This window comes from Engystomops pustulosus, chromosome 4 (genome assembly GCF_040894005.1).
Source record: "Engystomops pustulosus chromosome 4, aEngPut4.maternal, whole genome shotgun sequence".
In the NCBI taxonomy this organism is placed as follows: domain Eukaryota; kingdom Metazoa; phylum Chordata; class Amphibia; order Anura; family Leptodactylidae; genus Engystomops; species Engystomops pustulosus.
In genome coordinates, this window is record NC_092414.1 from 215,511,119 (window position 1) to 215,571,913 (window position 60,795).

A 60,795-nucleotide genomic window follows, 5' to 3' on the forward strand; every position below is an offset into this window, starting at 1 on the left:
GACGGATTCGGAAAAAAAACTGAATTTAAAAAAGAATTTGTGTTTCAAGACCAGCACTTATATGCACCGGGAAGAAGAAGGTGAACTCCGTCTAACCTTGGCGCAGCAGCGACACCAGTTGGATATCGGGCGCATGACCTTAGTGAATCCCGGCAGACCCGAATCAGCGTCGGACAACGCGTCGCGGGATCACGACTGGACTGGATAAGCAAATGTGCCCCATAGTCTGGACCTTTTGTAGAAACTCTTAAAAATGTTTAGAGCTTAACAAGACCTTTTTTTTATTCTTGGAGAAGGCCTTTAGGTCAATGGTGGACACATACATGTGAGCATCTCCTCAATGGTTCTGTGCCTGCTATTTTTCCTTTTTAGAATAATTACTTTCCTAATGTTTCCTCTGATTTGTTTTTGTGTAGAGGAAACAGAAACCAACCCTGCAGATGTTTAAGAAAAAACGATATGTATCTGGAGACAGAAATAGCCCGATGTGTGAGGTGATGAAAGTCTATGATATTCATGATTAGTATGTAGAACCTTATCAAGGCCAGCGTCCTACTCATCATCTGAACCTCATGTATTTCTTGCTTCACGACAAATGAAGTGAGAATTTGTGACAACATTTCCTTCTGTTTTTTATTTTTAATTTTTGTGAAATTCTCTGACACTCGTCGACGCCTCCAGAGTCTGAGAAACAGTCATTTCTAAACTCCACAACCCAACAATAATGTGATAAATACCTTATGCCTAAGGCTGTGATGAGTAAAGTTGTACCACCCACTCAATATTATAGTGGACCTTCTCAGGCGGAACTAAAGGGCCTGTGCCTCGGGTTCTGTATGGTATCCTCTGGAACTGGCACAACCAGTGTCTGAATGGTGGACAATGAAAGTATGGCCAATGCTTGTCTTATTGGAGTACAAAGCATCACCTCTCCTGGTGGTCTGTCTTTGTGTGATGTTAGGAGCTCTTAGGTAGCCATTGATCCATACAACTCCTATCAGCCGGGTCAGGACTTCCTTGATGGCTGCAATTTACTGAAATTTCCATCCAACAAGTCCAAAATAATGGGGGTCATTTAATAAGGGTCCGATTCACACATTTTCGTCGAGTTTCCTGTATTCTTCCAATTTGCGCCGTTTTTCCCTGAATTGCCCCAGGATTTTGGTGCACGCGATCGGATTGTGGCGCAATTCACGCGACGAAAATCCGGGAGAAAACCCAACGGATTTGGAAAAACCACAGAATTTTTTTAAAAAAAAAGTGACGCTTGACACGCGCTTACCTGCACCAGGAAGAGGATGGTGAACTCAGGTGAACTCCGACGGACTTCAGCGCAGCAGCAACACCTGGTGGACATCGGGCACATTACCTTAGTGAATCGCCGGAAGACCCGAATCCTCGATGGAGAACGCACCGCTGGACCGCAACAGGACCGGGTAAGTAAATGTGCCCCAATATGTCCAATTATTATTTTTTTACAGCAACAATTCACGGACAGAACAACTTTGTGTGGGAAGTTGTACACTGTGTAAACTAATAATTGGGTGAAGAGAACAATCATATGTAAAGAAATGGGGGGGCACTATAAGTAAAGTTCTGGGGGAAGCACCATATATAAAGTAATGGGGAAGGACTCCATAATAGGGGGGAACACCAAATATAATGAAATCGGGGAGCAGGGTAAGCTCCAGGTTTCATTAGGCTCCTGTGCGACAGCTCCTCAGTGGACCCTATTGCAGTGAACTCACATGGCAGCATTAAAAATTCTAAACCTCCTAACTAAAACCTCCTGTTCACTAAAATATTCCCTAGTTTATCATACCAAACTGCCCCCTCATGGGTATTTTATATAAAGCCCCCACCCCCTATGGATGCATCAGATACAGCACCCCTCACCCCCATGGATTCCTTATGTACAGCCTTGTGTGGGCCTCCCGGAGAGGTGCATTGTAGTGACTATAATATTTCTGCTTCCCATAAAAAGAAATAGTGCCCCCTTAAGCCACATAAGTCGGGGCATTAATTCCTGTTTGTTTTTCAGACTTTGTTTAAAATGCTGCTAAAATTCCTGTAGATTACCCAAAGAGAAGCTAATGCTAAAAAAGCATAGCCACCTAATAAGTGTGAAGCCCAAAATGGAGAACCTTGAAGTAGAGACCATATTCAGATGCCCCGAGTGATGCCTTTTACGTTCCTGATTTTACTTCCTTCCTTAACATACTGCACAGATACTTACATTCTTCCATTTAACAAACTTTTTAATTCCCCTTTCGCTTGATTTTTACAAAAAGGATTGCATGAATTCTTAGAATTTCAGCTCATGGAATTTTTTTATAACATGTATACAGTGATGCCGTAAGGCTGGGTGAAGGCTGAAGGAACTGTAGTGGTGGCCTTAATAATCGTCTCATTTTCCTTCAAACGTAGCAGCGATTGGCTGTATAGAGAAAATTTGTACAAAATCCTGATTGATGAAGTAGCTGTGGGTGTGGTAGGTAGTAGTTCCTGTCCGTTGCCGTCCATTGCACACCTTTCCCTGGACATGGGCACAGTGCTTCACTTTTTAATTTGAGATTGAGCTTAAGAAACGCTTAGCCATGTCTTCTGCTCCAAGTCACTCTCCAGCACATTAGGTAGAACTTATGGGTTCCACAGTGTTAGTTCCTGATAAGATAACACATGTCACCTGTTTTTCTGTACTTGATCTCGCCTTGTTTCTCTGACTTTTAACCTATTCTAAAAACAAACAATAATGTAAAATGTAACAGTACCCGCAAGGATCTAAAGTTAAAATATCCATGTTGTAACAAAAATCCAAGGGGCCCTGATGCTCCTTCCCCACTTCCTGTCATTTGCATTGAGCAGGCAGAGGAGGGAGGGGCTGCAGCAGCCCCTCTCCCAGGACTCAGCGCACAATGCTGGTAGGGAGGCAGGTAATGCGAATTAACTATTATAAACTACTGAAATGATTCAGAATGCTGGCAAAGACATTTTAAGGATCAGCGTAGCAGAGACTATTAGAACCTGTCACCAGCTAAAAGTGACACTCCTGGTGACAGGTTCACTTTAAGGGGGTTGTCCAGGTATTCAATTGTTTTATATATAACTAAGGGCGCTGTAAAAATAATAAAGAGCATATACTTACATCTCTCTCCCCTCCCATTAAGTGGCGGGGCCATCATTGGCAGCCTCAGTTTGTATACAGATGCCACCAGTGCCATCTTGACCATAGCCGTTTTTCTTCTACAGCCAAAAACTAATGCTGTTGCAAATAGGAGGTGGTCAGGACAGTATTGCCAGCCACTGTATACAAACAGAGACCTGGCTCTAACGGCTCTGCAATAGTACGGGAGTGGGGTGAGAGGGGAATATATCATCTTTATTATGTATAAAGAGCCCTCATCCATATATAACAAAATGAAAAAATTATAGAAATGCTTTTTTTAAGTATAGGCGGTCTCTTCTTAAAGACACCCGACTTATGGACGACCCCTAGTTACAAACGGACCCCTGGATGTTGGTAATTTACTGTACTTTAGCCTCAGGCTACAATAACCAGCTATAACAGTTGTCAAAGGAGTCTGCAATTAAGATTTAGTGTTAATCCTGGTTCTTATGACGAGCCAACATTTTTAAAATCCAATTGTCACAGGGACCAAAAAGTTTTTGTCTAGGGTTACAATTATAAAATATACAGTTCCAACTTACATACAAATTCAACTTATGAACAAACCTACATGAACCAGGTATGTAACCCGGGGACTGTCGGTACATGAGACCCGTCAGATTTGTGATAACCCCTCCCCTTCCCCATAGAGCCAACCATGAGGCCCATAGACTAATGTTTACTAAAAACCAGCAAAAAAGTAAAAACATAACTAGCCAGCGCCCGCACATCTCTAGGCTTCAGAAAAGCAGAACTCTTTAGCAGAACTCTCGACCACAAATGTTGAGATAAAGGAAATGACTTGCGTTTTCTCAAATTCGCGATTTGTAGGAAGAATGAAAGACAGCAATCAATAAGGAGATTTCAGTCATGGAAGCCGCTCGTCTTCTTCTGCTGGTCTTCATCTTCCAAGGTCAGTTCTTTGGGTTGTTTGTCCTATGTGTTGTGTCACCACCTGTTTTTAGGAGGCTTTCAGGCAGTTGACATCTTTTATGTAGATTTTTGTTTTTGGTTTAACTGACCTGAAGTTCAATGTTATCTATAAACTTATGGAAACAATCAATCTGTATTACTCCAAAACTGAGTCCTTGTAGGACCTAATCCAGATGTGAAAATTTAATTATGTGAGGATTCATAAAAAAATTTTTGACCTTTTTTAATTTTAACCACTTTTAGGATCTTTCATTTTTTTATGATTAGGTGTAATTTTTATTTTTCTGCTTTTTTTAATTTTTTTTTTCTTGCCGAAAGCCAAAGCCACACATCTAAATGAAAAAAAGCAACACAACCCCATCTGTATTTCTAGCCTTAAGTTGGGGACAAAATTGGATATTTTTGGGTGCAGATTTTGATGATGTTTTTGAATCAAAGGCTGAAGAGGATTCAGCAGGAAGGAGAAGTTAAAGTTGTTCCTTTAAATAGCTTCTGCTTTGTTAACGCATTCCTGTCTTTGGATAAAACAAATGTAACAAAGAATCAACAAAATTGCATGTGGCTCATACTCCTAGGGAAGTTTTGGGTGATTTTTTTCCCCCCAATTTTTTTCCTCCCGATTAATGTAAGGTTCCTCGTCAATAACGGTTGGACAACAACTAACAGTTACATCCCTGAAATCATATCATAAAAGGATACCATGTTCTCCACAGGGGCTGCTTAAGTCCACCATGGGCCCCCACAAGTCTGGAATCACGTTCTACATATGGCACTAGAATCAGCCCCTTGGGAATGGCGGATGCGTCCCTTCTGCTGATTTCAATCTGAAGTTTTTTGTACATTTGTGTATTGAGAGGAGGAACAGATGTACAAGGATCTCTTGTGTGACGGTCCTTCTCAGTCTAATATATGGTGGGTGGGTGGTTTGGGTGGCTATATGCCCGTTAAATGGCTTTGGCCACGAGCTACCACCCAAACCACTTGTATTATAATCCATTCTCCAGTATCCACTGTTCATTTCTTATGCCAGGTCCACAACCCCTGGAAATGTCAGATGCTGAAAGTCTTTCCATGAGTTTAGGTATTAATAAAGTCTTGATGGGTACCTAATGTAGAGACAAGTAGACAAGTGTTATATATATATTATATAAGAGGATATTCATTTACACTTCTGAAGGGTTTTGATGGTTATTTCTTCACATGAAAACCAAACGTGTTTCAATTTCCACCGCAGTTCATTTCGACAATCTTATTAATGCACAGACCCACAAATCTTATTGCACATAATTAAATACAATCACAAAATGTTAATTCCCGTAAGGTAAAAGACGGAGGTACTGGATATGAAGCTTCTCTTTATGGTAATAACTTATCTTCTTCTGCGGAGGAGGCAAAATGTGATGAAAACTCTCGTCTGCCCAAAATGACCGACTGCCTTCACATTGGGGCACTTTTACTTACCCGGTCCAGTCGCGATCCAGCGTGCGCCGATATCCTGCATGTGTCGCTGCTGCGCCGAGGTCCGCCGGAGTTCACCTGCTTTTTTCTGGTGTATGTGAGTGCTTGATCTTGCGACACAAATGGCTTTTTAAATTCTGCGGTTTTTCCGAATCCTTCGGGTTGTCCCGATTGCGCCAAAAATCGATCGCGTGCGCCACAATCCCGTGAAATACAGCGCAAAGCAGAAATATTCGGGAAAAACCCGACGGATTCGTGGCTGCGGACCCTTAGTAAATGTGCCCCATTGTTGTGTTCAGTCTCCGCGTTGTAATCGAGTCCCAGAATGCACATCAATAAAACGGCGCTGTGCTGAGTAGGTCCAATTCATGAAAAAATAAAGGGGTCATTCGGTCACAGCCCCACAGGATAGGGGCTAATTTGCTGATCGGTGGGGGTATAAGTGATGTTATCTCCACGGATCACTAGGACAGGGGTCTGTTGTACCCCATTGACTCCCAAAAGAATGGATAGGCTACTCACACATGTGCGCTGCCATTCCATTGCGTGTCTATGGAACAAGCCTACAGAACCTCTCTTGCATGTAACCTGGGGACTGCGTGTGTAGCTTTTGGCAATCTAAGTAACTTTTATGCCATTGGCATAGTCCCCCTAACGCAGCATCAGAACTCTCTTCCTGTTGTCTCATTATAGTCTTAAATGCTATGGATCTACGGTGATTATTTTAGGTGCGACCCACATTTTTTGGAATTGAGAACACATGGAGTATTTATTTATTCTAGCAATTAATTTATTAAGGAGCAAATTTTCATGTGATGGGGTACCAGGAGACCCCACTGCGGTGCCACCAATGTAGTTTCTTTAGATATGTAGCTCTTGTGTATCATTGGCGGTCTCCATTGGGAGGCCTTATGAGTACTAAATAGAAATATATGGAGCCTCCATTTTTGTCAACCCCTTAGACTATTGGTCTTGCCTATAGTAATTGTGAATGTTATGCAGTTTTTAAAAAGCTCTGGGAAAATCTTGGAATAGGAAGTACCAATGCCGGCGTTCATGATGCACATGAACGGTGGCTCACCAGACCATACCAGCTGAGATAGTGACCCATTGGGGCTCATTTACTTAGGGCCCGATTCACGTTTTCCCGACGTGTTACCTGAATATTTCCGATTTGCGCCGATTGTACCTGAATTGCCCCGGGATTTTGGCGCACGCGATCGGCACTGGCATGCACGCGACGTAAATCGGGGGGCGTGGCCGAACGAAAACCCGACGGATTCGGAAAAACCGCCGCATTTAAGACAAAAAATGTGTTGCGAAAATTACACTTACCTTCACAAGGTATAGGCCGGTGAATTTCAGGGCATTCCAGCGCGCCTCCGGGGAACTTCAGCGCAGCAGCGCCACCTGTTGGACGGCGGAGGAACTACCTTAGTGAATCCCGGCCGGACCCGAATCCACCGCATTATCTTTGAGTGAATGATTACACCTCTGATGAGCCGCTGCTAAGTAACATACTAGCGGGAAAACGCGTTAGGTGTTATGACTGATTGGTGTGAATACTCATGCGTTCTCTTTGCGAGCATGTAGAACTAATATGCTACATAAGGGACAAGATAGTATTTTTCAATAGGGGTGATGACCTCATCTAATACAGCTACAACTGAAAAAAAGGAAAAAAATGGGTGATGTGGATAACCGGACTACAATAAAGCAATACTCAAGTTATATACACACCAGACCCCTGAGATGTTCGTTTGGATCCCCTTTAGCCTGTGATTATAATTTGTTTGTCCTGGGCCTTTGGCTACATAGCACTTTAGCCCGAGTGCTTTTAACAATTCTCAATAAAGTTTTGTGTTTTAATGTCCTTTGATACAGGCAGTTTTCTAATTTGATTCAATTGGGGACATAAACCTTATTATCTGATAGTACTTATTTTTGGAATAGGAAGTTGAAGCCAAATTTAGCAATTATATCTGTGTTCAGAACTCTTTTAAGGTTGTACCACAGTTCCTTGTTTTATTTTCCTGGCCTTAGTGAAGGTTGTAAAGTCTTGAAACAGAATTTGACTGCAGGTAAAAGCACCTCAAAATGTCCCCATGTCCAGGCAGCTCACCTTGTCGCTTGTTATTGTCACGATTTACAAGGAAGCAGAACACTGTGTAGAGAGAGCAGCAAGAACTAGGGAAACAGGGAAGGGAAAACTGTCCCTTACTCTATGGCGGAGCTAGTCCCTGCCTGCGGGTGATGGTCAGCTTCCCCGGACTGGTTCCGGATCCGACAACTTCTCTCTCTCTGAACACGAAGACCTTTCCAGAATTGGGGAAAGGACTGAAGAATACTAGGATCTGGTGTATTAAATTTGGGCCCCCCTAATGAAAAGACTGCTACAAGTAAAAACTAGCACTCCCAGCATGCACACAAACACACAACCGAGACTGAATACAGGAAGGAGGACAATAGAGAGGACAGGAATAACAGGTAACAACCAGAGCAGGTCCAAAAACACTCACCATAAACACAAACAGGTACAGACAGGAAAGTGGTGAGTGCATACTAGAGAGAGAGACAAACTACACAGAATCTCTCACCACAGACAAAGAAACAAGCTACTAGAAAGTATAAATGTTCCTACAAAACAGAGCCAGGGATAAGCTGCAGATACAACAATACCCAGCAAATACTGAATGACAAAACCAGCCGTAAATGGAGCCCGGCCACTCCTGATAGGATGACACAAATTACCATAACTGAGACCTAGAAACCCAGCAGGTAATGCAGAAACACTAATAACAAAAAGAGAGGTATAAACAATCAGAGGTAGAGAACTGACCAGAAAGGCCACAGGATGCCCGTTCAGATCCTAACAGTTATCAGCGCGGATAATAAAGTGCTTTAGTAGGTTGTCTTTGGAAAAGTAATGAGGGAGTTGATATGTAAATTAGGGATTCGGATTCCCCGTAAAAACCATCCCTCATGGTGTTCCTTCTGCTCATGCTCACAGCTTTCCTACTGCGCATGCTGAAGGCATTCCTATTGCTTACAGTATTTATTTTGCGCATGTTCACAGGGTTCCTCCTGCTCATGTTCACAGCATTCCTACTGCGCATGCTCAAGGTATTTCTGTTGCTAACAGGGGCACATTTACTTACAATGCAAAAGTGCATTGTCCGACAATAATGCACTCTGCCGCGATTCACTAAGATTGTGCGCCTGATGTCTTGTCCTTCCCCGCTCAGGTCCCCGGAGTTCACCTTCTTATTCCTGATGCATGTAACTGCTTGGGCTTGTGACACAATTTGAAAGTTAAATCCAGCGCTCAGTCCGAATCAGTCGGATCGTCTGACAGCGCGCCACTAAATAGTGTCGCATGAAAGCAGTGCAGCTGCGCCAAAAAGGAATCGCATGCCGTGTAATCCCGGAATTTGGTGAACAGTCCAACGAAAGTGTGCAGCGCGAACCTTAGTAAATAAGGTGTTTCTATTGCCCATGCGACAAACGACAATTAAACAGTAGGGGATTAGAGGAAGTAAGGCTTGGTTTTAGGCAAAACTGGGCCCTGGGAAAAACAGGGGCCCATAATGTTTAAATACTGTACAAATAACACAATCACATTTAGCAGTTTGGCTGATCCTTCAACCATTCAGGGGTTTGGCCAAAGAGCAAAGAAGATTAGTGGCACAAGCTCCATGAAATTCCAACCAACCCTGTATCCTATATGTATAATGCTTAATTCTGGACAACCCCTTTAAGTTTTACCATAATTTTCCATTTATGAAATCACACAGACTTGCGCAGACTTCCCCTGAATTGCCTCGGGATTTTGGCGCACACGATCGGATTTCGGCGCATCGGCGCTGGCATGCACGCAACGAAAATCGGGGGCGTGGCCGAACGAAAACCCGACGGATTCGTACTTGAGTGCATTTCAGCGGATTTCAGCGCAGCAGCGCCACCTGGTGGACGTCGGAGGAACTACCTTAGTGAATCCCGGCCGGACCCAAATCCACCGCAGAGAATGCGCCGCTGGATCGCGAATGGACCGGGTAAGTAAATCTGCCCCATTATGATGAACTACCTGGAAATTGAGTCACTTTGGGGTAATTTTTCTTGATTTCTGAAGTATATTGTGTCATGTCTATTTGGACTTGTTGGATTCCTTGACTGGTGAGATCCTCCCTTTGTCTGAGAGTTTATTTGTTATGTCCGGTTCCTTCTTCTTCCCTATTTATAATACTCACTAGTAGGACTTTCTAGGGCTCTTGGATCTGGCTCCACTAGTTTTCTAAAGATCACAAAATAACTTCTAATCAAGATTAGAACCTTTTTCAGATTGTTTTGTTCACATGTGGATAAGGAACTCATCCATTTTTGGAGCTTCTCATTGAACAGTTCAGACTCTAGGGGACGTGTGGCCTAAACATTGTACACTTGGCACATACTTCTCACCATATTGCAAAATGTTCATGCTGGGATAGTCTTAAAATGGACATGTCCTTAATCTTTCACTAGATTTTACCCCATCAAACTAGTAGCCCCTTCTGATTAGGGTGGTTAGGGTGTATGTTAAACTTTCCAGTTTACTTATAAAATTGACATTTTGGTATTATATCTTGCATTTCTATCTTTAGCTCGAAACGATATGTTCTATTGCCCGTATCTCCTGGTCTGTAGCTCAGACTGCCTTGAATCTGGTACCAATAGTATGTTTCCAGGTGCTATAGAGTCAAGGATAAGGACATCTGAAATGACGCTCCGCTCCATCAGTAGCCCTATGTGCTGCCTGATGAGTCCGGTACCCTCAAGATCAGCTCTGTGGAGCATATTTTTTTTATAGACCTTCAGTCCATCATTCAGTCAGTGCCTCCAGACGAACTGATAGAGAGTTGAACCCCCAATATTTAAATAAGCTTTTATTAAGTGTTTCACTATTTTATGTTATACTATTATATTGGTTTGTTATTGTCAGAGACTCTTTTATGGTTCAGATCTCATTGGTGGTGGTGGTGGTGGTGGGGGGTTATTAAGCCTGTTGTACAGACTTCCAGTCCTAGTTTTCCAGAACTCCAGTCCTAGCTCCGGACCCCTGGGATATCGTAATGTACACTCTGCTGTCAGATAGACATCTCCATCAGTTTAGACCAAATCACACCTAGCAACGATTACGTACAGGTAGGTAGAAGACGAGAAGTAGGCTGCAACACATGACTAGAAAGACTCATCGAAGAAGTGTAGAGATCCAGGGACCAAATAAGGAAATCCTCCAGTGTTTCTTCTGATTAAAACTTGTAGCGTTATAAATTCCAAAATATGGTCGGAGGCTGACACCTTACAGCAGGTCCTGCTGTGTGACTAAGAGCTTGAAACGCGTCAGTCTGTGACCATGTTGTGGATTTTATAAGGCTCAAACAAAACCGTTGAAGTTTTTTAATATGTAGACATATCAGGGGACAGGATTGGGGTACAAGCTCAGGACCAGGGTACAGGCTCTGAAGCAGGGTTCAGAGTGAAGGTTCTGGCTCCCAGATCAGGGTTCTGGAACAGGTTTGGCATCAGGGTTTCCGAATCAGGCAGGATACAAGGTACAGGTTCAAGGTTTAAACAAATATAAAAAATTCCAGGTCATGGTTCTGGATGAGTCATAAATTTTATGTATATATGATTTGAATAAAGAGTATGGTATGTTTTGATCTACAAAGGTACGAGTACATGATTATTGGTGGTCTGTTAGGACACAGTTTCGCTATTTTTGTGGCAAAAAGTGAATTTTCTCAGCTCATTGTCACATGACTATGGACTAGATTTTTTTTTTGTGGGTAAACAGTGACATTTCACGTAGAGGGAAGTCTAGAAAGGACATTTCATACCCGTCCTAAGGAGGTTGGGAGTAATGGGGTAAAATTTGGTGACGCAAAGAATGCAAAAGAGATTTCTAATATTTTTCATTTAAGGTTGAGGTTATCAAATTTTAATAAACTAGTAAGGACTAGGGAATAAATGTTTTCAATCTCTTTCACTCTCCCCGAATCTGTACCAGATGAGGAACAAATGTTTTGGAAGTCAAAACGAAAGCAATTTGGAGAACTACATAGGGCTTGCTTTTTGCAGGGTAAGCTTTACTCTTTATTGGTTCCATATTGACGCATGCATGTGCCATTTTTTTACGTTTTTTTGGAAGATAGGCAAATAAAAAAACCGAATATCTTCGAATATTTTATTTAACTGTATTTCTGCAGCTTAAATGATAATTGAACAATGTGATATTTTTGAATTATTACCATATTGTCGCCTTCCTCATGTGCTCCAGGATAATACAAGGGTAATGGGAATCACATGACATGATACTGAGGTGTTTGTCTCTACAGGAGGAGGCTGTGATGGAAAAGATGAGACATACTGTGCGGAGCAGCGCGGGTCTGTCCACGTAGCGCTGAAGGGCTCCGTGACTCTGACGTGTAACTTCACATGTCCAAAGGAGAAATCTGGAGAGGTGCGAGTGTCCTGGAGACGAGGATTGCCGGATCGTTGTGGAGGTGGTGATTTCATATATAACCACACAGGAGACTGGACACATAGTAACTATACAGGGAGAATCTCACCGGTGGGAAATCATATAGAAGATGGATCAGCCACCATCACAATCAGAGATCTGAGGAGGACGGATCGCCCCATGTTCTGCTGTAGAGTAGAAATACATGGAGGATCTAAACCCGAAGGATGGCAGAATCGTCATGGCACTTACATGCTGTATAAAGGTGAATTATTTACTGATATATTTATTCTTAGATCACTGTTACCCTGTGGGAGGAGCAGACTCATAGCTCCTCCTATATCTTCTATCTGTATCACCCTGCAGGGTGAAGGGGGAGCAGACTCATAGCTCCTCCTACTTCTTCTATCTGTATCACCCTGCAGGGTGAAGGGGGAGCAGAATCATAGCTCCTCCTACTTCTTCTATCTGTATCACCCTGCAGGGTGAAGCGGGAGCTGACTCATAGCTCCTCCTACTTCTTCTATCTGTATCCCACTGCAGGGTGAGGAGGGCAGACTCATAGCTCCTCCTACTTCTTCTATCTGTATCACACTGCATGGTGAGGGGGGGCAGACTCATGGCTCCTCCTACTTCTTCTATCTCTATCACACTGCAGGGTGAAGGGGGGGCAGACTCATAGCTCCTCCTACTTCTTCTATCTGTATCACCCTGGAGGGTGAAGGGGGAGCAGACTCATAGCTCCTCCTACTTCTTCTATCTGTATCACCCTGCAGGGGAGGCGCAGACTCACAGCTCCTCCTTCTGTTTGCCAACCAAGTTCCAATCCCACCACCTGATTTGTCCTCCTGATCTACCTCATTTGCATAATATTTGTTCTCAGTTCAGTGCCTGTACCCAAAATATTCATAACCAGCCTCTGTGAGTACTTGCAACAATGCACAAGCACTGGAGGCATATCATTTTTTTTTCCAACAGCGTTATTGAAGCTTAACAAACTATAATCAGTCTAACTTACATATATTAATATTATTATTACATACTGTACACACAGAGTTTATCAGATTGACTAACTCCTCAATAGCTGGGCATAAGTTCCCTTCCCAGTGTCTGATGAGCACCAATTTAGTAGCGATGATGAGATGCGAAAATCCCAATCCTGTATTTAGTTGGGAATTGCTTGATAGCTATTAGCAAAAAAGTTGTGGGAGGAGACAGTTTGGTATTAGCATGTGTTATGGTAGTTATGATACTGTGAGGTTTTGCCCCTGTTTATACAACAGGGTGAGCTCAAGGAAATTACACCAGGACAGGAGCATGATATAAGATCTCAATCTCTGTGGAGACCTGATGCCATGCAAGGTGAGGCAGATGTGAGAGGATTTATTTATGTCACAAAGGATTATACAGAGACTTTCAGTGGGGCAGGACCTGGGCTTGGTTAGTTAAAGATAAAGAAGTAATGTCCATAGTCCATTGGTTAGTAAATTATCACATGGGCATCACAGAAGCAAAAGGTGCCTCTTTGCCTGGAATAGGCAGTATCTGTAAATCACTGGTGGCGTATGTAAAATATCAGCCCGCGGAGTCTAACAGAGGAGTAAACTGTGATCAACCTTCATCCATACTCTGGCATCATCTTAGTTTCAGCATATTCAGCAAGCATATAAAATAGAAGTATTTGCATTAATCATACAGCAATACTTCAAAATACCAGAGATATATTTTCAGGTTGAATCCCTAGGAATAACCATAACGTGTGCTCCCCTATCGCTTCATCCCCTCCAACAAAACGGGGAACAGGGTGATGTCATCTACGATTCTTTACCTAGTTACATTAACACCTACCCCATGCATGTATCTGATCACATGAAATCACTGCAGCCTCCATGTACTTCTACTCCTCCCAATCATCCCTGGAGGCTGCTGTGATCTTATGTGATCAGATACATGCATGGAGCAGGTGTTAATGTTACTGGATAAAGATGACATCAACCTTTTCACATGAAATGAAGTGCTGCATGATACCTGTTACAGAACTCTCTCTCAACAAACATTTGACACAGCATTTTCTATGCCTGATAACTGGAGCTGTAACTGTCTGTAGTTGTATACTATCAGACAATCCCCAAGTACTAGTTCCATACACCAGCCGGTCCTAGGAGTGAGACCTGTCAATCAGGAACAAGGAGGGGCAATGCAAGTAACATTTAATATCATTGGACCCACCTCAGGTGAGATGAACTTTTATGGTACATAATTTTGGGCCATCTAATTGATAAGATTTTATTAATTGGAGGAAAGAGAAATCATCAATTTTGGTAAGAGCTTTTTGTTTTTTTTTGGCTGTTCAGCATACCATAAGTGATATGTTGTTATTATTATATGGGTCGCCTCGATTAGGGAAACACCTCATTCATTTTTTATTTTTTCCCAATTTTACAAAATAAATCTAATTTGGAAAAAATCCTGTTATTTTTTGCATCACCGAGTTATAACGTTCATTTTAGCAGTCCGATTTTGGCTTTTTTTGTAGCTTTTTACAGCATTTTGTAAGGATATTAATAAAAAAAAATATCTTTCTTTGAACATTTTTCATTTTTTGCTCTCACGGTTTTATCATACAGATCTTTACAGACGAAACAACAGCAAATACGAGGCGTTTTTATTGTGTTTTTGTGTTTTTTATACTTTATTAAGTGTTTTTATTGGAACTTGACATTTTAGGGGCTTATATTTTACTTATTTATTTTATATTATATATTATATTTTTTTTATTTTGTTTACGGTTTTACTGTTTAAGTCCAAGTCTAAGGTTTTGCAGTACAGTGTAAACTGTCTGGTATTCAGATGCATGCCAGACAGTATACAGCCAGACCTGGTAGGGGTCTTACTGCGGAAAACATCAAGCAACCTCGGGGCACTCGGCATACCCGGTAAGCGCCACCGGTTACCCTCATCCTTGACCGTGGCATGTAAGGGGTTAACACATGTGATCTGAGCTGGCTCCAATCGCGGATGTTAGAGTTCGGTTTCAGCTGTGATATCCGGCTACAGCCGCTGCTTCTGGTTCGTGAGTCGGTTCCCGCTTCTGGCCGTAATAGCACGTACCATTATATTGATTAGCAGAATCCTTACTAACGTCTTGAGACCCATGGCACTCTAGTATGGTTCCTTGCCAACTTATTCTCTAGTTTCTTCATTTTCATCCCCCTGATCTACACTTGTGTTCCTTATCACCGCAGATGAATTTTCCGTAGAGCAGGCGGATGTGGTTCCCGCTGTTATCGGAGAAGATGTCACTATACCATGTGACGTCCACTATAAAGACCCCGATCTTATAGAAGAAGTCACCTGGACCATGGGGAGCAGCGATCTGTGTGCGGATAGTAAAGATAATCCTGTGACATGGAATCACAATAATCGATTACAGAATATAGGGCGATGGTCAATGAAGGATTTTCCTCGGAATGTGTCATTAATAATAAACAGAGTGACATCAGAGGACAACAAGTATTACTGCTGCAGCGTGAGGACACGTGTAAGGAGAGACAACATGGCGACACCCATACATGCCACCCAGCTGGTAGTCGTTGGTAAGATTATCAGTTTAGGTTTTCATTCTATGTAAAAATTTGGTAAAAAAAAAATGTGGTAAAATATTTTTTTTTAAAATGTAAAAGAAAATACAGTTTGTGATATCTATAAAGAAAATTATTAAAGGGAAACTGTGATCAGGAAGGTAATTTTGAGCTGGTGACAGGTTCCAAAAGCCTCTCCAATGATAGGGGGAGATTGATCAGGTGTGTCTGTGAGCAGAGCTGCTCTAGTTACTCATGGCAACCAATCAGAGCTCAGCTTTCATTTCCCTACAGCTAATATTAGAGCTGAGCTCTGATTGGTTGTCATGGGCCACTAGAACAGTTTTACCTCCGACACTTCTGATAAATCTGCGCCAAGGAGTATTAAAATACTTTTGTCTTTCAGTGCTTTATAAAAGCCGGCACAATCCAGCGAGTCACGGGGGCTATGCTTTTCTCAGGGCATCAAAAGCTCTATTAATATGGTTTGTATTCATAATAAATTTAAAGTTTCCTTTAAAGGAAACCTGTCACCAGGAATGTCCTTTTTAGCTGGTGACAGGTTTCCTTTGAAGGAAACGTTAAATTTATAATGTTAAAAAACCATATTAATAAAGATTTTGATGCCCTGAGAAAAGCATAAGATGTAGGCAAGGAGGCTGATCTCCGTCACAGATGAATATGGTCGGAGAAGAATTTCCTTTGGAAATCTTTAAAGAACGCTTGAGAGGGAACATGAGCTTCATGATAAGCTCTCTCACATAGTGAATGGTAATGCATAACCTGATTACCCCACCTACAAACACTACTTGGTAATAAGAGTCGTGATTACTCCACCCACATAAAGTGATTGACAGTGAGAGTCCTGATTACTCTGCCCACTCACAGTGACCAACAATCAGAGTCCTGATTACTCCACCCACACACAGTGATTGGCAGTGAGAGTCCTGATTACTCCACCCACACACAGTGATTGGCAGTGAGAGTCCTGATTACTCCACACACACACAGTGATTGGCAGTGAGAGTCCTGATTACTCCACCCACACACAGTGATTGGCAGTGAGAGTCCTGATTACTCCACCCACACACAGTGATTGGCAGTGAGAGTCCTGATTTTATATATTCACCCCAATCCCATTTCATATTTATATATATATATATATAATTCCCCCGACACACTCATTTGCCTCCCTGGGTATAGAATTGCACTGTCAAACATGCATTTACACCGATTGCCCCCATGTCCATGCCCCCCAATACATGGTGTTGGTGTCTGGGAACGGATGGGTACCCTCCCAGCGCGCATGCTCTCCGAGCTCTTTGCGTTCAGATGCCTGCACTAGACTACCATTAAACTGTTGGATCAACACCACAGCGAATGCTCCGCCTCACAGAATGAGCACAGAACCGCTCCACCCTCCTAATCTTTATCAAACCAAACTGATCACCTTGGGTATAGTTCTTTCTGAACCCGAGCATCAGGTAAGTGTCTGTCCAGTCACTCATTACACCAATTATGTGATTCCTTCATGAACTTACAGTTTATTTGTAAATACATTCCTCATTATTATGAATTATTAACCCTTTGGGACTACATATATTTTATCTTTTTTTTTTTTGCCATTTTTTTCTCAATCTTTCCTTAACTTGTATATATTGTCCTTGTTATATTGTGTACTTATTTATGCATTTATTTATTCACTATTTAGTAAGTACCTATTTTAACAACTAGTTTCTTGAAGTATACAATAATATTCAAGTTTATTCCACACTAGACATTGGCTACTTCCTTGGTTCCCTCTAGATCTGACAGTTCTTATCCATTTGTGTATACTGGTGCTTTGTGTATGTTCTTTTATTTTTTTTTTCCAGCCTTATTTTTACAATTGAGAAAGGGAAATTATAGCCTGAAACGCGTTGTGCTCTTAAGACATTGTTTGCTTAGGATAGCTAAGCGTGCAAACTAAAGGGGTGTTTACTCCTGAAGGGACTCTAAAGAATTAATGTGCCCACTGTGACTGTAACCACAAATTGTTCATTTTATTGTAAAAGGCCATTTTTCTCATACAAAAAAAGTTTTTTTTTAGTTTTTTTTTTTTTGCATCAGTACTATAAAATCCTTGTACAAAGTCATGGGCCATTCATAGAACTAAGAGCTCGTGCACACTAACCTATGCCCGCCATGCCGTAGCCAGACAGGCATACATCGGCCGCCCCTCTCCATAGAAAAGAGTAGCACAGCCATTGATACAGCTACTACGGCTTGCGGCTATAGCTTGTTGAGCTCACCGTACCGAGCCCGTGCGCCATAGCCGTCTACACAGCCAATGATAGAGCAGACTCTATCTTTTTGCAGCTACGGCTTGCCATAGTCGTCCACGTACTACCACAAGCTTGGGACCGTACATACACCCCCCTGACGGTCACGTGCATGAGCCCTTGGGGTGTATTGATCCCTAAGTAATGACTGATTTACACAAGGAAACAATTGGCTGAAAAAATTCTCATAAGAACGATTGTTCCCAACATCAAATTTATGGAGAGAAGGAAACTGATCCAATGACAACCACAACATTATTTGTTGGTGGTCTAATACTCTGTATCTGCTATGCAATTCCATTACCCAGTGGGATACACAACTGTCTACTGAGAAGATGTATAATATTAGGAAACATCTCCAACATAGACATCCTCAGGGACATAAAAATATCGCTAGAAAAGTTGATAAAAATTGAGTTGAAACAAATTTTCATACAAATATTTTATATTAGATACATCACAGAATTCTGCATTTCAAGTCCAGCAACCAGAGGTGACCTCGCACAACACAGACGGCTCTGCCACCCTCAGCTGCTCATACAGACACCAATACGACACTGACCCTCTGTGGACTGAGGTTTTCTGGAGAGTGGGCAGCCCAAGTGGTATCTATGCCTATCACCCCTTCCCAGAGATGGTTCATTCCAGCTACAGAGGAAGAACAGAGCTGAGAGGACCGGCCGATCTCCATATAAAGGGGGTGGACATTGTGGATGATACAACATATTACTGCCTTGTGCTGCTCAAGTTCTGTACGGGAAATAACATAATCGACTCAACTATTCGGTGTGGAAATGGGACCAAACTAGAGCTAAGTCCAAGTTCTAGAGGTAAGTCCAAGGACACCCCTTGATTTATTTGTCACTTGTTATGGTTGGGAATAAATTATCATCTGTTTGATTCCATGTCTGTAACACATTTCCTATAATGTCATAGATTACAAAAAAATCCTCAAATTTATTGAAAACCTAAACTTTTAAAGGGATGTCCCAGTAATATCATCAACAGGAAATTAGAGGGAACATGTCACCAGATTTTACCCTACAAAACTAGCACCCCCCTCAGGTCAAGAATGAAATTCCCTCTCTAGAATTCCCTCTTTTATGTGAAATCTCACCCGTTTACCTGTTATGTCACATGTTTTTGGTGTCATATTAAAGATAAGAATCTCCTCTGTTAGACTGCATCAGGCATGTGGTTCTGTGATCTACAGAACTTAACACATAAAAAGTAAAAAACATACGATGGGGATTTTATTTTTATCTGCAGGTCACATTCCCAATCTACTGGTTTTGTAGGTCTCAGAACCACAAGCCTGATGTGATCTGAAAGGTGACATTCTTATCTTTAATATGACACCAGCAGCAGGTTTCATTTCAGGCCGGTCTAACTCTTCTCTGCTCATTGTCACATGACTTTGGAGATGACTTTTTATAGGTGAACGGGTGACATTTCAAATAAAAGATGGAAGTCTAGAAAGGACCTGTCATACCTGATCTGCGGGAGCTGGGGGTATACAGCGGTAAAAGCTAGTTACAGGTTCCCTTTAAAGGAAATTTACCACCAGGATGAGGGAGTGTAAACCAAGAACACTGAAATACTGGTGTACGCTCCCTCTGGCACGATCTGCTCTTCTTTTAGCCTCTAATGCCTTGGTTTTTGCAAAACGAAGGATTTTAAAATTATTCACATGAGTATGAGAGGCTCTAGGCTCCTTAGTTGTGAATGGGGCCTGGAGCCCCTTAGGCTAATTTGCATATATTTTAAAGCCTTTTTTTCTTAAAAACAAGGGCATGGAATCCTAAAGAAGAGAAGATCCTGCCAGAGGGGGCACACACCAGTGGTAGATGCCCCTTAAGTTCAAAATTACTGGTTGACCTATGGCTGGTACCCGTCACAAACATGAAAAGGGCGACTGAAAGTTTCTCTTAGAACCGAGCAGTGGTGGACAGGCATGTCCTGCACCTCTTTTCCTTTTATGTTTATGTCTCCCACAGTATACTTCCACCTGTACACTAGTTATTGCCTGCGACTATTCAGGGCTGAACAGGCGGCAGCAATAGCTGAACTCCCTCCCCGGCATAGAATTGTGCGCCAGTTCAGCTGCTGCTAGATACATCAGAGAGCCAGAGCCTATGGATGTTTACATCAGTACCAGAGTGCTGAGGTTTCATCATACATTACCAAACGGATTGGAGACACTGGGGGAGACGTGTCGTATGCCAATGCTCTGAAGCCCCGCCCCTCTAGTGCTGCGGGATACATCCGGAGGCTTCAGCATGCAAATTTGGATATAGCAAGGAGTTGTTTTGCTCAGAATACCCCCTCCGGCCCGCTATGGTGCTGGTCTCGCTTCCTGCATGCCCCTTTACACTCACATGGCGTAGAGGGGGCTTATAGGGCAAAGCTGATAAATTACTAAAAAGAAAAGTAAGATCCGCTCACCCGACTGCCTGAAACTCAGTTTGTGTGCACGTCAGCCAATCCAGAGATCAGAGACACAGTATTGAAGAAAATGTCGACAGTTCTTGTCGAAACGCGTTGGTTGTGGTGCTTTGTATTAATGCCCTGTTTTAATGGACATAATAAAAATATGAGGAATTTTATCCTGACGCTGGAGTGCCGGACCGCTCTTCCTTTCTACAATGCTGATAAATGCCCCCCATTGACCAAAGTGGTCCCATGACCACTGACACTTGTGACCCAGCCATGAGCCATGATGCTGGAACTCCCAACCTGCCCCGCTCCCCGGGAGATCTTCCACATCACAAGGAGCAGTGTGAATCTGCCTCTGGTGACACTTTTTCGGTATTTGAGTCTATGGAGATATGCAGCATGTGTCACTCATCACAGATATAATGGTCTGTACCACACATGTTCTTCATAGGTGGGGGGGGGCAGAAACTGCTATCACAGTCACTACTAATAATCAGACAGTCACACAAATATATTGAGAAGATCACATCTCAGCCTCCCTGACTATGTACTTATGGTACGGTGAATATACAATTGGCGGGGAGGATTATCATAGGGCATCTAGCACAGAAGTGGCTCTGGCTAGTCATGTGATTCCATCCTGGGGCATCATGGGATTGGTAGCAGAGGAGAAGTAGAAACTTCGAAATGAAGTCTTTTAAAGGAAGTGCAGAGTGTTCTGTATACTAAGGAAAGGAAGACACTTTTAGACCAGACCTCTTCTATTAGACTAAGGCGGGTGACATCATTTTTATTACAACTCATATTGTGTAGTCATCTTATGGTATTTTTTGTCCACAGTCTCATTATCTGTTTTACTTGCAGAACCTAATAATAACACGTGGATCTATGTCATCACTGTCGTCCTGGTGGTGGTCATTAGTCTATGTGTTGTCGTCATCCTCTACTACCTAAAGAGAAAAGGTAAGTTGATGTTATGGCTCCACCAAGTGCAGATACAATTTACAAAAAAACCCAGATATTAGAACTATAAATACACAAAAGAAATCGGGGCTTAGCAGATGCTCCTGGTCTATACAGATGTCAACTCAAGATTTATCTTCATAGGAATTTAACAAGATAACAAAATTGGTAACATACTCAAAGAATAGGTCTATAACAGTGATGGCGAACCTTTTGGAGACAGAGTGCCCAAACAACAACCAAAATCCACTTTTTTTCCAGTGAAGTGCCAACATGGCATTTTAAGCAGTAACTTATTGCTACCTGTTCTTCCAATTGTATCGCACCCCTGAGGCAACCAATACAGTTGAAAGAAGGAGGGCAAATTCAGACTCTCATTGTAGCTTCTCTGCAGGGTCTCTTTGTAGAGGAAAAATGGTTGGTCCAGCAGGATGGCCACCAAAGATAATGCAGTTCTGTCAACACCATCTCCCTTTTCCTGCAGTTCCTAACAGCTAATGAAATGTTGCTTTAAAATAGTGCTGAGAGCAGCATCTCTTAAGTTGCCTGGGACTTGGTGGATTTGGTCCTATTTGGTGAACTCTGTCCTGGGGTGATGGTCTGAGTGCCCACAGAAATGGCTCTGAGTGCCACCTCTGGCACCCGTGCCATAGGTTCGCCACCTCTGGCCTATAATATCGTAGATTGGGTTTCAACACTCAGGTCCTCTATAGACCATCTCTCCTCATCAGATAATAACCAAAAATTTACCAGAAGCAGAGATTCCTACTATGGTTAGATGAGGATACAGCAGATCACAGAGGTAACATCTCCCTTCCAAAATGTCTGCATGAAAAAAAAAAAACAACAGGAATAGAAAACCACCAACGTCCCACAAGAAGGAACCACCAAAACAATCTACCTTCTTGCATCCAGGGAACATGAAGTGGGGTGTCACATGGTTTCACCCCTTCCACAATATAGTGTCTCCAAAAGACCCCATTGTTTTCATCCAGCATCTTATCATCTCACATGATCTACAAAATGGTTGTCCTCTGTTCAGGTTCGAGTCAGGAAATAGAAGTATTATCATTTTTCCTTTTTTTAAATTTTAATATTTTATTCAAATTTTTTTGTAGGTGTTATTTGTCAAAAACATATCAGAAGGTAAGTACTTACCATGGTTATGTCAGTTTATTGGCTAAATTTGTTGGCTTATCTAAAAAAGTCAGAAGGAGAAGATCTGCCGTAAAAAAGCAGCATCCTGAGCTCCGGCTATGACAGTAGTTGGATATCGGACAACCATTGACTACAATGTATAATCCAGATCATCTCCTGACCCAAAACTTGTGAATTAGCTATGATTTTCTGAAAAAAAGGCCCACATTTTTCTTACATTAAATGTGAATGCTTAAATGCTTCTTCCTATTTTTTAAGGGACGATATCAATGACTTGACCTCAGATATTACATTAACTGACCAGCATTCTCCAGGAATCGGTAAGCTTGACCTTAGATCAGTAGTGAGAGGTTCCTTCTTTACATTCTGCAAATATTATATTTTATATTTCTATTATCCTTTAGGTCAAATATCAAGAGACCCGTCTGGTGCTCCTCCAATGGCTCAAGAGGTGAGATCACACTGGGGGTCATTTACTAAGGGCCCGATTCGCATTTTCCCGACGTATTACCCGAATATTTCCGATTTGCGCTGATTTTCCCTGTATTGCCCCGGGATTTGGCGCACGCGATCGGATTGTGGCGCATCGGCGCTGGCATGCACGCAATGGAAATTGGGGGGCGTGGCCGCGCGAAAACCCGACGGATTCGGAAAAACCGCCGCATTTAAAACAATAAAAGTGTCGCTTGGGACGCGCTTACCTTCACTTGGTCCAGCTCGGTGAATTCCAGTGCGTTCAGATGCTTTTTAGCGCCGCAGCGCCACCTGATGGACGGTGGAGGAACTGCCTTGATGAATCCCGGCCGAACCCGAATCCACCGCAGAGAACATGCCGCTGGATCGCGAATGGACCGGGTAAGTAAATCTGCCCCACTGTGTGGATAAGTGTCTCTTAATGTTGCTCTTCTATAGGATGTCCACATATGTTTAAAAGGTTCTATAGAGATGTGTCCTCCTCACTCTTTGGGCCTAACAAAATATAATTTTGTTGACAAAGTCTTTAAGACTCTCTATGAGATCCATCAACAATATTTTATCTATGATGGGCAGAAGGTCTTCTCTTGATGCCCTGATTACAGGGATTTTTCCATGATAAAATGTTGTTCCCTCTCCTGTGGATAGAGGATAACATGCAGATTGGTGGCCTCTAACAGCTAAGACCTACAGTGATCTCAAGATGTTCTTAATTATCCTTACTGTCCATTCTTGTGATCCCATTATGTTTCCCAGTGGTCAGACCCCTGCCTATCAGCATGTTATCCACAGACCAGGAATGATTTAATGGCTGCAGACTCCACCAATCACAAGAATGGTCTCATCATCATGAATGGAGTGTTTGAGCATGCACTTCATCACACCATTGACGAGCTCTCAAATATCTCCGTTGAGAATGAATGGTGCAGCAGGAGTCATACTAAACCGGTCGCTCCATTCATTACAGAAAATCTCAAATTGTTCATCATTCCTTCCCTTCTTATTGCAGGATTGTGGAGGAGTTCTCTACGCACATTTAAATGTGGCCAACTTGCAGCAGAACAAAAGCAGTGGAAGCAATGTTGGTAAGCCAGCCAATGACCACCAGGTTGTGTATGCTTCTGTCAAGCCTACTGGTGCTCCTCAAGATATCTACTCAACTGTCAAGCCTACTGGTGCTCCTCAAGATATCTACTCAACTGTCAAGCCTACTGGTGCATCTCAAGATATCTACTCAACTGTCAAGCCTACTGGTGCATCTCAAGATATTTATTCAACGGTTAACAAGTAACACATCAAAGTGGACATATATAGCAACCACTCTAACCAATGTTATGGACTGGTTGAAGCAGGTAACAACTGAAGAATATCAGTGGACCCAAACTGATATGGGGACTCAAATTTGTCGGGATTACTTAAGTCTGGATGATTGTTATGAAATCTTTTCAATCAAGATTACTTAAAGGGAACCAGTCATCAAGAACAGGCACAATAAACCTTCCACTTTTGTTGAAATTAGCAGCGCATGCGTTCCAGCTCAAATCTGCCTCATCGCACCATTAAGATCTTCCCCTAAACTTTCTCACGCTTTGTTTATGTTGTTACCATCGACTACCACCACCTGGCTCCACCTTCCACTTGGCCCCACTCACCATGGGGTACATGAAAAGGTCTGGAGATCTGAAGTTTGCTACACAGTGCTCACTGCTAAATTCACCATGCAAGTGAGAGGGAGAGCATTCTGGTAAAGACAGGAAGTGGAAAGAGAGAGGACTTCCTGTCCACTCACGCTGAGATTTGAAGAGACACTGAGCTGTCAGTCAAAAAAAGAGACGTGGTTCAATGGCAGCCAGGAGAAAATTTGACTATTCTCTTCAGAAGTTGACCCATTTCTACTGATTTGGATATCAGAAAAAAATGCCTTAATTAAGGTACATGGTCTCAGTGGCAGATAAGTTTTGGTGAGAACTTTTAACCCTTTACCAGCAGGTATTACTGGCATAGTGAAAGCAATGGACATAATGTAAATACATGGACAAAAGCATAAAAAGACAAACTTCTTTCCAAAGGTCCTTTCAGAACCAGAATTAAGAGGTCGTATCATGTGAAGATAAGACATTTTAATGTCAATATTAGCCTTCATTGAAAACTATGGATATGGATTGATAAAGATTGTATAGATTCAACAAATATAACTACCAAGAACTACTACATCTACAGTTGTGCCATCTTCCAATCTAAAGTTATGGGATTTTAATCAAAAATCAGACATTGAGGATAGATACCTCTCTGCGGACCTCCCTCTCACAGTGACATCACAGTCAGGGGGTGGGGCCAAAAACCCACTGGGTTTAAATTACTGAATTCAGGAAAACCCCTTTGTCAGTCTTTTGGGAATTCATTGCACATGGATAGGCTGCCCGAAACTTCTGCTAAACCTCAACGGCACCAATAACTGAAGCTATTCCGGTAGTTACTTTATTATTATTATTCCCTTTTTATATTTGTAACTGTTTGTATGTATTGTATATTTATTGTTTGTAACCTTATTTACTGATAAGTTTATGCTTTACGAGTGTTTTGTACCTTCATGTATATTAAAGTGTTAACCTTCATAAGCTTTTGCTTGTAGCCTTGGAGAGATTTGCATTACCAGGTCCTATAGCATAGCCTATGTAGAGACTGCATGTTCTATGCATAAATAACAAAAATTACACAAAAGCTCAAACCTTAACCTATTATGTAAAGGAAAAAACATTTGATAGGGGGGGGGGGCGGCGCAGGGGAACACAGGTGAGAAAGTCCAAAAACACCTAAAGATTCAACAGAAGAGGAAAACCAAACGTGCATTTTTAAATTACTAAAGGCCTTATTTTAACTTTTGTCTTGAACCGGAGTGACCGCGAAATTTGTGGAACACACCACACGGTGGCAGCAGTTCCTGGTCAGAGGATTTTACCCACGCACCGGTAACAAACAACGATCCGGAGTTTTTCGTCCAGCAAGACCGGAAGAAAGCTGAGTGAGAGCGTGGAATACGAGCACACCTTTTTCCATCAAGAAAGGTACTGTCTAATCTAACTTCACTCTTGGCGCTTGATGTGCGCTAATAAAGAGCGGGCAAGGACGTTGATGCGGTGAACAATATACTTCTTTCTTATGTTCTATGCATAGTCTGTGTGGTTGATGGGCCTACGATGGGCCTTCTTAGCTTAAGAGAAATCGTGGGTGGTGGCAGTGGTTTTAATAAGTGTGTGCTGAGCGCTCGGGAGTAGCATAAAGACAACATTTTGTCTAAATGGGCTGAGCTTAAAGAGAACCCGTCATGCAAAATAACCCCCCTAAACTAAATATATTTTCATAGACTGCCATTAGAGAGCATTGCCTCTATCCCTTCATTGTCCCTCTACATGCCTGTAAACCTAAGCAATGAGGTCCTAAAGCTGTATGCAAATGACCTGTGAAATGTCCAATGAAGAATTAGCATATTCAAGCTGTCCACTGTATTCATGAGTGGGAGGCACAGCCACACCCCCAGTGCATGACTGACAGCCTGTATAATGGTGTGAGGCTGTATAATGATGTGCTTCCTGGTGCTGGTGGCCACGCCCCCTGCAGCCTGTGTGTGCATGTGTGTGTGTATAGGGGAGATACAGCAGCTCCAGGCAGCCATGTTACAGCAGAACATGTCAGATTCATGTGTAGCTCATGTCTGTGTCTCTCACCTGTATATTAGGATGATGCAGCATGTCAGCAGATGCAGCACACACACTAGCCATGCTTTACTATACATTACACACAGACATGAGCAGGGGGAGGAGAGGGGAGGGGTAACAGGGGTGACATCACTGTCTGTAACCATGTGACCAGCCTCATTTACATGATAAAGAATAGATGATTTTACAATGAATAATGTATGAAATAACTAGATAAAGGCTGGGATGGGATCCTTGTGAGCTGCTCCAACAGGTAGAGGTGACAGGACAAGTGACACAGACCTGATGACAGGTGTCCTTTAAGGGCTAAATTGTGAGGACTCCCTAAAGAAAGTGTACCCCATGATTGAACTCAAGAGTGGGGGTTCATCACATCCTTCTGGATGTAGTTTCACAGGCTGTTACACTGCTTCCCCTCCCACCTGCTTCCTCAACACTCTCCACTCCCTATGCCTGCTGTAATCTTACAAGACAATGGGTGGGGGGGGGAAGTGCTCCTGCACATTGTAACAGCCAGTGAAGCTACAGCATGGAGGGGCTCTGGTCACACACACACACAGTCCTTCTGGCTCATTAGTATAATTTTTAAAGTTTCTTTTAGGAGGAAGGGGCCATGGATAACAAATATGAGGAGATTACAACAGTTACATGAGTAATGTCCCAGGTTTATCATGAAGGATTTTGAAGGTAGATTTCCTTTAAACCTTTTTAGGAACAGAAAAAAAGCACAAACCATTAGTGCATCTTTTTTGCCATTTTGCAAGAAATTGGGATACAACAGTGAACATAAGATTGTACAGTCCGCAAAATGCTAGCAATAAAAACATCATATCGTACCACAAAAAATAACACAATACACAGCCCTGTATACTGTAGTATGAAAATGTTATTAGTATCAAAATATGGCAAAATTAAAAAAAAATTGTACACAAGATTTACATTTTTATAGTATAGTTATTTTAGTATAGTTAAACCTTTATAAATTGGATATCCCCCTTAATCATACAGAACCAGAGAATAAAAGGGAGGTGTCATTTGGAGCGCACATGGAAATCCATAAAAACAGAGCTCACAAGAAAATGGCTCAAACATGTTTTTTTTGTCAATTTCACCATATTTGGAATTTTTTTTTCCCGGTTACTAGTACACGGAATGGAATATAAAATATTGACACTAGGAAGTATAATTTGTTAGGCAGAAAACAAGCCTCAATGAGTTCTGTACATGGAAAAATGCAAAAGTTACAGATTCTTGAAGCCAAAAAAACAAAAAATAAAAACAAAAAAGGGTCAGGTCGTTACGGGGTATGGATAATTAGGTTGTTTTATTGAAATTCGGTACAAAAATAAGAGAAACCAGTCAAGAAGCAGCCATGAAGGACACAAGACCTTGTTCCCCCTTCTGGTGGATGGGTTCTCATTGGGAGCTTAATGTTTTGTTATTACAGTGCACAGAATTCTAATCAATAATAAAACTATACAATAATTTGGACCTAATCTTTTACATAAAAATACAGAGAACAGCAATGCATATGGAAAAGTTCAAGACAACCATGTTGTTCAATCCATGTTGGACTGGCCCACCATCGTACCAGAGGATGCCCACGAACTATCCCAATGTTGGCCGCCAGAGTTCCAATAAACCAATTTGGAGCCAATAAAGGCAGATTTTCTTGGGGTTGATTGAGGTTGAACTCCAAAAATGTCACTTCTAACCATTCATGACACTAAGCAATGACCTGCACACACATGGTCACTCAAGAGACCGATGAGACCTACAATTGTTTTTTTGAGTTGTGAATACAAAAACTAGAAGATTCCGTAGAGGGTTTTCTCATCTTGAGAAATACTCGAGAACTTTATTTACATTTCCACCTTTGATCATTTTTTTTGCCTCTTTTGAAGACACTAGAGAGTCTCATATTACTTATCACACTGGATGCCAAAACTCACATCACTTATAGCTCGGGAACAGTAAGGTCTAGAGAAGAAAACCTCAAATATAAGGATGGAAAGAAGAGAAAAAACCTGGTGCCAGTGATGGTCTTCTTGCATCGCTTAGTCTATTGAATCAAATTTTGTGAAAAACAAAAACAGAGGTATAAAAATAATAAATAAAAAGTTTCCATCTCTTCTCTTCATCAGTAGCTGAGAGGATGCAATAATTTGGTAATACTTAAGGCAATCTCTCCTACACTACAATATATGAAGAGATGTCAATGTTTTTTGACATTGCCATATACAATCTCCGACTCCTTGGACACTTGAGGTTTTTTTGCTCCTGTAGACGCTGAAGGTTTCACCGCGGTATAAACCACCTTATCATCCTAAAATTAGAAAAAAAATTTTTTATGAAGGATATGGTTTTGGAGAATGTGAGACAGAAAACGTTTTAGTATAAATATTAAAGGACCATGAGATTTACTGATGGTGGATGATCGGTACCCATCTCCCCATCCTGTCCCCCTGTGATGGAATACTATTTTCTTCTTAGCAGGGACGGCCATATTTTTTAAGAAAATTGTTGTCTGATATTTAAATTAGGCTGCACCCCCTGGTCCTTCAATGTCTTCTATACAGAGTTTGCAGAGAGACGGTGACGTCACTGACTCATCCATCCATGTTGTTACAGCTCTCTACAAGTTCTGTAGAGACAACGAAGGATCTAAGATGTGAATAAATTACGGTAAATCCTGGTGGCACTGCGAAGGGCTCTTCTGCTCCCCTTAGCCTAATATTATATAAAATAAATTTTCTTAAAAATTGTGGCTGATCCAGCTAAGAAGAAAATAAGATTCCAGCACGTGGGACCGGGAGGTTAGTACCAATCTTCTACCATCAGTGGTAGGTGCCCTATAAGTAGCACAAAACATCCAGTAGTCTGCTTCCTGTAACTATTACAAAATCTGTCTTCAATGTTGAAGGGGTTTTTCCTGAGCCGTCTGTTACTGTAGCAGTGGCTCAGAAATTAATTTTGTAGCTTCCATTAAGTTACTGTCTTATAATGAACCACCCGGGAAGCTTTTACGACAGCTTTCAATCATTAGTGGCATCCTCTAAACCATCGATGGGTAACTGACTGGCCTCAGCAGTGATGTGCCATTTGGGAAAAGGTTGCCATTGAGGCCATTGATTGTCCTCACCAATAAAAACAGCAAAATGGCAGCTAGTGGAGCTTATAGTTGGCTGCTAGTGCTGAAATGGAGGGGACAGGTAAGTACACCGATGAGCTACAGGTACACTTCAGTTCTAGAATCAAGTTCTAAATTATAAACACCTCTATGCTAGGCATTGAGTAGCGCATGCGCAGATGAATCCGGAGACCATGCGGCCCGCTCGGCTTCATCTGCGCATGTCCAGCGGCACAATTTGCAGGATGCTGACCGTGCAAGTGCTAGAATACCTGACGTGGTTAGCGAGAGGTGGTTCATCGACAGCGGGTGGTTCATCGATTGACGACGTCTGCAGGGGGGACAAGGCAGGGGTCGTAGATATGCCGGGTGAGGGTCAGTTTTATAAATGTGAAAACTACACATGGAGGAGCAATGTCCGAAGGGTTGGGGAAAAACTGCTCCTCTTTAGCCACTCCCAGGGGACGAATGGACTAGTCACTGCTCACATGACATAGTAAGGCAATATATAACTTATGTTTTTTATTTCTTTCTGTAAAAACAATTTTTTTTTATTAAAAAAACCTGTTTGGCAGTGTATGTTCTATGCTCTGTGGGACTGGGGGAAAGGGTGCTTAAAATGGGTCTCCTAGTGACAGGTTCCGTTTTATTCACTACAGAAGTTTCAGGAAACTTCGGTAAAACGAAACAAAACTAGTGAACTGCTGTGTTATTTAACCTAAAACTAGGATGTGGAAGCAAGGAGACTTTTATTAGATAAGCCAAAGGGTAACAGTGCTTTGAACTTTTGACTTTCAAGCCGAGACCTAAATTTGACTTGCACATATTTCACGTATACTTAGTTATGTAGATTCTCGTTATGGAACCGCATTGTTACTGTTTTGATGCTACAAATCAAGATCTAATATTTATTATTTGTTAGTATTGTGTAAATCTCCTTTTGGCTTTCACCACTGTTTGAATCGTTCAGGGAATGTTCTAGATCAGATTCAGGCTTTTACATATCCTCAGTGTAGTTGACGAATACACATTCTGCCTGGAGGTCCACCTGAATGGGTGGATAGATGAACCCACTTGATGCAGCTTTGTACATTTTTTTGCATTGCTATCGATGAGCTGGACGATACTGTTTCTCTTTTTTTTGGGAGTATGAGATATGGTCAAAAGGTGATGGTAGCCTCACATTCAAAGTTGTAGATGCTGGTGAGATAAGGAGCCTGGAAGTCCCACGTTCCCCTTCTGCTCAGCAGTTAGTATGTTAGGTATAGAAACACAATTATCTGGCCGTCGTGTCACTTACCTGCTGCTCTGAAGATGGTTGAGGTTTTTTAGCTCCTATAGTTGCTGAGTGTTTCACAGCTGCGTACACCAACTTCTCATCCTAGGACAAAAATTCAAAAAGTTGAATTTGTATGTAAGTCGGAACAGTATATTTTATAACTGTAACCCCAGCCAAATTTATTTTTTCGTTTCTGTGACAATTGGATTTTAAAATGTTGGATTGTCATAAGAACCAGGATTAACACTAAAGCTTCATTACAGACGCCTGTGATAACTGTTACAGCTGATTATTATAGCCCAGCGCTAAAGTACAGTAAATGACCAACATCCAGAGGTCCATTTGTAACTAGGGGTCATCTGTAAGTCGGGTGTTCTTAAGTAGGGGACCTCCTATAGATAATTTTATGTGTGGCCCCCATCAGAATTCTACCACTCTGATGAAACCCTATAACAGTGATGGCGAACCTTTTAGAGACAGAGTGCCCAACCTACAACCAAAACCCACTTTTATGTCACAAAGTGCCAACAAGTTTCAATCGTATTTGCGTCCTGAGGACGCCAATACAATAGAAAGAGGATGAAGAAATTTGGACTATAGCTTCCTTCCAAGGTCCCCGGAAGAGGAAGAATCGGGGGACCCAGAGTAGGAGCTCCAACAATAATCCATCTCTGTCCAAGTAGGTGTCGCTTTAAAATAGCACTGAGCATAGGATGTCCATGGCTGTCTTGGACCACAGGAGGAAGCCTTGAGTCATGTCTAGCAAATTCTGTGCTGGGGTGAAGGCCTGGGTGCCCACAAAAAGGGCTCCGAGTGCCGCCTCTGGCACCCGTGCCATAGGTTCGCCACCACTGCCCTATAAGAATCACTGAAAACTAAAAAAAAAATAAGGATGGCACAATAGAGGTCAAATGGTGTTTCCACCCAAAAAAAATATTTTCTTGAAGTAATAAAATCAAAGAAAAAAAATAAAAAAAAGTGCCTGAGGCTCAGAGGGGCTGTAGATCGATAACGAGATATCTTTACCGGTTCTGTGGCTTTCTTTTGAATCTCTTCTCCATTTTCATAGGCTGAAATATAAGGAGGATGATCTAAGATAAAGATAAGACAAAACATTTCGACATGGAATCACCCAGATATTATTTGGAATCTTAACCTTGAAACATTGGGCAGTAATTTAGTGTTTTGCTGGTTTATGGAATTTGTCAAAATTCAGACGAAAAGCCGTAGTCACACGTCCCATCCATTTGTTGGCTTCTATTGGTAGAGTCATGGAAGAGGAGATTTTTTGTGCAAAAATTTTGCCCAGTTTATAAATATTTCCACAAATATATAACACTTAGTCCCCTTCCCTCATAAACATTTGGGGCCTATTTCGCTGGCCCATAGAGATCTACGGCGCCCGGTCAAGGTGCGGTGAGCCTACACAAAAAAATACAGGACATTTCCTATATGTTTCTGTATTAAAATATGTAAAAATAAATTAAACGGTACACAGTTTCATATTATGTCACCTGAGTTATAGTACACGGAAGCACTTATCGACTCCACAATTGTCTCCCTGAAAAAAGATGGAAGAGATATTTGTTACATTTACTCAAAAATTATGGTATAGAGCATGTATACATAATGTGGCACATTTACTTACCCATCCGAGTCGTCATCCCCGATCCGGAATGTCCGCCGGAATGCACATCTGCTGCGATTCACATAGATCCTGCGCCCGATATCCTGCATGTGTCGCTCCCTGATCAGGTCCGCCGGAGTTCAACCTTCTTCTTCCTGGTGCATGTAAGTACTTGGCTTGCGACATAAATTTGAATGTTAAATCCCGCGCTTAGTCCGAATCCGTGGGATCGTCGGACAGCCCGCCCCCCTGATTTGTGTCACGTGAAAGCCAGCACAATTGTGACACAATCCGATTGCATGTGACACAATCCCCGGCATGATCACCGAAAAGTCGGGAAACCCGACGAAATGCGACTGCGGGACCCTTAGTAAATAAGCCACAATGACTCCAACTGCAGATAGATAGGCGTAACTTGAGGGGGTACAGACGGTGCGGTCACTACCGGGCCCAATAGGCTTAGGGGGCCCATAAGGTGTCACCATATGACTTTAAACCATACATTACAGTGTAGGGCCTATCATAGACTTTGAAGTGGGGCAATCAGCTTCAAGTTACACCACAGATAGATATGAGATAGATAGATAGATTGATAGATATGAGATAGAAGATAGATAGATAGATAGATAGATAGATAGATAGATAGATAGATAGATAGATAGATAGATAGATAGATATGAGATAGATAATTACCTATTTTTGGTGCTCTGCATCTCTGTATCAGGAAATTAAGGTAACAGTCAGTGACATATTGTCAGATTATTACAGATTTATTTATCTCAGTATGTTAATATCTAGATATAAGTAAAAACTGGGGGTCAATGTGTCACCAATTTTCTAGCCCTCAATATCTTAAATAAACTTAAAACATTTCTTAGGGTGTTATTGAAATGAAATTCTTACCAGATGTCAGTAACATCCAATCCCCACTGGCAAAAATAATCCCACCATAAATGTCCAGAAATTAAGATATGTGTAATAATTGGAGATGACACAAGGAAAAAGTAAGGAACAGATGAAGAAATAGAGGTGCAAAAAGACATGGAAAGTCATGACACCTGCTGAAATCCATAAGTAATTAGAAAGCTAATCTGCCAATAAGTGATAGATTGTAACGGGTCACACAGACAACAGGAACTAAAAGTCTCTATGGGAAGAGTCTGGAGGGAGGAGTCTGTGGACCAGTGGACCCTCTGGACCACCGTGGGGGATGGAATGAGGCCCGCAGTGGCAGCCAAGGTACAAGATATGCAGGAAACAGTCCGAGCCTGGGATGACAGCAGGTACACAGAGGAACACTGGTAACGCTGGCATGGACTGGAGACACCGCTGGACTGGAACCTTGGAAGGCACAGCAGGAAGCGTATGGGAACGCTGGAGACAGGAGACATGGACGCGTCTGGAAACGCTGGAAGACAGGACACCAGGAGCATATGGGAATGCTGGAGACAGGAGACATGGAGGCGTCTGGAAAGGCTGGAAGACAGGACACAAGGAGCATATGGGAACACTGTAGACAGGAGACATGGAGGCATCTGGAAATGCTGGAAGACAGGCGGTTCTGAGAACGAGGCAATCACTTCAACAGGAACCGCTGTGGGAAGCGAGGTCTGGAAACCTTGGAAGTTCCATTAGAATGCTGTAGATCGGCCAGGAAGGAAGGGAGGTGCCGGATTATAAAGGGTGAGCCGGATTAGCCAGCACCAATCAGGAGGACGCTGGACATTTAAATCTTGAGAAGTTGGCGCTCGTGCGCCCCAGCAGTGGGAGCGTGAGGCCAGGAAGGTAGGAGGCGTGCGGCCTACACGTCGGAACTCAAAGCACAGCCAGGAGCCAGGAGAGGTAAGTCCAGGCAGAGGGAAGGGGACAGGCATACAGTCGAGCACGGGTGTACCCGCGATCCGCGACATGGATCCCGGGAGCACTGTGACACAGATAATATCAGCTGGTTTCACTGATGGCCTATAAAACGGTAGGAACATCATGACGTGGAGCTGTTTCTCCAGGCAACACTGGAAAACCTCATACAACTGAGGGAAGGGTGATTGGAGAAATGTTCCAAGACATTCCCGATAAAAATCTGCTACCATCTACCAGGATGATGAAGTGGAAATGAGGGCGGACATGACCTGAATACCATAGAAAATCTATTGAAGGAACTAAATTTCGGAGATCATAGAAGAAGAACCAGAACCTTCCGGTTGTTAAGATGTGTGTGGAAAGGACCTCCGTACTGGACGTGTCCTACAGTTATCAGCATTAATAAAGAATTTTAAACAAAGTTTTAAATAAATGTCAGTAACGGGTTTAAAACTTTTTCCCTGTGCCACAGAACCTAAATTATGGACCTCTATGGTGATTTCTGTGCCAGTGCGGATTGGATAGGTCGTTACTGACAGCTGGTGGAAGCCATGATGAGGAGAAGGAGGGCACCACTGAGGAGCTACATTGGGCTCAATAAATTTAAAAATTCATGACATGCAAGGTCCTGCAGAGTGGTGGCAGCTCTGTGCTTCACCCCCTCCAGAATTTCAAACACTGAACTTTTTTAATAGGAATTGAACGAAACTAGTAGGAGCTTTTTAACCCCTTAACGCTCTGCGCCGTAGCTCTACGGCGCAGAGGTATAAGGGATGTATGAAGAGGGCTCACGGGCTGAGTCCTCTTCATACAGAGGTGGGGGTTTTTGCATTTTGCACAAAACCCCCACCGCTAATAACCGCGGTCGGTGCTTGCAAAGTCGCCGGCGGCGTTTAAAAGACGGCGGCGCGCGGGCGCCGCCATCTTTTTTTCGATCGCCACGCCCCCGAACGTCATCGGGGGGCGGCGATCGGTTACCATGGTAGCCTCGGGTCTTCTTTTGACACGAGGCTACATGGTTTATGCAGGTTTGTTACAATGAGCCAGTGGCTCATTGTAATGTATGACCTGCAAAAATGCCATATATTGCAATACTGTAGTATTGAAGTATATGGTAGGAGCGATCTGACCATCTAGGGTTAATGTACCCTAGATGGTCTAAAAAATAGTGAAAAAAAAAAGAAAAAAAAAAGTTTAAAAAATAAAAAAAATTTATAAAATATTAAAAGTTCAAATCACCCCCCTTTCCCTAGAACGGATATAAAACATAACAAACAGTAAAAATCACAGACACATTAGGTATCGCCGTGTCCCAAAATGCCCGATCTATCAAAATAAAAAACCGGTTACGGCCGGCGGTGACCTCCGAGGCGGGAAATGGCGCCCAAATGTCCGAAATGCGACTTTTACACCTTTTTACATAACATAAAAAATGAAATAAAAAATGATCAAAATGTCGCACAGACCTCAAAATGATAGCAATGAAAACGTCGCCTCATTTCTCAAAAAATGACCCCTCAAACATCTCCGTGCGCCAAAGTAAGAAAAAGTTATTAGCGTCAGAAAATGGCAAAAAATTTTTTTTCTTTTTTGTACACATTTGTTTAATTTTTGAAAATGTATTAAAACACAATAAAACCTGTAGAAATCTGGTATCACCGCGATCGTACCGAACCAAAGAATAAAGTAGGCGTGTTATTTGGAGCGAAGAGTGAAAGTCGTAAAAACTGAGCCCACAAGAACGTGACGTTTTTTTTAAAATTTTTCCACATTTGGAATTTTTTTTCAGCTTCGCAGTACAAGGCATGTTAAAATAAATAACATTACGGGAAAGTAAAATTTGTTACGCACAAAATAAGCCCTCATACAGGTCTGTACACGTAAAAATGAAAAAGTTATGGATTTTTGAAGTTGGAGAGCGAGAAATTGGCCGAAAAACCCTCCGTCCTTAAGGGGTTAATTGTGTATCCAATGTCCATAACAAAATATCGATCAAAGAAATGAAAAGTTAATGTTTTTACCTTTTTTGCGCTTCCAACAAATGATGCAGAGAACCAAAAGTAATAGGAAAGCAGAGCTGACACATGACCCAATTATTATTGTCTGCAGCCCTGAGATATGTGGCTCTGGTGTTGGTTCAGCTTTTTCTGCAAAGTGAAATGGACATTATAGGAGAAACGTTAATAAAAAATATTAATACTACACCATATTCAAGAATGTAACTACTATAATACTGCCCCCTATGTACAAGAATATAACTACTATAATACTGCTCCCTATGTACAGGAATATAACTACTATAATACTGCCCCTATGTACAGGAATATAACTACTATAATACTGCCCCCTATGTACAGGAATATAACTACTATAATACTGCCCCTATGTACAAGAATATAACTACTATAATACTGCTCCCTATGTACAGGAATATAACTACTATAATACTGCCCCCTATGTACAAGAATATAACTACTATAATACTGCTCCCTATGTACAGGAATATAACTACTATAATACTGCCCCCTATGTACAGGAATATAACTACTATAATACTGCCCCCTATGTACAGGAATATAACTACTATAATACTGCCCCCTATGTACAAGAATATAACTACTATAATACTGCCCCCTATGTACAGGAATATAACCACTATAATACTGCCCCCTATGTACAAGAATATAACTACTATAATACTGCCCCCTATGTACAAGAATATAACTACTATAATACTGCCCCCTATGTACCGGAATATAACTACTATAATACTGCCCCTTATGTACAAGAATATAACTACTATAATACTGCCCCCTATGTACAAGAATATAACTACTATAATACTGTCCCCTATGTACAGGAATATAACTACTATAATACTGCCCCCTATGTACAGGAATATAACTACTATAATACTGCCCCTATGTACAGGAATATAACTACTATAATACTGCCCCCTATGTACAAGAATATAACTACTATAATACTGCCCCTATGTACAGGAATATAACTACTATAATACTGCCCCCTATGTACAAGAATATAACTACTATAATACTGCCCCCTATGTACAAGAATATAACTACTATAATACTGCCCCCTATGTACAAGAATATAACTACTATAATACTGCCCCCTATGTACAGGAATATACTACTATAATACTGCCCCCTATGTACAAGAATATAACTACAGGCGGTCCCCTACTTAAGGACACCCGACTTACAGACAACCCATAGTTACAGACGGACCCCTCAGCCCACTATGACCTCTGGTGAAGCTCTCTGGATGCTTTACTATAGTCCCAGACTGCAATAATCAACTGTAAGGTGTCTGTAATGAAGCTTTATTTATAATCCTTGGTCCAATTACAGCAAAAATTTTGAAACTCCAATTGTCACTGGGACAAAAGAAAAAAATTGTCTAGAACTTCAATTATAAAATATACAGTTTCGACTTACATACAAATTCAACTTAAGAACAAACATCCAGACCCTATCTTGTACGTAACCCGGGGACTGCCGGTACTATAATACTCCCCCCTATGTACAAGAATATAACTGCTATAATACTGCCCCCTATGTACAAGAATACAACTACTATAATACTGTCCCCTATGTACAAGAATATAACTACTATAATACTGCCCCCTATGTACAAGAATATAACTACTATAATACTGCCCCCTATGTACAGGAATATGACTACTATAATACTGCCCCCTATGTACAGGAATATAACTACTATAATACTGCCCCCTATGTACAGGAATATAACTACTATAATACTGCCCCCTATGTACAAGAATAAAACTACTATAATATTGCCCCCTATGTACAAGAATATAACTACTATAATACTGCCCCCTATGTACAAGAATATAACTACTATAATACTGCCCCCTATGTACAAGAATATAACTACTATAATACTGCCCTCTATGTACAGGAATATAACTACTATAATACTGCCCCCTATGTACAGGAATATAACTACTATAATACTGCCCCCTATGTACAAGAATAAAACTACTATAATACTGCCCCCTATGTACAAGAATACAACTACTATAATACTGCCCTCTATGTACAGGAATATAACTACTAGAATACCCCCCCCTATGTACAGGAATATACCTACTATAATACTGCCCCCTATGTACAAGAATATAACTACTATAATACTGCCCCCTGTGTACAGGAATATAACTACTATAATACTGCCCCCTGTGTACAGGAATATAACTACTATAATACTGCCCTCTATGTACAGGAATATAACTACTAGAATACTCCCCTCTATGTACAGGAATATAACTACTATAATACTGCCCCCTATGTACAAGAATATAACTACTATAATACTGCCCCCTATGTACAAGAATATAACTACTATAATACTGCTCCCTATGTACAGGAATATAACTACTAGAATACTGCCCCCTATGTACAAGAATATAACTACTATAATACTGCCCCTATGTCCAAGAATATAACTACTATAATACTGCCCCCATGTACAGGAATATAACTACTATAATACTGCCCCCTATGTACAAGAATATAACTACTATAATACTGCCCCCTATGTACAAGAATATAACTACTATAATACTGCCCCCTATGTACAAGAATATAACTACTATAATACTGTCCCCTATGTACAAGAATATAACTACTATAATACTGCCCCCTATGTACAAGAATATAACTACTATAATACTGCCCCCTATGTACAAGAATATAACTACTATAATACTACCCCTATGTAGAGGAATATAACTACTATAATACTGCCCCCTATGTACAAGAATATAACTACTATAATACTGCCCCCTATGTACAGGAATATAACTACTATAATACTGCCCCCTATGTACAGGAATATAACTACTATAATACTGCCCCCTATGTACAAGAATATAACTACTAGAATACTTTATATATGTTGTCAAAATACTGTATATGGGGCCACATGTATCACTTTTGTGCGCCTAAGTGTAGTAGTTGCGCCTAAATTCTGGTGCACTGTTTTGCCAGAATTATCACAAGCTACAACCATCTGTGATAAGGTAATTTTCTGCCTCTTATTAATCACTTTACTTTAAAACAGTTTCGGCGCAATGTTAGATTCAGGCAGTTACATGTAATCCTGCTACAAGCTTCTCTCTGCTTCTCCCACAGCCCAGAATGAAGATAACACTCACAGCAGCACCCAGGTGTGTGACACCCAGCACCCAGTGACCTCCTCAGCAGGGGCTTCTCCTGGAGGGGATCCCCCACTGCTGGTCTCCTGCTGCACCCCTGTAATTCTGCACAGTATCCCCCTCAGACACACTGGTGATACTCTGCAGAATTACATGGGGGACACTTGTCTGTACTATCTGCAACATTCTGCACAGTTCTCTCCTCTCTTGCTCTGAGCTCAGGAGTTTGCAGAATGTTTTGTAAATAGAAGGTGATGATCTGTAAATAGAGTCTGCAGCTCCTGTCTGCAGAGTATCTCATGTCTGTATTATATGTTCTAGTGTCTGGCTGAGCTCTGCTGCTAGAAATGAGCTGTTCTGCAAAGGGGCTCAGTGCTTTCTTCTCAGTTAACGCCACCTTCGGGCTGCAGTGTTTTTGCGCCCGTTTTTGCGCCTAAATGAAAACGTTGCAAATGATGAATATCATTAGGCGCAGCAAAACATCTGGATTGGTAAGATAGATGAGGGAAAGCTGGTAATTTTTGCTGCGTAGCTAGTTTGGCGTTTAGTCACAAAAATGGCGCAAAAACGGTTCGCCCGAATGAAAAGGCGCAAAAACAACAGAAAAAACGAGTGATACATGTGGCCCAATGTGTATATACTGTATGTGTGTATACATTTATGGATGTTTGCATACTGTGTCTATACACAGTGTATGCTCTAAAATGTACACTCACCGGCCACTTTATTAGGTACACCATGCTAGTAACGGGTTGGACCCCCTTTTGCCTTCAGAACTGCCTCAATTCTTCGTGGCATAGATACAACAAGGTGCTGGAAGCTCCTCAGAGATTTTGCTCCATATTGACATGATGGCATCACACAGTTGCCGCAGATTTGTCGGCTGCACATCCGTGATGCGAATCTCCCGTTCCACCACATCCCAAAGATGCTCTATTGGATTGAGATCTGGTGACTGTGGAGGCCATTTGTGTCCAGTGACCTCATTGTCATGTTCAAGAAACCAGTCTCAGATGATTCCAGCTTTATGACATGGCGCATTATCCTGCTGAAAGTAGCCCTCAGATGTTACAGGGTACATTGTGCTCATAAAGGGATGGACATGGGCAGCAACAATACTCAGGTAGGCTGTGGCGTTGTACCAAGGGGCCCAAAGAGTGCCAAGAAAATATTCCCCACACCATGACACCACCACCACCAGCCTGACCCGCTGATACAAGGCAGGATGGATCCATGCTTTCATGTTGTTGACGCCAAATTCTGACCCTACCATCCGAATGTCGCAGCAGAAATCGAGACTCATCAGACCAGGCAACGTTTTTCCAACCTTCTACTGTCCAATTTCCATGAGCTTGTGCAAATTGTAGCCTCAGTTTCCTGTTCTTAGCTGAAAGGAGTGGCACCCGGTGTGGTCTTCTGCTGCTGTAGCCCATCTGCCTCAAAGTTGGACGTACTGTGCGTTCAGAGATGCTCTTCTGCCTACCTTGGTTGTAACGGGTGGCGATTTGAGTCACTGTTGCCTTTCTATCAGCTTGAACCAGTCTGCCCATTCTCCTCTGACCTCTGGCATCAACACGGCATTTCCGCCCACAGTACTGCCGCTCACTGGATGTTTTTTCTTTTTCGGACCATTCTCTGTAAACCCTAGAGATGGTTGTGTGTGAAAATCCCAGTAGATCAGCAGTTTCTGAAATACTCAGACCAGCCCTTCTGGCACCAACAACCATGCCACGTTCAAAGGCACTCAAATCACCTTTCTTCCCCATACTGATGCTCGGTTTGAACTGCAGGAGATTGTCTTGACCATGTCTACATGCCTAAATGCACTGAGTTGCCGCCATGTGATTGGCTGATTAGAAATTAAGTGTTAATGAGCAGTTGGACAGGTGTACCTAATAAAGTGGCCGGTGAGTGTTTAAACGTGTATGAATGAATGAGTGAAGAACTTTATGATTGTGTATAAGTGTATAATCATATGTGTGATTAAATACAAGTGCATGTACAAATATGTATATACAGTATATATTTTTTAAGGGGGACCCAGGGGTCCAGCCTCTCCTAGTTAGTACCCTGATTATGACATATGAGGATCAGAATTATCCTGATAATATTCCTAGTAATTGTAGTCATACAAGATACTGGGGCAGATTTACTTACTCGGTCCATTCGCGATCCAGCGGCGCGTTCTCTGTGGTGGATTCGGGTCCGGCCAGGATTCACTAAGGCAGTTCCTCCGACATCCACCAGGTGGCGCTGCTGCGCTGAAGTTCACCGGAATGCACTGAAGTACACTGGCCTATTCCTGGTGAAGGTAAGTGCGGGTCCCGCAACACTTTTTTTTTTTTCTTTTTTAATGCGGCGGTTTTTCCGAATCCGTCGGGATTTCGTTCGGCCACGCCCCCGATTTCAGTTGCGTGCATGCCCGCGCCAATGCGCCACAATCCGATCCCGGGGCAATTCAGGGAAAATCTGCGCAAATCGGAAATATTCGGGTAACACGTCGGGAAAACGCGAATCGGGCCCTAAGTAAATGACCCCCAGTGTGTTCCTTAGCAGCTGCAATCACCCGGTTTTCATACCGTATTACTTACCGCTCTTTACATTTCCCATTGCACCCAATCACTTACCTAGGACTCTGAGGAGAATGCCAGGACCTTCTTCCAGGATTGTCTTTATAGGATTTTCCTCGTTTTTTTTTCCTGAGCAAAATCTTATGGCAATCCGACAGTAAAGTGTGAGGTTATCCGGGCCAGGGAAGTCCTCTAGTAGAAGATCTGAATGACCGATCAGCTTGGTCTTCCCCTTGTATTCTGGGTGGATGTAGTCCTGGTTTGGATGATATATAAAGTGTTCTCTTGGTTCTCCGTACATCCAGTAGACCTGAGTCCATAGGACACTTGTGTTTTCTATAGAAGCCGCACTGATTATTTTATGGAGGGAGAGGGTGCAGTTGAGCATGATCGATCCCATAACTTCCAGTTCAGTTGTTTGGTTATCTTTTGTAGTATCACCTTGACCTATAAATAAATGTAGGACATTATTGAGGAAGAGCACATGGGAATAAGATAACTCTTTGGTGTCCTGTACTATTGGTCAACTCTCTGGACCAACAAAATCAAGTCATCTTTGCTACTCCAGTATTAATTATCTAACTCTACCATATAAAAATGTGTCCTTTGGTGCAGCTATGGGTTTAACTAAATCAATTTAACCAACTGCTCTGCAACAGCTTTGCTTCATCTCTGCATTATCACAGATTTACATAATCAATGCCACTCTGCTCCACTATGAAGAAGGTGCAATAAAAGGTTTTTCTGAGAACCTTAAAATATATTGTAAAATATGAAAACTATATCTTTGTGAGTTTTTATTTGTTCTGTATTCATCAGCTATTGTATTTAGTTTCATTTTAACGTTTGGCTCTTGTGTGCTGTAAAAATTTCCTAACCTTTGTGTAAATATTTAACTTTGTTTTTGCAGAGCCGTGCGGTTTTGACGATACATTGTCCAAAATCGATTTTGGAAGTCTTTATCTAAGGTGAGTACATTGCTGTGATGTGTTTTTTTTTTCTAAGTTGGAGCCTCAGTGGAAAGTCAACTTTACTGCTTTGCAACAGCTGAGCTTCATTTCTGCAGTATCACAGATTAAATTTATCAATGGCACTCAACTCAATAAGTGATCGATGAATGTCCCAGCAATCCGACTTGTCTAATAAACTAATTGATATCTTGAGAACCTAAAGTTGGATGCTCAGTGGAAAGTGGACAGCATTGGTGCATCCCCATTGAAAACAGACATCTGCTGGCCCTGATCAGAGCTGTGTACATAAACGTGTCATAGAAGACTCTAAACTAAAAATTACACATCATTCAAATAAGGAAAAAGAAAAAGATATACCGTATATACTCGAGTATAAGCCTAGTTTTTCAGCACAAAAAATGTGCTGAAAAAACCAAACTCGCCTTATACTCGAGTCAAAAAAATAAATATATCTAAAGTCACTTTTCCGGCGACCCCTGTATATCTTCTGTGCGATCTGTCCGGCAGCGGCGGCAGGCTATATACACTGGGGCAGGGTCTGGCAGGCTATATACACTGGGGCAGGGTCTGGCAGGCTATATACACTGGGGCAGGGTCTGACAGGCTATATACACTGGGGCAGGGTCTGGCAGGCTATATACACTGGGGCAGGGTCTGGCAGGCTACATACACTGGGGCAGGGTCTGGCAGGCTATATATACACTGGGGCAGGGGCTGGCAGGCTATATATACACTGGGGCAGGGGCTGGCAGGCTATATACACTGGGGCAGGGTCTGTCAGGCTATATACACTGGGGCAGGGGCTGGCAGGCTATATACACTGGGGCAGGGGCTGGCTGGCTATATACACTGGGGCAGGGTCTGGCTGGCTATATACACTGGGGCAGGGGCTGGCAGGCTATATACACTGGGGCAGGGTCTGGCAGGCTATATACACTGGGGCAGGGTCTGGCAGGCTATATACACTGGGGCAGGGGCTGGCAGGCTATATACACTGGGGCAGGGTCTGGCAGGCTATATACACTGGGGCAGGGTCTGGCAGGCTACATACACTGCTGCAGGGTCTGGCAGGCTATACACACTGGGGCAGGGGCTGGCTGGCTATATACACTGGGGCAGGGGCTGGCTGGCTATATACACTGGGGCAGGGGCTGGCTGGCTATATACTGGGGAAGCTGTGACCAATGCATTTCCCACCCTCGGCTTATACTCGAGTCAATAGGTTTTCCCAGTATTTTGTGGTAAAATTAGGGGCCTCGGCTTATACTCGGGTCGGCTTATACTCGAGTATATATGGTATGTATGCAAATATATACAGGCGGTCCCTTACTTAAGGACACTCAACTTACAGATGACCCCTTGTTAAAGACTGACCCCTCTGCCCAATGTGAACTTTGGTGAAGCTCTCTGGATGCTTTACTTTACTCCCAGACTCCAATGATCAGCTGCAAGGTGTCTATAATGCAGTTTTATTGATAATCCTTGGTTCCATTATGACAAAAATTTAGAAACTGCAATTGTCACTGGGAAACTACAATTATAAAATATACAGTTTGGACTTACATACAAGTTCAACTCAAGAACAAACCTATGGAATCTATCTATCCATCTATCTATCTCATATCTATCTATCTATCTATCTATCTATCTATCTATCTATCTATCTATCTATCTATCTATCTCATATCTATCTATCATCCACCATATGCATCTCACAATCAAGAATAAAAAAAATAACAGAAACAAAATAACACAAATAATCTTAATATCCAGACCACCACCAATAAAACTTTGAATGATCTAATTCATGGTGATTTTTATTAACCAGCGATTGGTAGGATCACATTCAGATTGAACTATAAAGTTGCAAGCGTTGCATGGACACATATGCAACAGATTTTAACAGCACACCCAGTGGGCAGATTTGGAATTGCAACTATAAATCATCACTAGTTTTATTATTAGAATCAGACGCTTCTGTATGGACTTACCTAAAACAAGGATTCTGCTTCCATTATTTGTGCGTCTCGTATAGTTGGTTCCTCCTACAGAAACATTTACAGAGTAGCAGTAGATGTCATTGACCGAAGTATCAGCGTTATGGATTTTAATGAATGCAATGCTTTCATTGTTCCTCTGTGTGCAATTTCCTGGATATAACTCATCTCCGCAACCTTTGAACACACCACACGCTGTCACACGAGGGGTCATTGTCAGGTTCCTAATTGTAAATCGAGCAATGAGGGTTACGGTGTCTCCAGGGAGGGCAAGGAGAAGAAATTCCTCTTCCAGAATCATCGCCTTCTCTCCTGAACATACAAACATAAGATGTTACAGAAACATATAACAAATCTTCAAACTGCGTACAGGTGGTCCTCTACTTAAGAACATCCGACTTACAGATGACCCCTAGTTACAGATGGACCCCTCTGCCCCCTGTGACCTCTGGTGACCTTTCTGGATGTTACTATAGTCCCAGGTTGCACTGATCAGCTGTAAGGTGTCTGTAATGAAGCTTTATTTATAATCCTTGGTCTATTTACAGCAACAAATTGAAACTCCAATTGTCACTGGGGCAAAAACATTTTTTGTTTGGATCTACAATTATAAAAGATACAATTTCGACTTACATACAAATTCAACTTAAGAACAAACCTATGGAGCCTATCTTGTATGTAACCCGGGGACTGCCTGTATCTGCTACAACCTTTATCTTCCCTACTAGTAGAGCTATTAACTAGCAACCGGTCTATGATGTGTCTTTCATCTCCAAACTCCTGGAACGCCTGGAATATTCCCGTCTGACGTTTTTTTTTTTTTGCTTGGACCTCAAGAACATTTTTAGAGTACATCCTTCTGTGATCATGGAAACCTCTAAAACCCTAATTTTCGCACTTCTTCACTCTCGCCTCTACCATTGTAACTCCCTACTAATCAGTCTTCCTCTTACCAAACTCTCTCCTCTCCAATCTATTCTTAAAGCAGCGGCCAGAATGGTCAATCAATCCCAACGCTACACGGATGCCTCCACTCTGTGTCAGTCACTGCACTGGTTGCCTTTCACCTTCCGTATTCAATTGTAATTAATCACCCTCATCCATAAAGCTCTGCACAGTGCTGCACCTCCCTACCTCTCCTCTTTCATCTCTATCTATCGTTTAGCCCATGCTCCCTGTTCCTCCAGTGATCTAAGATTACTTTCTTCCTTAATTCGAACCCCCCCACTCACGTCTCCAGGACTTCTCCTGAGCTACACCTATTCCCTGTAATGCACTACCTCGATCTATCAATAACTAACTAAGAAACTTTCAAATGTGCCCTAAAAACCCATCTTTTTAGGTGTTCCCTAATTATATGTAACTTTTATTTTCTTTTCTCTTAACTGCCACAGATTTTTTTTCTCCTGGTCTGTGCCCCCTCTGGCAGGATCTTCTCTTCTTCTAGCTTCCTCTGCCCTGGTTTTTACAATAAAAAGGCTTTCAAGATTATGCATATAAAGAAATGCTCTGCAAAGTTTGATGCCCAATTTCTCCCAAGTATAACGATACCCCACAAAATGCTATATGGGGCGCAGATTTGTATTGTCACATTGTACAGGCTATGAAATTTTAATTTTTTTTGGAAATGCGAACATATGGGCTTATCATTTGCAGGGTGAGATACAATGGGGGACATGTATTATCGAATCCGTGCCTAAAAAATTCCCGGGATCTTTCATTTTTTTGGGTGCAGCATTGTTCCGGATCATTTATAATGTGTTTGTGCCAGAAAGAACAGATGCTTCCAACTATCCCAACTCCTCCGTCTTTTTTTTTGGTGCAAGTGGGCGTGACCTAACCTTTCCACATTACCCGTCACATTTATGTGTATTTTGTCTGCATTTTTAGGCGCAATTTTTGGCGCACAGTAGACCAGGAAAAAATTGGTCAGATAGCAAAATTAAGGCCATGTAAGATTTTGGTCTGGATGTCTGCATTCTTATGGCACCCCCGACTGATTATTACCAGCTACCCATTAATTACTAACAGCCTTGCCCCACTTTAATACATCGGGCTGTGCTTTCCGGAGACTGATCTCTGATGCCGACAGTCGTGCTTCCGCCAGAATTAGTAAATCCCCCACCAAATGTATAGATAATTCATTTTGGGCATCTATAGCTTATTCATGAGATTTTATCAACTATTTCAATGGGGATACAAAAAAAATTATCAATTTTTATTTTGGGTTTTTAGCACTTTTTTCCCCCACACCCGCAATAACATTAAAATAATATTTTATCTTTATTCTCTGGTTCACTACGATTGCGGTGATACCTCATTTATATAGGGTTTCTTATCTTTGCTAAAATTTCCTGGGCAAAACCAATATTGGAGAAAATCACATTGTTTTTACTATCAACAACTTTTCAGGGCCGTAACTTCTGTATTTTTCTGTTGTCAGATCTGGTTGAGGACTTGTTTTTTGTGAAAAGAGTTGTTCTTTTCAGTCGTTTAATATAAGGGCATATAACTTTTTTTTGATAACTTTTTAGAACATTTTTTGTAAGGGTATTTGATTTAGAATGATATATTTCGGGAAGTTTTAAGTGTTTTTTTTTTACATTGTTCATCGAGTGGATTCAATATTGTTTTAGATTTATTGTATAGATTGATATGGATGCCGTGAGTCCAAATATGTCCTTTTTTTTGGTATGTTTTTGTGTTTCATATACTTTACTTGGATTTCATATGTATTTGGGCTAATTAGATTTTATTTAATTATCATAAAATGTTTTTAACTTTTTGTTTTACATTTTTACATTTTCCAGACTTGGGCTTGAACAAGCGTTCATCCGATCACTTGTTCAGGCCGTTACACTGCAATACACGGAACCTGGCTTGAAGAGGAGCCTAATGGATCCCCGGTAAGCTCACCAGGGGGGTCCAATCCATGGGGGACACACTTACACGGTGTGGTCATGCTTGACTGTATCGTGTAAGGGGTTAAACACCCGGGATCTAAGTTTTTCCAATCCCAGCTGTCAGTGCTGGGTCTGGGCTGTGATGTCACAGCCCGACACCGGCACTTGCCGAACCCGATGTCCCGCAATCCCCTTTTGACGCATCGATGTAGAAAGTACATGAAGAGGTACCCTTAATGATCACTGTAAAAAGCCAATATGGCGGTCTTTAGGGGGTTAAACAATCGGCGAATCCACCATCCCTGATCTGGATCAATAAAAACATCTTGAGGGTATGAACCCTTAAGATGTCCTATGTTATTTGCCACCAATGGCAGCAGCTACTCTAAGTGCTGTAGAACTATGCGGAGTTGTCCCTATGGTTTTAATTTGTTTTTACAACCCATCCCCCAGTTGATCCATCAAATTGAGGACCACAGTTTGAACAAAGCTGTTTTTGTCTGGTTACTACATGTTTAATCACTGTTCTGGTATCACTGCTTATACCGTTCTTCAATGTACATCTAATAAAATGCTAGTTAAGCAATTTTTTGGAGAGGAATAGTCTTTTAAGTGATGGGCCACACAACCTCTGCTCAAGTCTTAAAGGGGTATCTGGACACATTAACGACCAACATCCAGGGATACAATGCAACATCTTACCTTCCACCATTAAAAAAGTGCCAACCGGGTGCTGCCACTTTTCAATTACTTTATTGGAGACAAGAATTATAAATCGGCAGCAGTACATCAGCTGATCCTCCATCCTTAAGTCCTTTATAGTAACTGATGATGTCCTGGATCCAAGATCTAATTGAACAGAAAGTCTTCCTCCATATTTGGCGGATGTGTAATTTCGTAAAGAATCGTAAATTTCTTCATTCTCTCTTCCACAAAAATTTCCGTAACCCGCTTTCACTAAGAAACTCACTGCATCAGGAATCACAGTCCTTGGGTAGGAAAAACTGCAAGGAATTGTGATGGACTTCCCTGCGACAGACTCTTTTCTGTGGAGCTGCTCTACACAGTGTTGTGCCAAAGAATCCTGGGAGAGACCTTAAGATAGAATCACAAAACATTCTTAGATGTTGAACATCACAGTGAGGACATCAAGGTAGATAAGGTGAATAAGACTCTATCACAGTCCTGGGTCAACTCAATCAACTGCCACATCGGTTAGGAAACTTTTTTGAGACAACCCCACAAAAAAACCCCAACATAATATAAATAATTGCCAAGTAGGCTGTATAAATAAAAAAATAAACGAAAATGTTCCTGTCACGGGTGCTCCCGCGATCCCTGTCTCGGATCGCGGGCGCACCTGTGTTCCCTCGTGCGCCCCCATTCCCCCTGCAGCTAACTTACCCGTCCCGGCACAGGCCTCTCCTCGAACTGCGCGCGCCGGCTGTTGAAAATTTAAAGGGCCAGCGCACCGCTGATTGGTGCGCTGGCTGCACACTTCCACCTTATAATTTCTACCCCTTTCTGTGTTCTCTGCAGGATCTTTGTGTGCCTATACCATTGTGAACGCTCCCCTGTGATATTTCCATCTGCCTGGACCTCCCGTTGCGGACACCGGATTTGGACTATAATCTTGCATCTCTGCCGCCTGTCCTGACCCTGCGTCTGGACCCGACCACGAGACTGTCTTCCGTTAAGGTACCTCGACCTCGGCTGCCACCGCGGGCTAGTTGCACCTGTGGAACGACCTGGTGGTACTCTGCCGCAGCAAGTCCAACCTGCTTTGTGGCAGGCTCTGGTGAAGACCAGCTGCCACTTAGACTCCGGTCCCAGGTGCATGAGGATCCACTGATCCTGAGTCCTGACAGTTCCACTGATCCTAAGATCATTGCCTCCACAAGGGATTATCACGACAACTAATCATTGAGTAGAAAGGTGATCTGCTCTAACCTACCATGTGGAAGGAGATAATCTCTGGAGAAGAAAATCAAAGTGTACTTGTGTGAAGGGTGTGGGAGTGGGTGGAGGGGAGTATTTTTCAATTTTTGTCAAAATAAAATGCAACCATACAATTGAGACTTTGGGAACTAAAGTTGTGTCCAAATTTCCACTCCACTGCAGATTTTTCACCACCCACCACCATGTTTCCTAGGGCACAACTATATGAAGTAATTTTTTAAATTACATTTTTAGTTGCATTTACTGATATTTTAAAAAAACAAATGCCCAGATTTACAACTAGTGAAGCAAACTGTACTGCGTGCAGCCACTAATGTGCAAGATGAGAAGATTATTGCAGATCGGTGCGTGGCCTTCAATAATTTGGCGTACCTTGTGCACACCTAAACTGAGTGCACCAGTTTTTTTCTGGTGCACTCAGTTTAAGGGGCGTGCACCACAACTATGTTGGGAACACCACAACACAAAACTGGTGCAAACGCTTGGTGCAAGCAGTCAGCACATGTATTTATGTACTAAGTGCCCCGGAAAAATGGGGCAGCCTGTTTAATAAATCTGGGCCAATATATTCCAGTTATGGCATATTTGCATGTAACTCTTCAACGTAGTTCTTTGAAGGAATTAAAAATACCTTCAAAAAACATGAACAATTCAAATTTCACTAAAGTGTATTCAAAAATGCTGTAAACCAAAAATTTCAAATTTCTTCTATGGAGGAACACCGGCCCACATTTATTAAAGAGTTTTGCACCAGTTTTCTGTGTGACTTTGGACTAAAAAGAACATGGAGATTGCTTGTACATGTATTTATAAAGTGTCTGCTCCAAATTTTTGTCGTGGTTGCTCTGTTTCCGCCACGTCAAAAATTCAGCACCTAAAGGTGCGTTCTGGTGCTGATCCGGGCTGTGAACCACATTTATTACTGGCACTCAACAGAATTGTGTCACATTATCGATGTTAAAAGTGCACCAAAAAAAGTTGGTGCCCACTTCCCGAGCAGTGCAGGGTACGCCAGATTCATGAAGACCCGGCGCCGGTATTCAGTAATCTGCCTTCCCCTGCACATTAGTGACATGTAGGGGGGAGAAGTCAGGTGCATTGAAGGCTAGGGTATATAAAGTAGAACTACCAGCTGTGTGGGGGTGAGTAATCAGACTCTTCAACTGATGCCTTATCCTATACGTGGACAGGAAATCTGTTTCCTGAAATATAAAATTAGCCCCTGAAGTTTCTTCATATCATACATACAAATCATGCTGCATCTTATCCTAGATACATTATATGTTATGTGTACCCCTTAGGAAATACCTAATCTGTCCCACAAAACAAAAATAGTTCTTATAGTTCTTATGTATCCAAAGATTATCATAAGTACCGTATAAGCCGACCCGAGTATAAGCCGAGAACCCTAATTATGACATAAAAACTGGAAAAACCTATTGACTCGAGTATAAGCCGAGGGTGGGAAATGTATTGGTCACAGCCCCCTGGAGTATATAGCCAGCCAGCCCCATCGAGTATATAGCCTGCCAGCCCCCTGGAGTATATAGGCTGCCTGCCTGCCCCCTCAAGTATATAGCCTGTCTGCCCCCTCGAGTATATAGCCTTCCTGCCTGCCCCCTCGAATATATAGCCTGCCTGCCCCCTTGAATATATAGCCTGCCCCCTCGTGTATATATCCTGCCTACCCCCTCGAGTATATAGCCTGCCCCCACGAATATATAGCCTGCCCCCTCGTGTATATATCCTGCCTGCCTGCCCCCCTCGAGTATATAGCCTGCCTGCCCCCCTCGAGTATATAGCCTGCCTGCCCCCTGGAGTATATAGCCTGCCTGCCCCCTCAAGTATATAAACTGTCTGCCCTCCCCCTCAAGTATGTAGCCTGCCAGCCCCTCCCGGTCCGTCGCAGGCACCATGACGTCAGCCGCAAGCTGACATCATAGTGTGTGCCGATGCGGCTGATGTCACGAAGACTGTGACGGACCAGGATCCGATGTTGAAGCCGCGATGGATGCTGGGGAGTGTCAGAAGGTGAGTTCACGGGTTTTTTTTTCTTGACTCGAGTATAAGCCGAGTTAGGGTTTTTCAGCACATTTTTGTGCTGAAAAACTAGGCTTATACTTGAGTATATATGGTAATTCTTATTCTGGCCATCCATGGTGCAAAAAAACCCATCAAACATGAGATCAATAATGTCTCTCCAAGGTACTACTGGTCAGTTTTGATGAACCTTTAACTTCCTAATTTCCAGTGTAACCCCAAATTATACGAATCAGAAGAACACAAGCTAATGTTGCCTTCTACTGGGTAATGGGTTTGGTCGGAAAATTCTGTGTATAGTTTTCAAACAAAGTAGTAGTGACTCGAAGCTGGGAGTCTGATAAGGGGCATGCGGAGGAGAGTGCTTACAACGTAGAATACTCGTGAGGAGTTGGGGGTGCTTGACTGGATATAGTCTCCTTGACTGGATCGTAGAAGAGAATGATGGGGAATAAAAGTGCAGCAACACCGAGGAGTCCCACTGGAACCGGTAGACCACATTTATAGTCACCTATATGGTACTGTTCTGGGTTTATTGTGGGGTTTTGCTTTAACAGGTCCCTTTAATAGACAGTTGAGACAGTGGAGTTTAGAAATCCCATGAGATTTGTAGTTCCTCATGCAATCAGATCATCTCGGCAGGCACCAGCAAATGTTTTTAACTGTACAACCCACACAAACCACATATTGATCACATGTAACGTTAGTCTCACTCAGATGTGGGTGACCTTTAAGGAGCTATTACACTGAACATCTGGGGCTGTGATGTCCATTCTTTTAGAATCTCATATGAATGTTACTCACATTGTCCTCAAATATTTTTAAGAAGAAGCTTCTGGTCAAGCTAAAATTAGGATTTCACAGCAACTTCTTGTCATGCAAGAGTCACAAAACAATTGCAATGATGGTGTAAAAGTAATCATTTTCTATGGAAAATAGTGTTAAAATTCGAGAGTTTTGGTCTGAGACCTTTACCCCAAGGGAAACATTAAGGTTTCAGTGGAAAAGTTAAAAACGATAGCACAACAACCTTCATATGACTGACGGTACCTTTGGAGACTTAGTTTGAAGGGGTTTTCCAGGTTGGGGTCCATGTTTGATACTCATGACCTATACTCAGGGTCCGTCATCAGTAAGTGATCAACGATGACAACTGGACCCAGCATAGATCAACTTTTCGATAATGTCTACAGATGTACACCGATCGTATAGTGGCCTTGTAAATATTAAAGTTTAGAGTGGCTGAAGTCAAGATATGACCATGAAGACATGACCACCATACAGTGGACAGAGACAAATGTAGGTATGTAAAGTAGAATCTCGAAATCTGACTCTGTAAATGATGTCATGTAGGGACATTGTACTATATACTGTATTTATATTTTATATCTGCATAATTTACAGAGTCATGTAGGGAGATTGTGCTATACATATACTTTATATCTATTGTACATCATTTACAGAGCCAGATATGGAGAATGTAGTATATTCAGTATTTCTACATCATTTACAGAGCCAGATATGTAGATAGTACTGTATAAACCGACATCAATTAGAGTCACATATAAGACACTACTACTATGTATACATATATTAAAGTTTAGAGTGGCTGAAGTCAAGATATGACCATGAAGACATGACCACCATACAGTGGACAGAGACAAATGCTTCTAACTCCGTCACCTTGAGTGCTTTCAACTTCGGAGGCAGCATAGACCTGATCCATGAAGGGACCTGCTAAAGAACTCACATTGATCTGATACTGAGGATCTATCCTGCTGATGATTTCTATGATATCTCACATGTATCACATATCTATGGACATGCCCAGCCAACAGGAAGGTAAGGAATAGTGATTTAGCAGACCTGAATCTGCAAAGTTTGGATCTGTGGTGAACACTCAAGTTTGGGCGCCCCAAAACCGGATGCAGAACCCCGCTGTTTAACACCCGAAATTGAAGCTGGCACCAATCGTGCATGTTATGGCATCATGTTAGGTCATCGCTGCCTGAACCTTTCAGCTGTGCCCTGTTTTCACAAGAACCCCAATTTACAGAGTCAGATTTTGAGATACTACTATATGTACCTACATTATTTACAGAGTCAGATTTCGAGATAATACTATATATACCTCGATCCTTTATAGTCATATCGACAGATGTATGTATGTATATATATATATATATATATATATATATATATATGTATGTATAATACTGTCTTTATGGCTCTGTAAATGATGTAGGTATGTATAGTAGAATCTCGAAATCTGACTCTGTAAAGTATGTCATGTATGGAGATTGTACTACATACTGTATTTATATTTTATATCTGCATAATTTACAGAGTCATGTAGGGAGATTGCACTATACATATACTTTATATCTATTGTACATCATTTACAGAGCCAGATATGGAGATAGTACTATAGTACTGTATAAACATACATCAATTAGAGTCAAATATAAGACAGTACTACTGTATATATATATATATACATGCTGGTGAATTTAGGGATGCAATTATACACTATTATAGGTATCTGAAATATTTTAACCCTTAAATATCTAAAAAGTCTTCATTTTCCGCCCAGTAAACAATATGGACTATGTTAACTGTGCACACAAAAATTTATAAAAGTCACACGTAATATTACTGTATATGCTGTATAATACATGTTCAGAACGTAAATGGAACAATAAAATGGTAAATCCGTACTTCCTATCAATATTTTGGCTGAACTTTATGTATTTGCTTGACAAAGGCTTCGATGATGGAGGCTGAAACATTACAATGAAATGAATCCACTTGGTTTTTCCCGCCACCTTGGAGCGTTGCCTATTTTCCTATTTTTATATGAGGTGAAGTTTTTGGCAAACTCCCTTTCTAGTGCTGCTCAGGGATCTAGTATATTGTATGTGTTGTATTATATTGTATTTATTGTAATTCATAGCATTCATAAGGTAAGTTATGGAAACACTATTCCATTTTTGTAGATTATTTACATAATTTTTGCTGTCGGACAGGGGGCAGGACTACAGTATCTGTATCTTAAGACGTATTCACCCTAAACACTACTACCGGGTACCTGTACCCAGACACATACAAGATAGATGGAACATCTTTGTGTCACCACCTGCTCATTTTACGACCCACCCAAGGCTACGACCTAGAATTTTACTGATACATTTGTATTTTATTTGCGTTCCTCAGATACATCTGCTCTATTCTATCCACCATAACTTTTTGGGGCTAAAATTCTGCCACAAAAATATCCCAGAAGGACCATCCCAAGAAAGAGCATCCTCATTAGTCTGCTACATACACATCCAATGGGTAGGTGATACATGTCTGCTGCTCAGATATCCAGGGTGGACCTGTAGGACCACAACTTCATTATCTTCTATAGGAATAAAATCTCTGCCTTCATCAGTCTCAGAAAATAGAACATTTTACCTAAGTGTGAGCCCCTAGTACATCCACAAAGTCAGCTCGAAGACCCTTATTCTAGTTACATTTATGCCATTGAAGTCGATACACATTTGCATCAGGCAAGTTGCCATGAAGTCCAGATGTTACCTATCATTGAGGTCAATTGTTTACTAGAAATCGAACAAGAGGCAAAAACCTAATGTTCAGTCATTTTAGTAAAAAATGCAAAAATTATTTCTGATGACAAAAAGTTATTGTCACTAGTGATCCGCAACTCACATCTACTGGACGTTCTGCAGGACATGTCCAACCACAGTACATGACATACTCTACAACCACCCAACATCGCAATGTAAAACATGAAGGAAAGAAGATGGAGACAAGTCACGGAGTATTTACCACCTACCCCAAATCAAGCCTAGCAGCACAGCACCGAACATAGCGAGGAATGACTTAATGAAGACCTCTGTGAGAGGGACAGGCAGAAAGAGGAACTAGAGCGGAATTAAGAGATGTGTGGTAACATCAAAGATGTTCACATAGATACACTTCCCCTTTTACAAGATTTCTATAGATGATTAATCCACTAGAGTACAAGGTAGGAAAATCCCTTCCAAATTATTTCTGAACAGATCCTCCTGATGTCATACTGTAGTCTGGACATGACCAGCAGGCTGATATCTTGAATGGTGACCTATAGAAACTATTACCAATTTGGCATGCTTTGTACAGCACTGCGTAGGCGCTGTACAGGCGCTATATAAATAAAGAATTACTATTGCCTTGTAGAGGACTTGTATCTTTGCAAGTAATAAATAGAACATTCACCCTCCTGTGGTTGTCTAAGCACATTGTCAAGGTTCGGGATCATTGGAACCTCTGAACCACCGTGGGAGGTGGTACTATCCGACACCTGGGCCTACAATCTAAATGGCACCTGGTCTTCACGAGAACCCGCCGCAAAGCGGGATGGTCTTACTGCGGTGGGGTGCCCCCAGGTCGTTCCACAGGTGTGACTAGCCTGCGGTGACTGCCAAGATAGAGGGACAGTCAGGACAGGCAGCAGAGATGCTGAAGTCAGAGTCCAAATCCAGAGTCAGCAACGGGAGGTCAGAACACAAGGGAACGGGAACACAGGAACATGGAACAGGAATGCAGGAACACGGAAACACTGGAACACAGGAGCAGGAACACGGGAACACTGGAACACAGGAGCAGGAACATGGGAACACTGAGCACAGAAGTAACGCATGGAAACTTTCACAGAGGGTAGGTAGCTCAAAGATCCGGCATAGAATCCTGGGAACAGCCGGTCTTTAAGGAAACCCGGAAGTGCGGGCCAGGCCGGATGGGTGCAGGAGCTTGGAGAGGTGAGTTCGGTGCGGAGACTGAGGCAGCGCCATGGAGAGGGGCACAGGTGTGCCCGCGATCCATGACGTTGATTGCGGGGGCACCCGTGACACATGAGCGTTTTACACCTGTGAGGCCTTCCCCATATTACACTGAAGGCTATCTGCACCTTGTTGAGAATTGGTGATAAAACCTGCCATTGTCTGAGTAGGTTTGGTCTTATCCAGTGTCGTTGTAGGGGATTTGACTAGTTGTCTGATGGTATGAGATTGGGACAAAACAGAGAAAGAGGGAGAATAGAGCCAACCACCACCCTGGTTGGGGAGTGAAACGTAAAGACAGGTGACACATGTTGTCTTGCTGCTCCACCTCTCTCAGAGCGTCCACGTTACTTTATTTATAGTGGAAATCCTTGAACTCCCCCTTGCAGACTAAACATAACAGATCACAGTTTGATTGTGAGGGGGTTGGGTAAAGCTAAACACCAAACGCAAACCTCTGACTGAAGTTCTGGTTTTGGGACCCGCAATGTTCAGCACAGTCCACTCATCACTGGTCCCTGTACCTATTGTGTTAAACGGTATCCCTCATCCGCTCTTTTGAGAGATGGTGGCGCATACAACTGTACTGCAAAGAGTGAAATGGAGAGTGACGCGCATGTATCATCTCTACAATGACTGGAAATTACTGGAAATTAGTTTGCATGGTTCCATCATAGAGGTGGGATTGCTCAAGGATTTAGTCAAGGTCCCCCACCTCATGACAACCACTTTGGCATGCCCCACAGAACTGACCAGAGCCGTACGTCACTACTAGGTAGTTTGAAATTTACGCACATACACAGTGTGCCTGTAACGTGCCATGCACGTTTCCCTTCTGGAGCCATGTAGGGCGAGCCACCTTGCTAAAATGACAGGCATGCACAGTTGTGATGTGAGGCTGGGGGTAATTCCAAGGGGCATGCAGAGGGACGGATTTTAGGAGCCCAAACAGCCATGAGGCAGTGGGAAGCTGGACTTGATCCCACCTCCTTGACTGGATAAGGAAAAAAACATGGGGAATAAAACTCTTTTTATGAGCCAGAGATACCACACTGGAACCATGCAAACTAAATTACAGTCATCTGCAAGGTACTGTTAGTCGTTTTGAGGTGAAGGTTTCTGCTTGAGCATTGCATAATGGTACCTCAAGTTGTTTAGACCTTTGTATCTTTGTAGCATCTCTCCCCAGATTAATCATCAAATGATGGAAAAAAAGACTGATAATATTTTTGGAAATGGAGCAAAAAGTTGTCACTTTAAGAAAGGTAAAGATCTGAAAGGCCAGAGGACACAACAGAATGATAGTCGGGATGGTGATCAACTGGTACCAGGTCGATAAACCGCATGACATTGCCGGAATAATATCGAGAATGGAATGAGGTCCACCTACAGCATGCTACTCTGGTACACATTTGCGAAAACTCATATGGTGCTGTCGATCAAGTGGGTCCTACAAATGTTGGTTTGGTGATAAATCTGGTGACCATTTGGCCATGGAAGTGTTTTTTCATCTGGTGGGGACATTCCTGGGAAACCCTTCCTGTGTGTGGGTGAACATTATCCTGTAGGTGGGAGTCCATCCATGAGAGGCGCCATATGTGGTTTGGAGTTGTGTCTACATTGTTGGTATTGTAGAAATGCACACACAACTGTTATATCACACAAATAATCCAACCTTATCATGAAACATCTATAACCCTCTACCGGAGAACTGAAATGTGACGTTTCCTTCCTCTCTCCACTGCTGCAATACTCTGTGGTCGTAATGACAAAATACTTGGCACCCATATGATGTTGGCTTCCTCTTGTAGGAAGAAATTATTTGGGGGAGTTTGTCCTAAACCCTTTGTCGCCAAAGCCAGTTATTAACTTACTGACCAGGCCCAATTTTTAGAATTTGTCCAGAACGGAATCAAATCCAAGTAAGATAACCATATCAAGTGGTACTACACACATGAGAAAATAGTATATAAGAACCAAAAACAGAACCATGTGTCAAGTAGCTAAGAAACAATAAATCCTTTATTTATAGATACAAACATAAGAAAAACCAAATGGACAGACGATATAAAACCAATTAAAAACACGAAAAGCAGATCAACTGCTTTCGTGATGAAGACATAGCAGGTGCAGTCACGCAATAGTGGCTGACAACCTACAAAAGGACCCCCCTAGGACCTACCCTAGGATAGAAGAGTCACTGGTATGCTCCAGTAGCAGCAGACGTAATACACATAGTACACAAAATGAAACGGACGAAAATCCCAAATAGAAATAGAACATGAATTGCAAACTGCTGCATAAAAATCTGGAAAGCATAAGATTACCCAAATGAGGTAAGGTCCAGAGGGAGTCCAGACAGCGCCCCACGCGTATCGCCGCAAAAAGCGGCTTCCTCAGGGGTCTGTAGGTTGTCAGCCACTATTGCATGACTGCACCTGCTATGTCTTCATCACGAAAGCAGTTGATCTGCTTTTCGTGTTTTTAATTGGTTTTATGTGGTCTGTCCATTTGATTTTCCTATGTTTGTATCTATAAATAAAAGATTTATTGTTTCTTAGCTGCTTGACACATGGTTCTGTTTTTGGTTCTTATATACAATTTTTAGAATTTGACATGTGTCCCTATAAGTGGTTATAACGTTTCCCATTTCTTCATGACAAATTATATTTCAAGTTAGTTGAAAAATGTGATATAAAAAAAAAAATTTGTGCAGCATAACATTTGATGATCACTTTTTTTGTGAAGGGATTTAATAAAAAAAAATCATCTTTCTTGCATATCATGTAATAATTGATAACTATTGTACAGAGTGTTATGGACATGGCGATGCCATATATGTGGAGTTTTTTTTTATATATTTTTCACTTTATTAGTTATTACTTTGGAATGGAGGTGTGAGAGGGACTAATTAATTAATTATTTTTTATTTATTTAAATTTTTTTTAAAGTTTTTTTTATACTTGTCTGCTCAGGACATATATTATATGAAAAACAAGGAGACCAATAAGATAATGATACAGGAGTGGCCCAAAACCAAACAGGTAGGTGACACCATGGGGCTTATTTACAAAGGGTCCCGCGGACGCATTTCCACCGGGTTTTCTGACTTTTGACAGGCATTTAGAAGGGGATTGTGTCGCATGCAAATTTTGCCACAGCTGTGCTGCTTTCATGCGACAGAAATTGGGGGGGGGCTCATCGGACGGTCTGACTGATTCGGACTGAGTGTGGGATTTAACATTTAAATGATGTCACAAGACGAGGCACTTACATGCACCAGGAAGACTAAGGTGAAGGTCGAGGGGACCTGAGCGGGGAAGCGACACATGCAGGATATCAGGCGCACGATCTTAGTGAATCGCGCCAGTCGGACACAGCACTTTCGGGGATTGCGCAGGACAGGTAAGTAATTGTGTCCTCATAGGTCCACAACCTGAAGTTTGTTTGACATAGTGGCTTCGCCCAGATTTAGACTTTGGACACCTGAGGATTTTAAGGTAGTACTGGATGCTCCAAAGAAGAATTTCAGCTTTGTCACAAAACGCAGCATCATGTGCAATCTATGATATGATTGTCTTGTGGTGGACCTTTGGTCAAAGTCTATCCCCATTGCTATGATACATAACAACGTACAGTGAATATGTCCATTATAAATGTAAGGAATCTCTCATTGATCTGAGAATTTTATGTTCCTGAATCACCTGTGCCCTGTCACCTCCATGTCA

General features: G+C 42.0%; 2 protein-coding genes and 1 long non-coding RNA gene across 4 annotated transcripts; 2 read left to right on the forward strand and 1 right to left on the reverse strand.

The window, feature by feature from the left end:
- Positions 1-3,977: 3,977 nt before the first annotated feature.
- LOC140128308 (uncharacterized) lies at positions 3,978-25,740 on the forward strand. The gene is made up of 9 exons (XM_072149919.1): positions 3,978-4,079; positions 11,929-12,318; positions 15,299-15,649; positions 18,408-18,785; positions 21,256-21,354; positions 22,473-22,500; positions 22,771-22,832; positions 22,917-22,963; positions 23,996-25,740. Exons 1-9 carry the CDS (start codon positions 4,037-4,039, stop codon positions 24,275-24,277), a joined length of 1,680 nt encoding a protein of 559 aa, XP_072006020.1. The 5' UTR covers positions 3,978-4,036; the 3' UTR covers positions 24,278-25,740.
- A 19-nt stretch (positions 25,741-25,759) lies between these two features.
- On the forward strand, positions 25,760-50,258 carry LOC140128310 (uncharacterized). Its single transcript, XR_011855134.1, has 4 exons — positions 25,760-26,051; positions 43,285-43,342; positions 48,153-48,248; positions 49,785-50,258. It is a non-coding gene; the product is annotated as an uncharacterized lncRNA (long non-coding RNA).
- LOC140128309 (uncharacterized) lies at positions 27,571-56,165 on the reverse strand. 2 transcript variants are annotated; one of them, XM_072149921.1, is made up of 10 exons: positions 56,083-56,165; positions 48,948-49,340; positions 45,337-45,654; positions 42,432-42,821; positions 36,620-36,745; positions 33,432-33,453; positions 32,626-32,672; positions 32,138-32,181; positions 31,133-31,213; positions 27,571-29,028 (listed from the first exon to the last, which is right to left on the reverse strand). In XM_072149921.1, the coding sequence occupies exons 1-10, from the start codon at positions 56,114-56,116 to the stop codon at positions 28,918-28,920; spliced, it is 1,566 nt and encodes a 521-aa protein (XP_072006022.1). In that variant the 5' UTR covers positions 56,117-56,165; the 3' UTR covers positions 27,571-28,917. The 2 variants fall into 2 exon arrangements, with proteins under 2 accessions (XP_072006022.1, XP_072006021.1); XM_072149920.1 differs by having other exon boundaries at positions 32,138-32,202.
- Between the last annotated feature and the right edge of the window lie 4,630 nt (positions 56,166-60,795).

What these genes read in the sequence shown, in the direction of transcription:
- LOC140128308 (XM_072149919.1), top strand. Translation starts at nt 4,037, where the DNA reads ATGGAAGCCGCTCGTCTTCTTCTGCTGGTCTTCATCTTCCAAG. An exon ending in CTACTACCTAAAGAGAAAAG is followed by an intron (nt 21,355 to 22,472) that starts GTAAGTTGATGT and finishes ATTTTTTTGTAG; the next exon opens with GTGTTATTTGTCAAAAACAT. An exon ending in CTCCTCCAATGGCTCAAGAG is followed by an intron (nt 22,964 to 23,995) that starts GTGAGATCACAC and finishes TTCTTATTGCAG; the next exon opens with GATTGTGGAGGAGTTCTCTA.
- LOC140128309 (XM_072149920.1), bottom strand. Translation starts at nt 56,116, where the DNA reads ATGTTCGGTGCTGTGCTGCTAGGCTTGATTTGGG. An exon ending in TTGTTGGAAGCGCAAAAAAG is followed by an intron (nt 33,454 to 36,619) that starts GTAAAAACATTA and finishes TTCCTGATACAG; the next exon opens with AGATGCAGAGCACCAAAAAT. An exon ending in AACCATCTTCAGAGCAGCAG is followed by an intron (nt 29,029 to 31,132) that starts GTAAGTGACACG and finishes TTCTAATTTTAG; the next exon opens with GATGATAAGGTGGTTTATAC.